Source organism: Patella vulgata, chromosome 7 (genome assembly GCF_932274485.2).
Source record: "Patella vulgata chromosome 7, xgPatVulg1.2, whole genome shotgun sequence".
NCBI classification, from domain to species: Eukaryota; Metazoa; Mollusca; class Gastropoda; family Patellidae; genus Patella; species Patella vulgata.
The window spans coordinates 32,462,513-32,534,601 of record NC_065885.2 but is presented as its reverse complement, the minus strand read 5'-3'; the positions used below and the strand labels follow the sequence as shown (position 1 = coordinate 32,534,601).

The window sequence follows — 72,089 nt, the reverse complement described above, 5'->3', positions numbered from 1 at the left end:
TTCAAATCTATGGGCGTTCCCGACTTTAATAGACATAAATCTCTCCAGGCATCATTTCAAAATGAAGGAATCAAAGACCGCGTGGGTGGTGATGGGGAACAATTATTAGTTGTAATTATGTGATAATGATGCTGATAGACTTTTAAGTTAGATACTCTATAGCGCATATCTTTAGATATAAAGACGTTATTCGGAGTTCTTAGAGAACTCGTGTAGCGTTTCATATGGTAGTTATGAAGTCATCACGGAAAAGTTAGCCATTATCTTTCGTTCTTTTATGTATTTGTATTGCTTTACAAAATAGTTTTGAATAATAAAGGGTTCCAGAGACATTAGTGATAAACACAAGGTAATGTCAAAACACACGCATAAACTAGACGACCAGTCAAAGGCTTAGTCCTGTATCCTTTGTTAGTATTCTAGTTCTGTAAACGTAGTCGTTCGTGTGGGGCGAAGCCCGAGGTCCTGCGACAGTTGCAATTCAATTGCTGCCCAAGCAAAATTTCTCAAAGTGTGGTTGGTGTAGAAAAGAAGGACGTTAAACCCCATTTCATTCATTAATTCTTTTATTCTTTATACTATTTCTATCAATCAATTTCTTTTTATTTAATTTAACCTCCGTCATCATTAGCCCAGTCGGAGCAGAATAGAAGGGCGCTGAACCCATTTCATTTCATTTATTTCTAACTCAAAGTAAAGAATTCGTCGAAACGTATTTAATTACACTTTTTCGAAATCATTTCAGAATTTTTACATTGCATTTTCCCATGTCATATATGCCGAATATTGATTATGTCAAATAATGTTTGATTGTTGAGATTAATAAAGTTGTCGAGATTGTTCATTAATAATATAAATGTCAGACTGTAACATTATTCATCTTTGATATTTACTTAAACCAATTTTTTTAAAAAAAATATCATTAATGAAAAACAATGTGATTTATGCGAAAATTTCAAGACTATCGTGTTCGGGATATTCTTCATTGTGTTCTGAAAAAAGAAACACTGTAAAAATGAGATGGGTTTTTTAATGTCTTACTTTTCCGTGTCAAACAGGTAAATAAGACGGGTATACGCCATGTTGTTTTAATAAAACAAAACCAAGTACGAACAATCCAAACCATTAGACACAATTAAGGGTCCTAAAAAAACGGTATAGGCAAAATAGTGAAATCTTGTTCTGACTTGCTGCTACTGTCTACTCTTATTTCGATTTTCGTGTCTTCATTAGCCCAGTCGGAGCAGAACAGTATAGGACGTTAAACCCCATTTCATTTCACATTATACAATTTGGTTTGTGCAATCCTCCGTCCTCAGCCGAGCCAGCAAAATATAATCATTTAAGTAATGGTCTACTGGTCGTACTGGATGCTTATCTGACAAACAGCCATAGAAGAAAAGTTGCACGCAGGAACTTGCATAAAAATTTCATGGGATCTTTAACCTACTGGCAATAAACTGTAAGGTTCTATCTCTTTTAATATTACAGATAACTCTCAAAAGGTAATACCAAATTGCGAAGACGGAAGTGATTAACTAAGAGCGTTAAACATTAGGAGACATTAAAGAAAAAACTGTTAGTGTCATTAGACAATATTTCATATCATTTCATTTCAAGTATACATGTACAGTTCTTAAACTTAAATTTGAGCGGTTAATTTGATTGTTCTCTCGAGTCATTTTCTTTAATGTCTCCTAATGTTTAACGCTCTTAGTTAATCACTTCCGCCTGCGCATTTTGGTAAATAGTTTAGCATCCGACGATTTGATATCACGCCCCCATCCGAATCAGTGTTTCATTCTCTGAAACATGACTGCAGAATCGAGTGGCATTTGATAATTGGAGATGGTGCTTAGTGCCCAATTGATTTAAACCCTATATATATATTTCCTCAACTGTCGAGAATTGAAATAATAGCCATCGATTGTAAAACTCGTCTCAAATTTACTTATTTAGCTGACTTGGAATATGATGAATGAGCAAGCACAGGTGTTATGAGAAATGTGTGGGTAATACACGCGCTAAGACGTCCACGCCAGACTCGAATGAAATGGGGTTTAACTTCCTACTGTTCTGCTCCTATGGGCTAATGAAGACGGGCATACGCCATAGAGTGTGCTATGAGGTAAATTTTGCCCGGGCAGCGACACTATCGCCTACTCTTATATCGAATTCCAACTGCCAGGGGATCTTTTACGTGCATTCCAATATATACACGGGTCCTCGTTTTTTCGTCCCATCCAAAGGACTAGACAGCTCTCCTTGTCAGGCCCTCCGTTTTGCACCACTGACAAGGGGAAACCACGTCGGAAAATCCCGATGAACTTTCTCGGCCAATGCAGGGATCGAACATCCAACCTCCAGGCTAGCGTCAGCGTCTTAACCATCTAGCCACCATGGCTCCCCACGCCAGACTCAGTAGTTGACGCTTTGTAATATTTAACTTGCTTAAATTATTGTTGACATTTGATTGGCTCCCATTACAAATATCAAGAATAAGAATAAATTTAATGAGTCGATCAAATGAATAATTAAGCTTGGAGTATTATCTTTAAAGCCGAAATGGCCTTTAGAAGGAAATTTAAACATAAATAGGCAACCGGTTACAATTACAGATATTCGTGTAGAAGAACAAATTACAGTCCACATACCAATTATATGCGACATTTACAAAGGCTACATATTCTTGTATAATTCAATCGTATTGTCTCCGAGGAATGAATGTAATTAACGACCACTGAGCTGAGAATATATTTCATCACTTAAAAAAAAGGTTACACTATGGAGAAGAGAGTTGTTGCGAAATATATTCAGATCGCTAACATTTAACATTTACGGCTTTAGTTTACAATTTCCAGGCTTGCTGAAGAAATCTGACGAGGAACAGGACATCGTGTTATTTCGTAATCCAATCAGCTTAAGAAGCGAACACTATTGAAAAGATAAGTTACGCACATAAATCTGTGTTGAAGGATTCAAAATAGCTACAATTTTGTCCTTTGATTCGCTGATAAGATTGTACTAACGGTATGTAAAATCCGATTGTCTGATTGTGATACCCTTTTTAAAGTTGTTAAAACAACTTCAAAATACACATTTTGGACAGGTCAACTATAAACAAATTCTGGAGATACTTAAAGATCGCCGGAAAAGCTTCATAATTTTTATAAATAATGCAAGTAATTATGTCAACATATACTTTCCGTATGCGTGACACGATTCATAATGTCAATATAGACTTTTGGCAAGCGGAATTTTCCCATCCGTATCACGTATCCGTATCGTATACGTGATACGTTGCGTCAATGTAGTTTTAGAGTTTTGGCAGATTTTCGCGTCGCGTACGTGTGCGTCGATTAGTTGAGCTTAGTTCTATTACAGCATGATGGCAGATATCTACCACGATCACCATCAGTACTAGTCAAGTGCCTATTAGAGCCGAGCTATTAAAAAAAATAATGTCGAATCTTATTTAAAATCTTCGACTTCGACTCGACTGCAATTTTTGGTTTCACTAATGTATAATTTCAGAAAGTTTATACCTCTTTACCAGATTTGCAATGTTCCGCCTACCTAAATTTATCACGTAGTTCAACCGTCATGGTTAAAATCACATCAAATATACACCTTCGTGTTCTAGAATACACAAAGATTCATAAAAAGGCTCCGATACAACATTTCGGCGTCTAAAAGTAGCAAAAATGACGGTAAAAGGACACGACAATGTTATACGGACCTTTTCCGTATGAAAGCTGTTCGATACGTGCTGCCGTATCCGTGTGCCGTGTCACGTATGAAAAATACACACACATTGATGACGTCACAAGCAAAATCCATACGGATACGCGATACGGACCAGAAATTTACGCTTGCCAAAAGTCTCTATTGTTACCTGCCACAGGTAGATTTCAACGTGTGAAAGCCTATTCTCTAATTGGAACATCAGTCCGAAAATGGTTCAATTCCGTTCAGTATTTACACATTTACGATAAACTGTATTTTCATCGATCTATGCTGCTCGAGCGTATCAAGACGCTGAACTCTTTTATTGGTAGCGGAGAAACCTGATGAGCCTAGTTTGTGCAAATGGCGCATCCGGGCTTAAAGACGTCTATCGCTTCTCTTATTGGCATGCTTCCAGGTCAATTAGGTATTTAAGTAACAATAAGGACCTGTTCTGGGACCCGTAAACTATTTCACCAGTAGATTAAGATTAATTTTGAAAGTAAATACCCTATTAGGTCGGCGGAAGCAATTCATGATTGGTGGAGGGGGCGGGGGCTACCGTACTAGGACTTTAGGCGAGGGTCCAGGGGGCGTCTAGGCCACTGAAGTTCCTGGGAGTCTAGATCGTTGAAGACGCTTTCTGAGCGATTTATGGCTAATAAAATTACTCGGCAGTGAAGTTTTAGTTTTTGTTTAAATCCCTTACCACGAAAACGCAGTCGATGGGGGGTTCCTGTGACGTTGAACTAAACATATGCATAATACTAGAGGTCACAATTTTTATCTGATTTTGATGAAACGTACAATGTATCTTTATAACCCAAAGATCTCAAATCGTGTCGATATTGTTGGATTATGGCCCTTGCTTGTACGAAAAATCACATTTTGAGCCTGTGGACTGTCTAGATGTCACAAGTTTTATTTGATTGTAAAAACCGTTCAAATATACCACCGTTACATCATAATTACGTTTGAGTTTAAATTTCCCTCTAGAGGGACTACAGCCCATTCAGATGAAACTTAACAAATTATCTTTAATGAGAGTATGAGCCTTGTTGATTGTACCTCCACCCCATCCATTTCTTCCACAATTTGAGCGGATCTTGCATAACAACCGCTTGATTTAACTGGCCATAAGCAGTGAATTATTTGGATAAAGGACACAAGGAAAGAGAGTGAGATACAACGGAAGTGAGGCGGGCTTGAAATAAAGATTGACTGTTCAGTTAACTAATCGTGACCCTCGCTATATAGAATATAGATAGTTTTTTATTTATTGGAAGTCTACGTTCTAGAAGTTTCAATTCTATGTTAAAATGGGGCCTCTTCCAGTTACGTCATTCTATCTAACCGAATAGTTACTTGCATGCAATAACCATAGAGAGAGGAGTACTTGCGGGATTTTATTGCCCCCCCCCCCCCGCCGGGCCTGTCCACCATGTTAGTAACCATGTGCCACCTGCTTGGATCGTCAATGGGGTACATATAAGCAGCATGGTTTGTTTTTGTTTAGCTTTTTTAAAATGAAGGAAATAGCGGCAAACCTTTGGCAGCCACAAAGACAGCTTCGGCCTTAGGCAGAGTGATTTTAGGGGCTTCTGGTGACAATTCCACGAAAAACTTTTTTTTGGTCGCTTTTAAGCTGGCGGAAATATATGTTATGGTAATTGAGACCCTGTGTCAAATCCCGGCAAAGTCTGGGTCGAACATTCACCAATTAAAAACGAAAAGAGGATATTACCCGTATAGATTTCAATATTTGGGTGATAAATTATTATCATCTTTGTTAATGTTTTTCATTTCACATATCCGTCACTCTATTGCAAGTACTGTCAATTTACAGATCAAAAGCTCAACATGCCAAATAGGAATAGTTAATCCATCAATCCATGGTTGTACCCAACAAACTTCACTGTTTGATGGCGTGATTGATCACACAAACAGACTTAATTACAAACATACAAATCAAATGAGAGAGAGAGAGAGAGAGAGAGGGGAGAGAGAGAGATGGGGTTTAACGTCCAATCTAGACATACTAGGTCATTTCAGGACTGACATATGGTTCAATTTTATTTTATTAATTCGCTTGCGCGTAGGGGTCTTTAGCAGTGGGAGGAAACCGGAGGACCCGGAGAAAACCCACGAGGTTGGACAGGCGACCCTACTCCTTGTCACGTACAACCGGGGATTCGAAACCACGCCAGTTGACTCAATGACAGACTTTATGATACAGCGCGCACGTGCTAACCATTCAGCCATCCACCCCCCCACAAATCAAATGAAATGAAATGTGGTTTAACGTCCTGTTCTGCTTCTACTGGGCTATTGAAGACGGGCATACGCCATACAGTGTGTTATGAGTATGAGGGAAATTTTGCCCGGACAAGGGCACTAGGGCCTATTCTTATATCGAATTCTAACTGTTAAGGGATCATTTAAGTGCACGTCAATGTTTACACGGGACCTCGGTTTTTCGTCACATCCAAACGACTAGGGGGGACCACGCCGGAAAATCTGGATGAACTTTCTCGGCCAGTGCAGGGATCGAACACCCGACCTCCAGGCTAGCAAACCAGCGTCTTACCTACTTAGCCACCGTGACCCCTACAAACATAATGTTGATGGTTTTATTGTCTGGAACTAAGACTCTTCAATTTTTTACTGAAATTGAAAATACAATGAAAACGTAAGTTGATTATAAGTAGCAAGACTATTAATAATTGAAATTTATTTGTTGATAACCCATGTGTTAAAGGAGCTAAATCCATATTCTTTTCTTTGGCACCTAGAAATGGACACAAATGGATCGCAACGCATATAATAATGTAATATGAATGTATATAAACTGATTTACATTAAATCGTTACTGCAATTTCTAAACAGTTATGTGCGGCGAAGAGTCCAAATTGAATGGCAGTCTTTGGCGTCTGGTTATTTCAGTCTATACCGGTAGTATTCTTATCTGTGGGGTATGTTTAGCCTTTTTCATCGAGTCGCTTCATTACAAATGGCGCTCGAAAGCATTCTGACCCGAGATTCGTGTGCCAATTTTAATTTTTTTTATTTTGCCTTAAACATTAGATTTCAGAAGCCCATCTTTTCGCAGTAAGATAACAACATCAGTGTAACACAAGGTACAATTTTATGGATACACAATTACTGAGTTTAATACTAAGCCCAGTAATTGTGTATCCATAAAATTGTACCTTGTGTTAATATGTTCATTTACTAAATGCCAATCAAAGAAGATAAACATCAGTGTAGATTTAAATTGACCAACAAGTCATGTTTGTAATGTCGAATCGAAAACTGTGGATGATATTGAGCTAAAGACTTGTGTCCTTTAAACACATTGTTGTTCTGCACTAAATCGAAACACTAAAGACCTCACGATTCGATATATACAATGTGTATATAAACATACGTGTTTACAATCAGAATGATCTATTGTCTATCTTAGTAAATAATAACTTTCACAACCTGCCTATTAAACTATTGTGAAGAACCAACCTTGAACTGTTGTAATATTGATTAAATGCTGTTTGGTTATACCAGCTAATCCACGCCAGTGTTAAAGAGACATATTACCAAGGGTTAGTGTAAAAATAATATTAGTGTAACGGGATGAAATTGTAATCAAAATGTAAATTACCGAATAGTAATAAAAAAAAATGGTTTAAATTCACTTTATTTGCTATTTGCATTCCCGTCCATTGAATTGAAGTGTAAAAGTTAAATGTATTTTCTTTTTGCTTCGTGTATAATTCATGTAGAATAAGAAAAGTTTTTGTAGTAGTGTCTTTGGATGTAATATATATTTCGTGGTTGTTTATTTTCTGTTTTATTTACATGTATATGCCCAATAAAACACATGCGGTGTTCATATTGTTATTGTAGGGTAAGTTTTTGCCAATATGTCACTTTAAGTATATAAGAAAGTAAGGTCAAGGCTTTAAGAAGCTGAGTCAGCATATATTGATCTCTTTTTCTAGCTGACCGTTTTTCCCTACACCAAATGTACAGACTATATTAACATAATATTGTATATTGTACACACATACATCAATAAATAAAACAAACAGAAAAATGTATATAACAACAAACATCAGCAGATATATTTTAAGTACGTTTCACAGGCAGTTAGATTGTAAAGGGCCAATTTTTAAAAATATTACATGGGTATTAGACTGACTGTGATAATGAAATGTTCTAAGTTGATAAAATCCGTTCAATATACCTGAAGAATCGGTCAATCGCATTGGAATTAGCTAATCAAATATGCGCCGGCGAATGGCTTTGATGTTTGAATAATTATGGGTGAGTCCCTTCGATAATATTTCCAGTTTTAGCAATATACAGGAATTGCATTTTAAACATAGGCTAATTAAATATTATCTAAATTTCCTCCCCGGGGGTGAACTTGGTTACTTCTAGGGGAGGAATGAGATCGTCCAAGAATTAGACAAGTTATAGAAAATTTCAAAAATCGTGGCCAGTTAACGTTCAGCGCATCGCATGCTCTGCAACATTGCACACCCCACCATGTAATATGTAAGTAATAAATATAAGTCACGGTATCGAGATCGTTTTGGTTATTTCATTGTGGAAAATGGTGGTGGTAAGCTTCGGGTGAGGGGGTCGGGGTGAAGGAAAGCACGACTGAAAAGGGGTTGACAGGTGAAAGGATGAAAACCATATTGTTATTTTTTCCATGGAATATTATTGTTCTATTGTAGTTTACTTACCAGTTTACAGAATATATATTATTGGCTAACCGAATTATCTTATCCATCAAATTACTCCCCGCTAAACTTTATAATCCGCAATGAGTTTAAGACGTTATGCAATATCGTATTTAATTATTGTCGACGGCGTGTCAGGGTGTTACGACATTCGACTGTATTGAATGTATGTCGTGATACCGTGACATGGTGAACATAAATATTTGCGCGTTCATTGATTGTATATCTTTATAAAGTTTATTATATGACTTCCTTTTTCTGTTATACCCGATTCGGCAACTTGGTCGTGGAAGTAATCCATTCTGGTAAATAAGGTTAAAAAGCGTGCATTTTGTAACCTTAGAAGACATACCTTTATTATTTAATTCAGCAAAGTTACATAATGTATATGTGGTCAAAGTTAACCAAATCATCTACGTACAACTGTTCATCGTGAAGGATACCAATACACCTAAGTGGTTCAGTACAAATGTATTGTGACATCCACAAATAATTAAACACATCCCAAGGGAAAAATCTCAGCGAAACACCAAGATCGAACTCGGGACTTCCTGGGTTATACTTACTTTAAGTGTGTGTTTAACTATTAATTGAAAATGTTCCAAATGTTCCCGATTTAAACGGATCTAAAGGCTAAATTTTGTTTAACGAAGAAAAAACGACACATGGCTATTAGGTATAAATGGCTATACAGGAAAATTTCCTTTTTAAACAAAACTCTTTGATTGAACCTAGCAGTTTGGGTAGTCGAACGGTTTAAGGCGTGTCATTGAGACAAGTGGCGCTGTTTCGATTATCAGCTTGTACGTGACAATGAGTAGGGTCGCCTGTCCTACCTTGTGGGTTTTCTCCGGATTATCTGGTTGATCAGTGTCGTTTCTCCTTGTCATGGCGAGGGGCCTGGTATATGGGACAGTATCTAGTCGTTCGAATGATACAAAAAAGACGAGGCCGCGTCATGTTTACATGCGATTAAAAGAACCCCTGGCAGTTGGAATTCCACTCATATCATGTTTGCCTTTTCACGGTGGTTATGTGGGTAAGACGCTGGCTCGCTAGCCTGGAGGTCGGGTGTTCAATCCCTGCATTGGCCGAGAAAGTTCATCCAGATTTTCCGGCGTGGTTCCCCTTGTCAGTGATTATTTTCGATCATTTTCAGCTTCTTTTCATAATACAAGAATGGCTGCGCATTCACTTTCAATGCAAATGAACTCATTTGACCTTTGACCCCGAATATCTCGAAAACGCCCCAACGGCGGACTGATTATCACTCGGCATCGTATTCTACTCAAAATTTTACTCTAGAAAAGTTGGGTCTGGTTTTGTGCCCATTTGATGGACACCGCCCCCCGCGCTGAGCCTCCGGTCTATTGGTAAAATGGACAAAATTGGGTATGGTTTGATCACTTTTTGAGATTCACATCCTCACAATTCAGAGGTGTATTGAATGGTATAAAACACGGAGATTTTCATATTTTTGTATATGATTATATGATGTTAATGACCTTTCTCGTCAACATCAATTTGAGATACGTCAGCTTTTTTATAAATATCAGTTAATACTAATATCGACTAAATATGAGATGTTATTGGAGCCAATGTCCAGTTTAGGGTCTAATTAATTATAAGCAGATTTCCGTGTTATGTTAGTCATCGATTCCATGCATGATAGTAGGTGGTAAACAACGTGTTAGAATCGTGACCACGCTTTAGAGTGAGGGGGTGCTGTTATAATTATGCATGATTACTACTTGAAGGTCAGTATCTAGTGCCGTTTGTTATAAGAAAAACACCTGATCTCAAAAGTGTGAGATATCATACGCATCAAAAATTAAAAATACCTGCCCCATCAGAAACATGCGAATATGAATTATATCAGAAACTATTTTCGTTCCTTTTATTCCAGTGGTCACACCATTAACATATGAAAAGAAAGGCGCGTTACGGGCCTGACAGCATAATATTACTGCTGAGTTTGATTAAACAACCAATCAAATGTTTCAAAAATCAAAATATTTAATTGTCTGTAAGTTTTTTTCCACTTGGGGTACGTTCGATCCTTTGGAATTCACTTTGTGTAAATAAAAAGCAATCTTGTCACGTTGTGAATGAATACTAAATCGATCAAACACAACAAAACCAGGTTTACATTACAAAAAATGTCTCTTTTTACAGTACATAAATTATAATATAATTATTAATGTTAACCACAGTTACTTTGTGGTCAAGGCAGTTTAAATTGAAATATGGATGATTCGCGGGTTGTTTCATAGTAAGACGACTTAATGTGTCACATTAAAAGAACCCCAAGGTACTACCTCATCCGTATATTTAAATGCAACTATATTAACGTCGGTCAGTTTTTCCCCCATTAACATGAATTGACCATGTCAAACACGTCTTCCCTTCTTTGAATCCAGATCAAAAGTTTAATTTTATCTGTGCGAGATACCATTCCAAGCTTATATGTTTTAAATGTCACGTTTCTAAAACGAAATGTGATCAAAGAAGGATAATGATTTTTCCACTGATTAATATTAACTGCATTTTCAGTTCAGTCTCTTGTCGTATATCATCTTTCTATAAAAAAAAAAACTCGACTTATAAAAGTAATTTTAAATTATTTCAAATTAATTCTAAAAATAGTGGTGTTAAATAGAATTATTTTATTCTTATTAGATTTCCTTAAATAAAAATTTAATAGTTAAACCACGATTTCATTTTAGCCTCCGGTGTTATCTGTTTTGTCAAAACAAAGGGTGTGAAAACAGCATGGTAAAGATCGTATAAAACTATTTTTTGTATTTTTTGGTTTGAAAGGTATTTAAAAGAGATTTTTTTTTATTTTCTTTTTTTTACAGTAGCAGTTGCGTTATATCAGAGCATGTGACAGCAAAATCTAAAATAAATGATAAGTTAAACATGCATTATGCAAGAACTAAATCTGCCTATTACGGGGTCTTCGTTAGGTCTGAAATGTTATATAAATTTTTAATTAGACATTAATTAACTAACCAAGACCATAATCAACTCTCGATGTCATCGGATGGCTGCGATATGAAGTAAATTTAAATATGTTTTCTGGTTGATACGGAAAGAGTAAAAAGTAAAAATGGTTAAAATACAGATGTGACGTCACCCTTTGATGTTGGCGTACCATTATTTCAAATAATCGCACGGGCAACTTGCCAATCGTACCTTGTCAAATATTAGAATCGAGTGACGTATTTCACTGTAAACGCACGTGCGGAGTGTCTGTATTTTAAGATGTTTAATGGTCTCGAGCTGAGACATTGCGTATATTGTAAAAACACTCGGACCTGACGGTCCTCTTGTTGTTACAATATATTACTTAATGTCTCGCTCTCGACCATTAAACAATACATAATCGGGACTTTGTTTATTATCGTAACAACGGTAGTTATGACAATCGAGGCTAGACTATAATTGTATCGCTGATAGCTTGGCTGATAGTGAAGAAATGTAACTTACATTTTCAACATATTCCCTTTTCATTATCTATTTTTCAACTATTATAGCGAGAACTGTCAGCTCTTTATTTAATCTTACCTAACATCAGAGGCGTAGCCGTGAAATGAAATTATATAAAATGTTAACAATCTGTGACGCTGATGTAGCGCGATAGGGTGAGTGTGGGAGGGTCACCCTCCCACTGAGGGGGGGGGGGGGGCAACCCCCATAAATAATTTTTTTTTAAAGTTTCAGTCTTCTGTAAACACTGTTTTGGCATATTTTACGGGGTTAAACTAAAACATCACACTAATACAATGTTTATCATGTTTAAGTCAGGGGGTGCCGTATTCATATTTTTTCATGACTTTTACATATTGAATGTTACGCTTGAGTTTAAACAACACGACAAAGAGAGTTGACAAAACTTGATCACATAACTTTAGTTTATCAGGATGCATATTTGACAATCACCTTGTTAACTACAATACTATATACATATACACATTGACATTTACAAGAAAGTTGTATAGATATTTAAAGTATTTTGTACATTTTGTGTATTATAAATGGATTTCAAAAAGTAAACATAAGTGTTTGTGTTTTAATTTGTACATTGTTTTAAACAGATAGAATCTTAACTAATCCTAATAATTGTTGTAAATAAATAGGAGTTAGGGCCTACTATGTAAATTTTGGAGGAGTCCAAGTATATTCAGCCCCCCACCCCCCGCCAGAAAAACAATTGGAGGGGGGGGGGTACCCCCATGTGTGACGCCCATGCCTAACATGTCCAGTGGCAACGAATTCCAAGTGTCAAGGGATTCTTTGCTTGATCGCCAATGTGTATACGGGTGGGCGTTTTCTTGTAACATCCAAACGACTTTGGAGTTCTTCTGGACGTAAAATACTTTATAACTTTATACTTATCATATGCTATACTATCAGCGAATTTTAACACAGTCTCTGCTAAAAATACACTTCAAGTAAATATTGACTTGCATGAGCAAGAACACTCTTACAAACTCATTGAGATCGACGAGCAATGGCAATAAGGTGCTCTAAAATGTGCGTATACTCTATCACATTACCCACACCATTACTTTTTTAACCTCATGCAATCGCATGCTTAATGGTGCATATAATACGAGGGGTTGAATGTACACCTCTAACTATCGAAGAATTTCATGAAAATAATATCATATTAATACATAAAATTTTGAACTACATATGTATTAAAATTTGGAATTCTCTAATTCATTATGAATTTAGTTTAATAGTAAGTACAGGAGAACCGAACTATACGCAAAACATAAGCGACATGACAAACCTGCGAAAACGACAAACTACATACACATTGCAAAGAATAAACAAAAAATAAAAAATCAAGTGAATAATTGTATATTTCACCCGCAATCTGAATTTGTCTTGAAATGTGTCATCAAGTAAACCGTGATGTGTTTTAATACAACACATAACATGTTTATTATCGGCTAAGTAATATATAGATCAGAAAGAAATATGTAGGTTAGTGGATACTGCATCAATTCATAAGTAGCTAAATAAAACTGAAAACATTATCTGTTGCCAAGAAATACTAATCATCTGGTCTAGGATGTAATCATAAAATATGGTTTCTGATAAATAAAAAGGTATATACCTATAATAATAAATGTCTAAATATAAGATAACAAGCATTAAATAATTGATATATTTTATTTTATATAGATACTTTTAAAAAGTAGGCCTATTGTACAAAAAGTGCCATGTATAAGTATGATCAACTCTCTTTGCTACAGGATGGTCGATATATTGCATGGATTATAACATTCGCGCTATATAATATTAATAGTTTAAAGTTAAAATTGAAAATCGAGACCTCGTTTAATATCGTAACAATGATACTTGACAATCGCGACTATTTATGCTATTTCTTGTCAAAACTTCAAACACCCATAACTTCGCTCAGAATAATATAATTTGACTGAAATTTTCAATTTATTCATTATTCATAACTATTTTTGAACTATTGTAGCAAAATAATGTTCAGCTCTTTATCTATACCTTACAAAATGCGATTGACTCTATTATTTGGAATCTTAAAACACATATTAATAAAGTGTTTTTTTAAATAATGTATTGTAATTTCTAATCAATTACGTTCGGTAAAATACCTGAACAGTCCAAATTGAACGACAGTCGTTCACTCCTAAGTCAATTCTACAGGGTTTTTTTTAAAAATTATTTTGTCGTTTGTGAATCAGCCATTACCAATTACTTCCACGTTGTCTTGTAGGGTGTGTTTTTCTTTGATCATTACAAATGGCGACCGAAACCGTGGAATACACGACTCGTGTACTGAATATGAAATGTTCATTGTCTCAATCTCATAATTATTGGATATTAAGATCGCATATTTTCACGGCAAGATGAAAAATATTGTGTTAGAATTTAGTTCCTTTAAAATACATTTTTTTGACATCCGACCTACTCACATAAACATCGTTTTTAGAGATATTTTGGGAGAAACTATGTCTGTAGTTAAAAACAAAATATCTTGAGGGTAGTGCATTGGAAATCCTAATCAGTTTCAAATCTAACGAGAGCATCGCTAACGCTGCAATACACGTCCACATTCCAGCTTTGTTTGATATGGAGCCACGGTGGCTAGGTGGGTAAGGCGCTGGCTCGCTAGCCTGGAGGTCGGGTGTTCGATCCCTGCATTGGCCGGGAAAGTTCATCCCGATTTTATGACGTGGTTTCCCCTTGTCAGTGATGCAGGACGAAGTGCCTGACAAGGACAGCTGTCTAGTCCTTCGGATGAGACGAAAAACCGAGGTCTCATGTAAACATTGGAATGCACGTAAAAGATCCCTTGGCAGTTGGAATTCGATATAAGAGTAGGCGATAGTGCCGCTGCCCGGGCAAAATTACCCTCATAGCACACTGTATGGCGTATGCCCGTCTTCATTAGCCCAGCATAGGAGCAGAACAGTAGGACGTTAAACCCCATTTCATTTCATTTCATTTTTTGATGAAATGGGGTTTAATGTCTTACTTTTCTGCACCTACCGGACTAATGAAGACGGGTATACATCATACCGTGTGCGATTACAGATATTTTGTCTAGGAAGTATAATTTAACTAGCAACGGGACCTCGGTTTTTCCTTCCATCCATTTGTTTTGCCAAATTTACAGACAAAATACTAACAAAAAAGTTGGTGTGACACTGCCCCAAGAAGTCGGGGCAAGCACCAAAATAAATAGTTGCTGTCTTTACGGTATAAAAAAATAAATATGCAAAGTTCCAAGATGATACATTCAGACGATAGACGATAAATACAAAAAATGGATGTGGCTCTGTCCTTATGGGTTGGATATGGAACAATATAAATAGGTACCACCCTGTTATTGAAATGACAACATCAATAGTTGCCGTCCTTAGGGTATAAGGACTAAGTGTTCCAAGTTCCAAGATAATCCATTCAGAATTGTGGCCTTCAGGCACTAAAGGCAAAATTGGGCGTGGCTCTGCCCCTGGGGGTCGGGGCACTCACCAAAATCAATAGTTGACGCCCTTAGGCTATAAGGAATACATATGCCAAGTACCAAGTTGATCCATTCAGAATTCCGGCCTGTAAACGATAAACATAAAAATTGGGCGTGGCTCTGCCCCTGGGGGTCGGGACATACTCCCAAAACAATAGGGATCATCCTTAGAGTTTGGGTGTGTGTGTGTGTGTGTGTGGGGGGGGGGGGGGTATTTTGATATAATGGATAGATCATGCTACGTATTCTCTTCAGAAATTGTAATTCAGACTGAACATTCACTCTTGCAAGTTTAACATCAATACCCAATACTGGCTTAGGCGCGTCGTGACCCATGATGCATGGGGAACAAGATCCCGTCTGAGCCTCCCAAAAAAATATATATGTGTGTGCGGGGAAGGAGGAGGGTCCCTCCCATTGCTCCCGGGTAATAATCGGCTTGTGGAACATGCTAGAGTCGATTTGTAGCATATCTGACCCACTGTATATGTTTGATACTGGTTCAATACATTATGCAAGATATAAAATCGACCTATTGCAGGCCTTTCTTTGGGCCTGAAATGTTATATAAACTACTGATTAGCCATTTAATAACATGAAAAGACCCTCATAAACTCTCGATGCCAACTTGTGTGTCGGATTTTCACTTCGTTTGTATCCGATTTGCTGCTCAACGCTCATTGATGATTTAATCCAAAAATGGATAATCAAGAGTATGTTTTTTATCGTACCGACTTTAGTAATGATGAACGAGGCTAGACCTAAAATTCAAATGCTAATATCTATGTTCGGAGTGTAGCAATTTGACTGACATTTTCAGCATATTCCCTTTACATCATCTAATTTTTAACTATACTCTTCAAAAGAAGTAGGGGATATTCAGAAACAATACAAAACTGCGGAAATGCACTGCTGTTTTTATTAGAGGTAACCAGTGTATGTTAATAACAGGCCAATTGCCTGCACATGAACATAAACAGTTCATACGGGCGGCTTATCTGACGGCCCCATTTCAATCGCAAAGAGATACACCGTCTTAATAATGACTAATTGCTCCACCAATCCTCAGACATTCAGCAATTCGTCGTGGCATGCTCCTAATCAACCGTCCAATCACGATTTGGGGCAATCTGACCCACTCCTCTTGCAGTGCCGCGGCCAATTCTTGCAGTGTTGTCGGTTGACGTTGGCGTCGACGAACACGTCTTCCGATCAAATTAAACGTAACACACTTAAACAAAGATACGCTAAACAGTAAATGTTATGCAAGAACCGATAGGAAAGCAAACATGGATAGGATAAACCAGCAAGCGGTAGTTTTCATCAACCCTTCCTTGAAGAGTCAAATTTGACAATGAACCCCTCCCACGTGTATGGCGCTATTGTGTGTCGCACATGGAGCTCGGTGGTTCTGTTTGGGCGATAAGTTCTTCATCTGTGAACATACTCTCAAAGCATGTCAAGTGTCCATGACTATTTATCATATCACAACCTGCATAGGTATTTGCATTTCAATATCCCCTACTTTTTTTAACAGTATATTATAGTGACAACTGCCAGCTTTTTCTCTAGTCTTCCATTATTCCCCTTTAAGCATTATGATTATAATTCTGAAAACCGCATTGTTGCAATTTGCGAGGGGCGCAAAAACTCAAAACCATGACGCAAAGCGCGTCAATGCGTCCCTCTCACTTAGCCTCTGTTCTGGCGGCAAGAGGTACCCTACCATCACAGAAGAATGTGAAATACGTCCAATAGCATGCAGCAGTGTACTAAATACAGTACGGGCGAAGCCTTTCGTTTCATAGCGAGCTATTAAAAAAACATACAAAATACCAAAGAAAACACAAGTTTCATTGTTTATTGTATTTAGCATCCAATAGTTTTTTTTTTTATAGAAATAGTGATAAATTACAATGCACTATATAAGTAAAATGCATTTATCAATATAAAATATGTCATATTAACAGTGATAGAGTTGAGCGAAATTACATAAACGTTTGTACATGTCCGTTAATTTTATGACAAAAAAATCTATACTGAAAAATAAATTACCCAAATCATCAATCAGGTTTACCTGTGAAGCTTTAAATGAAGTTTCTATATTCAGAATTTGACATATGATAACACTTCCTGTTTAAAATATCCGTGAGAGCGATGTTTCCTTGCTCGACTTTACCGCATTCTCGTATTATTTTTTAATTTGGCGATTGGTACACTTTTCTTATAAATGTAGGGGATTTGTTAGAAACGGACTCATGTTTCGCTTTTATGTCCTTTATATTACGATAACATTGTATGGGCTGTAATTATTCCTGGTTATACTATTTGTTCGTATTCGTATTCTAATAATCACGGAAGTGTTATACACCAAAAGGGTCATCGGGTGTATAGTTCAGATTTATGTGAACTGAATTCTTTCATGCCCCCGTCAGACGAGGGTGGCGTCCTCACTGCGACAGTACAGCGACCAGAAAATGCACAAGGTCGCCGGCAAACGTGGACACAACGTCAGAAAATGTCCCCAAAAATTACAAACTTGAAAAAGGGGCGTTCTTACCGCGACCTGTGTGATTATACCGCGTTCTCACGGTAATTCTGTTGAGATCTATTGGCTTGGCAACGACGATCATCGGCGCTGTAACCACGCTCATAGGTTCTTACCACACGTCTTCTACGTGTATTGCGACTGCACGTCCGTTTCTACCACGTGATCATGGTGACTATATAAGCTTTCAGAGTTTTGGAAATTTCAAGATGATCATTGTGCAGTCATACTCAAGAGTTGTGCGTTTAGCATAACACCATGCCGGAGAACTATGCAACCAGAGGCTGCGGTCGTGGCAGTGGCCGAGACAGATTGGCATCTCGGACAGTATCCACCCCACCAGCTCCAGCCTCGTCACTAGAGAGGGCCTCCAAGAATGATGGCATCATTGATGCCGCGGAGTCTGACACCCAATCAGTGACTAGTCAGTGTGATACTTCCAACTTATAGTGATTCTTGGGGCAAATCTGGCGAGCAGCTCATCGACCATATCTGGTGGAATTCTAAGGAAATTGTGGAAAGATGCAAGATCTTCGTGCCTCAACCCAGGCATGAGATCTTCGGACATCACCCAGCCATGATCTAACCCAACATCTTCTTCGCCTTGTCGTTTGATGATGTTTACAGTTGCAGCATCATTGTCTGTCTGTTGCTGCACAATAATCAAGTTCTGGATATATTCTGCCATGATGATGAACACGACATACATACGATGAACACGACATACTGATGTATAAACTGTTAGTTTAGTTTAAACAATATTTAAATAAACTGAATTGGATTGAACAACAAGCAAAGGCCTATTTAAGTTTTCTCCAAATCGCCTGTTTTATAGCAAGTGGCACATGAAAAGCATGGTAAATATGGGTAACTCCTAGCCTTTAGTGGTGTAAACCGATAACCCCCAACTAGTGTAGAACATTACACCAATTCAGGTGGAAACTAGTTGCCACTTCCAGTAGTGTAACCTGCCTGATGCATTCAGACAGTGTAATGTTACACTAAGCATTACCCCTCACGAATGGTTTGTAAATTAAACTTCCATCTTCATTATTACCCCAACGCGGGTGTAATTTGTTTTGTTGGATATTTATTTCAAGCCAACGACTTCTAAGTTCAAAAAACTTGAAATTGGCTATCGGTCTCTATGATAATTAGACATAAGACAATCTGTATCAATTTACAATGAATATAAATCATGAGGAAAAATCAATACACATATCCTTACAAATTAGCTGAATAATGTGGTTTATTCATAATTCATTTATGCACCTCACCTGAATTAAGAATTATTAATAAAGATATTGTACTTACACGTCTTTAAGTGTATACAAGCTAAAACAATCTGTACTTTACTCGTTATGAGTAAACACTCTAAAATGAGTTATAGTTGTTGTACTAGCGTAATCAACTCCATATTTTACAAAAAAACACTCAAATTTGAGTACACAAATACTTTTGTAACGCAAGATACGGTGTAAAATTGACACCTTATTCGGAGGAATGTTTCCCTAAAATATTTACACCTACAACTGTTGGTGTAAATGCAATAAAACGCATATAGAGGGGAAGCTCATCCCAAACACCTTTTAGCGGTTACAATTACACCTACCCTGGTGTTCAGTACTCATGAATATCGATTACACTTTTTCAACCCCAAAAACGCCGTAAAATTAACGCTTTTCTAATGATTTATTCCCCAATAATAGTTTCACCCTTTGGTGTAAATGCAGTATAACACTTGTATTTAGGTGTTACAGTAGTCATGAATATCGGTTACACTTGTTAGGTGTAGTTCTTTTAGTTGGTTACTCTTGAAAAGGTATTACATTTAAAAAGCGCTAGCTGTGGTGTAAAGTTTACACTTAATTAACACTGCTTATAGTTTTTAATTACACCTATTTTTAACAGTGATAGTAACTGTGGGGCCCGTTCGTATAAGAAAAGGTCTCTGGAAGCTAGGATAACAAAAATGAAAATTACATCGCTGTAGATGAGATTTAGAGCACTTTCCTGTGGATTTAGACAGAAACTAGAACAGATGATTTCGTTGTCCAAATCTGTGGATACACAAATGAATTGTCAGTGCATGCATGGTATGTCATGGCTCAGAGACACGTCAAATCAATTCTAACATTGCCACAGAACCAAACCTTTCCTGTCACTGCGCCTCCACCTCCTTCAGTACGCCTCTGATCAAACTTAGTTAAAGGGTGTGTGGCTCAATTCTTTGGAACCTTAAAATAGGCGGAAATTGGTCTTAAGCACATATTAATATAAGATTAAGAGGAATGTATATGAAGTGATTTATATTCACTTTCTACTCAATTATGTTCGGTGAAATACGTGAACAGTCCAAATTGAACGGCAGTCGTATACTCCTGCTTAGTCCATTCTACACGTTTTTTAATTATCATTTTATCGTTTATTAATCAGACATTACTAATTACTTCTACATTGTGTTGTAGGATATGTTTTTCTTTGTTCACAATAAATTGCACTTAAAATGTTCATTATGTCTTAAATATTGGGTATTAGGATCCCATATTTTCATGGCAAGATAACAACATCAATATTGGACCAATATCAGATTTTTTATTTGTGTTTTCAATTTAATTTCAATGTAGAGGTTTAGCTCCTTTAAGGACACATCTGAAAATTTTTATTTTTTCCCATTCTATATACTATGGTGTTGTATTTCAGCTAAAGTGCCCATCTTCATAAGCCCAGTCGGAGCAGAACAGTAGGATGTTAAACCTCATTTCATTTCATTTCAGCCAAAGTGATCGTATGTGCACGTCAGTGTGTACACCGGACCTTGGCTTTTTGTCCCATTCGAATGACTAGGCGCTTTTCCTTTGCAGGTCCTCCACTGGCAAGAGCAAACCACGTCGGAAAATGTCAAGGAACTTTCTCGAGTCCGTGAGCCACTGCGGGCGCTGGGCGGGAATGAATTATATCTATTGATTTGCATACTTTTAGGCTTTCAGCGAAATCATGTGAAATAACTTTATTTAACGTTCATTTCCACAAAAATGATATATCGCACAACCATGCAATGCCGGAGACCTCCGACTCAGGTGCAGGGTATAGTACGTAACCATTTTCTTATATATTGTGCATCGATTATACCACGCCATATAGAAACAATAAATTACATTATATAACTGTACAGTTATTAGCCTAGTTATTACAATAGATTTGTTACTGGTTTCATCACACCAATTTGTGGAAAGAAATGTGTTTTTTTTAATAAGTTAATGTACTGGCTGAGATAAAGATATAATTTGTAAAGAGAAAATATATGGTGTTCTAAAAAAAGCGATGTCGCTTTTACAACACGACGATGATCTTTGCGTACACTAAAAGGAATGTTATTGATAGAGTATGTGTCAAAAGAAAGTTAAATTAAGTTTTTGTATAGATTGCACACACACCCCTGTCTGCTTGTAATTTACATTTGATTAGATTGAAGATAATATGACAGTCAGAGATTCTGTGTATGGTCCTTTTCGGGGAAACATTATTATATAGGGAACAATTACACATGTGAACATTCTCAGTGTATAATGATGTATGAGAGTTAGTTGTATGTGACTGTTAGCGAGAACTTGGATATTGCCTTCATTATATGTATACCAGCTGTATAACTGATTTATTTTAATTGTAAGAATTTTGATACTGTTATGAGGCGGGGTCAGAATGTGACCCTCTATGATAAAATCTGAACAAAGGACAATAAACTCTTAGACACACAGGCTATAATGCCATAGACATAGAAACCGAGAGACTGTGTGAGGACGAATTGTTTAAAACCACTGTTTTATATATTCAAGTATACTGAAAATAAAAGTTTTTAGTGAAGAAATTATTTTGGATTTAATTCAGTGCGTCAATCACAGTTTTAAACAGTTCCTGACAGTCTCTGACAGAAACAGACAAGACATAATTAGAAGACAAGTTACAGTTTATTTACAACCTGGAAATTACGACAACGAGATATTCTGATTTCTATTCAAATACCAGGATAGGAAGCAGCTAGAAAACCATACTTTCTAATCATGGCATCAAAGGGAGATACCTGTGACACAGCAGAAACATCAATGACAAGAAAAGATCCATTAGACATGACAGAGAGAGGCAGGAAATCGCAACTTGAAAAAACCAGAGTGGTGTTTACTTCAGCCATCGATAATATTACCAAATTTATGACAGACGGAGAAGAAGACATAGATATAAGCTTTCTGGTGCCGTTCTGGCGAACACATTAGTGGAACTAAATGCATACATGACGGAAGTTTCAGATACATTTTCCAGAATTGAATCATTAATTCTTGCCAACGAAATAGTGCCAGAAACTGACCAAATGTTATACGACAAAACTGTACAACATATCCTGTCCTTTAAGAGAAAGCTTAAAGTTAGAAAAGACATCAAATATTTAGAAAGGTCAGAAACGCTTTTCAATACTACCAAACGATCAAGTAGATCAGACACATCAAGCAAAAGATCTGAAAGACAGCCTGCGGCTATACTTGAGACCACATTGGCGGAAATGAAATTGAAAACCGAACAGATGAAACAAAATGCAGAACTTGCAAAACTAAAGCGAGATGAGAGCCGGAGACAAATGGATTTACAACATCAACAATACGTTAAGAATGTTGATTTGCGAACGGAGCTTGCTTCGGCTAGGATTAAAGCCAGAGTTGAAAATATTGAAGATGATCAACTGGACACGCTGGAGCAAGAAGCGTCTGCTATGATCCAGTTGGTGGATTTGGACCCAACAACCTACCCACCTATGCTAAACAACGTTCCAGACACAACGACGGGACAGCCTTCACCACATTCTGAACATCTGAGACTAAAGCTAGCCACCAATTAATTTTCGTACGTTAGTTACGTACGCCTTCACCATTGAATCCATTTGATCGAATTCCTACACAACAGTCGGAGCCTTCAAATAACACTGATGGTAACCCGCGACAGCAACGTCTGACAAATACTAACAACGAATTAAATTCCTACCACGAAGTTGAGGCCTTGGGAAAAATTATGGCCAGAACTACACCGCCACCATTAAAACCAATTGTTTTTAATGGAAATAAAATGATGTACCAGAAGTGGAGAAGTAGTTTCAGAGTGTGTTTCGAAAAAAGAACGAACGACCCAGAAGAACTTTTAGGCTATTTGGCAGACTATACATCAGGTGAGGCATTTTTTTTGAATGAAGCTCGAAGAGGATTATGGGAATCCTATTGCTATCTGCGAAGCATATGTTAAGAGGCTGGATGCGTGGCCTAAGATAAAAACAGCCGATGCCAAAGCGCTTAGAAGTTTCGTTAACTTTCTTGAAAATTGTTCGGAGTCTTTAAAGGGGCTTGGATACACCGGAAAACTAAATGATGTCACAGTCATCAAGAATGCCTTAGAACTTTTGCCTTGGGCCATGAAGAACAAATTTCGAGAGAATATCCAATACCTTCGTGGCAAAAAAACCGAACCAACTTTTGATATTTTTGTAAACTTCGTTAAAAACGAGCAAAGGCACTAGGAGACCCTGTATTCGGCGAGTGCTCTACAACCAACACTGAAAGGTTTCACAGACCATTTACAGACTTTAAGAAATATCCAACTAGAGCTTTGGAAATTCTGTGAAAGGCTATGAACAATCTACAGATAATGTAACAGCCAAGAAACATATTCCTAGATGTCTTTACTGCAGATCGGAACACTAGCTTGAACACTGTCCAGAGTTAAGGCAGAAGCCTATTTAGGAAAGAAAGGTGTTTTTACAGAAACGAGACATGTGCCCCCGATGTACATTTAGAGGTCATGAAGCCAAAGACTGCCCAAACACAGACTGGAAAATTTGTCACATATGTAACAGAAAGAGGCACATTACCTTATTTCATACAGAGAATGACGCCAGAAAGGAAGGCAGTCGACTGAATCCCTCAGCGCTGCCATTTCGACCATCCCATGGGAGAGTCAACATGACCATAAATCCAGATGACTTACCGGATGAAGAATTCGGTGATCTTGCACATTTGAACTTGGGCTATATTAGACACATTTCAAAGCCTCCAGACTTGACAGAAGTTTACATCTATAGTGATGCTGAAGTCGACACCTGTTTTCTCGAAGAAGAATTTTCCTTTGAAAAAAGATGGACAGGCCAACCTACGACAATGAATCTTACAACCATGCATGGCACATCCAAGATTGAATCACAGAAAATCTGTGGTTTAGAAATATTGGACAATAAAATGAAAGAAAGCTTTCTGCTACCTCCATGTTATACTCGCCCGACACTACCAATTGAAAGGAGCCAAATTCCTACCAAGGCGGCTGCTTTATCGTTCCCTCATCTTAGACACACAGGCTATAATGACATAGAAACCGAGAGACTGTGAGAACGAATTGTTTAAAACCACTGTTTTATATATTCAAGTATACTGAAAATAAAAGTTTTTAGTGAAGAAATTATTTTGGATTTAATTCAGTGCGTCAATCACATTGTATTTTACGCCCGCTTCCACTGAGGTGATATCGCAGACAATGATGTGTACATGTTTAACTTAAATAACACTAGCAACTATCTATAATGCACACTGCGAATAAATGAGAAGTAGAAGTGGTGCCACGTGTTCTAAGATATATTATTACACTATTTCCACGATATCCGACCATGATTTCAGAATCCGAAGATACTTCGATAGAATGTAATCTTAGCAGCATCAACAGAAAAAAAACCATTGTGTGTGGAAGTGGTATTCGGGCGATGGTAAACTCAACCAATAATAGAGTTTCATTCTTGGTGTCTTTTAGCTATAAACTACACCTTGTTTCTATACTTGCACGATATGCATAACTATTTCTTGTAGTATTGATTATAGGCCATAGTTTTATTTTTTTAAATTTTAAATAATAAAATCGTCCTAACATTCAGTACATTTTTCACCCGATTACCCTTTCGTAAACTATTCGTAACTGCTTCGTAGCTACTCTCAATTCTCCGCGATCTTTTTTTTATTTTTTGCCGAATCGCATAAGGGAAGTCAATCTGCAAATAACTTATAATTTATAAAAGGCAAGGTTCGACGCATAACTTAACATTATGCGATAGGATATAGGATATGCATCACCCGTGGCCTTTTTTGTGGGCAGCGCGAGATACAAACGTTTGCCAAGTTTAAATTATTAGCTCTAGTTGGTTTATCTGCTTGGTCCACTAGCACCTGACTATCACTCTTTGGAAATTTCTAGGCCTTGTTTGTTGAAAGTGGCCGAAATAGAACACCATACTTTCACATAATATACCTATCGAAACTACTCAGACTGACTTAAACAATGTTAAATCCATGCCATTTTTGGCCTTTATCACATTCCGATTATTTTAATTTTTATAATCACAAAGAAACCAATATGTCACAACCATCTGATAAAAATATTAGATTGGATTCACCATTTTTGTTCTACGCCAGATCAACAGATTATATGGTATGTATCATAGGTGGTTTTCCTTATTCATGACCCCTTACCTCGTGCCCCCCCCCCCCCGCCCCCAACCGCCCCCAACCCTTCTCTTAAAAATCCTGACTCGTGTACGTTCCACCTGAAAATCCCGACTCTGTACCTAGCCTCGTGTACCCTTAACCTCAAAATCCTGACCCTTTACCCCGTGTACCTTTCACCTCAAAATCCTGACCCTTTACCTCGTATACTTTTCACCTCAATTTCCTGACCCTTTAGAACGCGTACCTTCCATATCAAAATACCACGTCGTGTAACTTCTATCTCAAAACATCAATTATTTTCACCAAAGCCTGTAACGTAAATGTAAATTCAAACACTTTGATTTTCTAGACCAAAACGTCAACGAAAAGGGGAAAGGGAAAATGTAGAATTGTTATAAATAGACGAACTACGGGTCAAAGTGGCCATATTGGTTCTGTTCTTAGCGCTATAGTCTAGCCGTAAAATCACGGACAAATAGTCCGTATATAGAGTGCGCAATCCTTAATGGGCCGGTCACGATATAACGTTTTAGACAACTTATTCCGACACATGAAATAATTATCCAACACGCTGGCATATACGCTGAAGCTGAATTCAAAAATCAAGAGGATGCTCTTTTTGGACGCGTATATAACGTACTTCTAACGCGCTCTTGACTTATGCGGAACTCATGGACAAGGTTAGCATAACTTATGCCTAACTTATGCATAGCGTGTTGGAGCGTACTTCGACGTCTGATATAAAAGCGAACCACAACTCATTATCGATCAACATGCCTCCAAAAAATCAAGGAAAGTTGCAGGAAGGGGCCGACCTAAGCAATCTCCATCCTTGCCACCTCCACGCCCACCCTCGTCCCCATCTTCATCTGACCACCATTCTGACGATGATAGCCAATATCGTCCTCGTGCGTCCTCAGTAGTATCTGTGGCGGCATCTGAGGACTTGACGTCCTCTCAAGCCCCAGCGAAAAGCAGGCCTCGACCTCCTCTCAGGGTCCGCCATGATTGTAGACTTCTGCACAATCATGCTCATCTCTACATACGTTTCAAACACGTTCAGTAAGTTCTAAGGACATCAGAAGTACGTTGCCTATATGTTAGAAATAAGTTACGCGTACGCTGCTTAATTGCCCTGCTGGTAGCCGACGTATGTCAACTTATGAGTAGGCCTAACTTACATCTAAAGTGCGTGAACGTGTGCATAACTTACCTGTCGCGTACTTCTAACCTACGCCTAGCGTGTAAGCAATACGTCGGCATACGCTGAAAATTTTACGCATGCACAAAATTTTCGGCCGCGTTCGGCGTACAACAACTTATACCATCGTATTTCAGCGTGCTCGTAACTTGTTAAAAACGCACCCATAACGTATTCAACGTACTGCAGCGTGTTGGCTAAATTTCTCATACGTCAATAGAGACTTTTGGCAAGCGTAAATTCCTGGTCCCTATCGCGTATCCGAATGGATTTTGTGTGTGACGTCATCAATGTGTGTGTATTTTTCTTACGAGTTACGGCACATGGATACGGCAGCACGTATCGAACAACTTTCATACGGAAAAGGTCCGTATAACATTGTCTTCTTTTTACCGTCTTTTGTGCTACTTTTAGGCGTTGAATTGTTGTATCGTGGCGTTTTTATGAAACAATATGTATCCTAGAACACAAAGGTCTATATTTGATTTGATTTAACCATGATAAAGATTAGAATTTAATTATTATTTTTGATGTGTTTTTCTCGGAATTTTTATACTTCTCCTGTCTGTATGCTGGTTGATCTACATACCAAATTTAGGGAGGTGGGACTTTGCAATCTGTAAATGATTTTATTCTATGGTAAAGGGATATAAACTTTCTGAAATGAAACATCAGTCAAACCAAAAACTGCTGTCGGGTTGAAATGAAGTCGAAGAGGTCGGAGATTTTTTTTAATAAGATTCGACATTAAATTTTTTCTTAATAGCTTAGCGACTGTCGAGCGACTTCACTTCCTCCGGGAAATTGTAGGTTAGGTACTTGAATAGTACTGATGGTGATCTTGGTAGATATCTGCCATCATGCTGTAATAGAACTAAGCTCAGCTCAGCGATGCATACGTACGCGACGCGAAAATCTGCCAGAACTCTTAAAACTAGATTGACGGATACGTGATACGGATGGGAAAAATTCCGATTTACAAAAGTCTCTATTGTGTGACAGCCCCATAAGTGTAGGACTACGTGACATGTTATAATAACCGACTTTTATTCTTAACAAACGTGTTATCTCATTTAATCAAAATGTGACTGAAATCCTACAATTCCATGCCCTGTTGATACATTTTCATATAAACGATACTCTGTTATCCTAAATGATGTTATCTCTACAAAAAGATCCGGGATTGAATTGGATACTTTTAGATATTTTAAAATGATTACCAATATTCCGTATAATATACTATTCAAAAAAAGTAGGGGATATTTGATTTTGGGGGCATAATATACTATTCAAAAAAAGTAGGGGATATTTGATTTTGGGGGCATAATACTAAAATATGCAAATGACTACGAAAAAAGTCACTATAGAACCTAACAGAAGAAACATTTCCAGTTACATGTGACGCCCAAACGCACCAATAGCTACCGCATGGAATGCAGGTGATGCTTGGGATCATCATGGGGGTCCAACCCAAGATTTGCACGACTCTGACTTTGAATGTTACAGTCAGGGTGGAAACATCAGTTTAATTGTTTTAGTGACCAGAAAACAAAAATGAAAAGTTACGTGCCCTTGGCATGCTACAGATCGGCACAACACAGGCGGCTGTGGCGCGGACGATGAATGTTTCTCAGTCTGTCATAAGCAGGCTATGGTCCAGATACCGTGATACACAATCTGTACAGGACAGACCACGCTCAGGTCGACCAAGGGCGACAACTCAAGCCCAGGATCGATTTATCCGTACCTTGGCCTTGAGAAATCGTGTCATCACAGCAAATCAGATCAGCGCTCGTCTTCAAACAGACACTGGTGTGAGAGTGAGTGGCCAGACGATTCGGAATCGACTGCATAGGGGTCACCTTCGCGCCCGACGTGGTTGAGATGCTGTGGTAACTTTGCTGTTTGACCCCGGGTATCATTTTACCCTTATAATGGTCAGTCTGTGCCTTACTTAGTCTAACGATCATTTGGAATAAATCGATGAATGTGAACTTCATTTCATTTTGTCATTTGTTTCTTCGTCAGTTTCATTAGGTGACTTTAAAAACACTTAAAAATCAAATATCCCCTACTTTTTTTGAATAGTATAGTAAAGTAGGCCTACGCGTGATTAACGCAAGAGTCGGAAAATTAACACGGGTCTGATGTCAAGTTGATCAACCAAGATTCGACAGTAATTAAAGGGAAATTGTTGAGATCCAAAAGGTTTTTTATGATCACATTAGTTGGAACTCAATTTCAAGAAGACCGAATTAACAACATTTTACAAAGTGTCATAAACTGCTGTAAACAACAGTTGACAAAAGATGGGATTGTCAATGTAATAATTCCACAGCGACAAATATACCAATACCAAATCAAGCAAGGCAGCAGTTTAAAATTGGGTTTTAGCTTTACATGTACTTTAATAAGAGTGACACACTTCAAGGAAAATGTCACTTTAACGACCCATTTTCTTTTTTAAAAAAATAACAAATAGAAAAATGCCAGGAATTTTTAAAAGCAATAGACTCCCCTGGTGGCAAAGAAATGAAAAGGAATAGATTTCTATATGCACCTGGGATCAGATTTTCAAAGGCATTCAGAAAATATTAATTGGAGAAAAAATGACAAAGGTGACCGTAAGTAAGTCTTGAGAGTGTGAGTAAATCCGTCTAGTTTTATTTTTCTGGCACTCAAATGAAAGAAAATATTTTATATCGACAATCACCATTAACAAAAATATTCAATTTATAATCACTTATAAATTTATGGAGAGCCTTAAGGAGTGATCAATTCCCATCATTTTTGTAAGATATTTTCAGCACATTTTCGACAAATCTGAAAACACGTCAACATGAAACAGTTTGAAGGTAAATAAAGGACTACAATGTAATGGGGTTTAACGTTCTACTTTTTCTGCACCGCAGGGCTAATGAAGGTGGATATACGCCATGAAAGTTTGCATACGGCCTACTGTTATTTCGAATTCCAACTATCAAGGGATCTTTTACGATTTTTCTTCCCACTCGAACGACTAGTCACTGTCCTTGTCAAGCCCTCTGTTTACTCCACTTCTGGGGAATTTGTCCATTTCTTTTGGTCATGAATAGTTTCTCTACTCAGAAGGTTTCCTTAAGACACAGTAGAGCTGGTTGTTTCTGGTTTCTAGCCAGCATATATATATATATAGATTAAAGTACATAAAGTACAAGTACTTTTATGTTTCCAGTAGATAAATACATTAAAAAATAAAATAAAAATACTTTATTACATTATGAAAAAAATACACGCAGTTAAAAAAAAAATAATAATACATCAAGTTAAAAAAAAAATAATAATACATCAAGTTAAAAAAAATAATAATACAAAGAGTTAAACAAAATTAATTTAGAAAAAAAATAATAATTCATACAGTTAAAAAAAATCAGGCACTTTCACTTCTTCGTTTTACATATGGATTTTTTTTAGAAACAAGTAAGAGCATAAAATGAAATGAAATGAAATGGAGTTTAACGTCCTACTGTTCTGCTCCTAAGCTGGGTCCGGCGTGGTTCTCCCTTGTCAGTGATGCAGGACGGAGGGGCTGACAAGGAAAGCTGTCTAGTCGTTCGGATGGGACGAAAAACCGAGGTCCCGTGTACACATTGGCGTGCACGTAAAAGATCCCTTGGCAGTTGGAATTCGATATAAGAGTAGGCCGTAGTGCCGCTGCCCGGGCAAAATTTCCCTCATAGCACACTGTATGGCGTATGCCCGTCTTCATTAGCCCAGGTTAGGAGCAGAACAGTAGGACGTTAAACTCCATTTCATTTCATTTCATTTCCTAAGCTGGGCTAATGAAGACGGGCAAAATTTCCCTCATAGCACACTGTATGGCGTATGCCCGTCTTCATTAGCCCAGGTTAGGAGCAGAACAGTAGGACGTTAAACTCCATTTCATTTCATTTCATTTCATTTCATTTCCTAAGCTGGGCTAATGAAGACGGGCATACACCATACAGTGTGCTATGAGGGAAATTTTGCCCGGACAGCGGCACTACGGCCTACTCTTTTAGCGAATTCCAACTGCCAAGGGATCTTTAACGTGCACGCCAATGTGTACACGGGACCTCGGTTTTTCGTCCCATCCGAACGACTAGACAGCTTTCCTTGTCAGCCCCTCCGTCCTGCATCACTGACAAGGGAGAACCACGCCGGAAAATCTGGATGAACTTTCTCGGCCAATGCAGGGATCGAACACCCGACCTCCAGGCTAGCGAGCTAGCGTCTTACCCACTTAGCCACGTGATCCCCGTAAGAGCATAAAGAAAGTCTTGATCTTTTAGAGGCATTTAGTAACTGGATAGAGCAATAAACTATAACACATACTTATGGAAGAACAATTACTGATTTATTTGGGCGACGTTTCGAAGAGTATTCTCTCAACGTTTTCAAGCAAGTACAGTAACAAGTGTGTAGAGCAATTATATATTTAACATATTTACCTTCCAATCTGTTACTTGTATTAATAGAGGAAACTGCCACATCTCCATACTGATGACGATAATGATCTTTTAGAGGCATTTAGTAACTGGATAGAGCAATAAACTATGTGTTATAGTTTAAAGAAAGTCTTGTTAAGTTAAAGATGCATTATGTAAGATTTCGATAAAGAGCTAACAGTTCTGGCTATAGTAGTTAAAAAAAGATAATGAAAAGAGGCCATGTTGAAAATTACTTCTTTCTGGACAGATTTATGTCCGTTTGAAGAACCGTGTAGCCTCAATTGTTATTTCTACCATTGTTACGATAATAAACCAAATCTCGGGTACCCAATTTAAAATTGAATTATTAACCGGCAATCGTGTTTAAATCTGTTGAAAATCAAAACCATCCGATAGTCTAGAGAGTTGATTATGGGGTTGGCATGTTAATAAATGTCTAAAATTAATGATTTATATAACATATGAGGCCAAACGAAAGATCTTCATTATGTAGATTTAGCACTTACAGTATGCATTTTTAAAACCCTTGTGGGTGCACGTTGTGAGAATCACATAGCAGGTATCATGGGGTCCATATGGACCCCAGTTATAATTCAAAGTTTTTATGTACAGATATATTTGAATTAAAAGGCACCGGTTTGGTTTTTATTTGCATTCATATTTGACAACTGAAAAACAACTAAATTATTATCCAAAAACATTTTAGTGACATATGGAAAAGATTTAATAATTCTCAGAAAATTGCTACTACATTGTATGTGTACTATGTGATAAAGAGATTAAAAGGCAATTCACGCTTGATACAAAAACCATTGAATATTTGGAATTCATCATTTAATTTTTGGTATTTGTAAAATGCAGATGCTAAAAGAGGGAATACTCTAGCATACACAATAAGGTATTAGGCAGCAAACACATTAGCAAAATCCCTACTGTGATTTACCAGTTAGGGGTCGGATTGGACCCCATGTCCCCTTCAAGCGTTGAGCCTGATTTTCATGTAACATAACTCTGCATGTGGGAAGCAGATGAATACCGATCTCTTCGCTACGTGTAAAAATGTATAGGAGACAAAGTCACTAAATGTCAGAAAGTAGTGCCTAGTAGTTATTACAAAACACCATAAAACATGTGCATGGGGTCCACGGAGACCACACGTGCATGGGCTTACTGTTTTGTTTGTAAATGCTCGGGGGGTTGGATGGCCGAATGGTTAGCACGTGCGCGCTGTATCATAAGGTTAACTGGCGTGGTTTCGATTCCCCTGTTGTACGTGACAAGGAGTAGGGTTGCCTCTCTAACCCCGTGGGTTTTCTCCGGGTGCTCCGGTTTCCTCCTACTGGTAAAGACCCCTACGCGCAAGCGAATTATTGAAATAAAATTGAACCACGTGTTAGTCCCGATCACTATCAAGCAGTCGCGTCTACCAGATCACTTAGTTGAAAAAAAAAGAGGTCTGAGCTCTTAAAATTTTATGTCTCTCCATCGTCAGTTATCTTCTTTCAAAATAAAGACCGTGAAGGAATCATGCGCCATGGGTTAGTACTTTAAAGAATCGCCGACCCAGATTACAGGAAACCAGCAGCATTCAGTGAACGTCACTTGATTAAATTTAAGTCTCACCTGATCAATATTCCATTTTAAATTCAATATCTCGAGGCGACTTAGTTTAATACATGTAGGCCACTAGGTGAACGTAAGTCTAGATACAGTCCCATGTGTGATTTATATAATTGATATGACTCTTTCAGCTGTGTAATATCATGAAAAGACTTGGTCTCTTGTGTTTTATGTGTGTTAACTTTCGGGGTGACAAAAGTTTTATGTTCCAGGTTTTCTCTGGGAATTGCAAATTCTTAAACTTGTAACTCATAGGGTCAGTCAAAACATCCACTGTAGATTTCTACCGGTTACTGTTCCGATACGAATGGACTTTAATTCAAGAGTTTCTTCTGCAGGTCATCACTCACTGGGCTTGTGAGTAACATTCTTTAATGTCTGATGTGCGATGCTTGGATGAGAGTGGCGCAAGGTTAATCCATTGCCACTTGAATTTTGCCCGGACAGCAGCGCTACGATCTACTCTTATTTCGAAATCCAAATGTCATGGGTGGAAATTGCGCAGGAAAAATCATGAGGAAGAACTTATTCGGCCAACATCGGAGGGGAACCGAAACCTCCAAATTGGCGATCCAGCGTCTGGCCTACCGCGGCTACCTTTTTGCCTTAAAAAAATAAGTAAATGAATAGAGACATCGCCCCAGCAGAGATCATACTGTCATAATAGATTTTATCTCATACACACACACCCCTACCCCACCCATCGCCCTTTCCATATTGTGTTTTTGTTGTATTGATCAAAGTGTTTGAATTTACATATTGTCAGGTTTTAGTAATAATTCACAATTTTGATGAAGAAGAGGCTGGTTACGTTGAAATGTAGGGTGGGTAGTTAGTAGATGCTACTTCAGGTTTATGTATCTCAAGCTTTCAGTGGTGAACCTCATACCTCAAGGTGGCTGTATGTTTCGTAAAATGTTGTCGGTTAGGTCATGAACATGCTCCGGCGAAATCTTTATGGCCTACTAGTTTTACCCATGCTACCACTAAACAAAAATTATTTTACGTCAAATCTGAAATAATGTATGTCATGAAGAATAGCTAGAAAATAAGACATACGAATTATGCATTGCGGCGTTTATTTTGAGTCAGTAATAATTCTTTACGTCAAAACTGAAATAATATCATTCAAATAGAATAGCCAGAAAGAAGGCATAGGCCAATTAGACATCACGGCATTTATCCTGAGTCAGTAATTCATTGCGAATACTTGCTTGAAGCCGAAATTAATTTCCGTTAAGGGCACGATTTTTGTTCAATGACATACGCCATACTACATTTCAAGATATGGCCGTTCAGCTTATGACGTCTGTCTCCTATTTGGACCATTTATATTTTTGTTACATCAAGTAACAAGAGGTTTATAGACACAGGCTATATTATTAGTACGGAAATGTTTTTAAAAGGAATGAAGAAAGTTCGTTCCAGTCCTTTACAAAAACATATATAAATAGATCTCTTTACAATGAAATTTATAAATCAGCAGCAATACTCGCTGTTTAGGATTTTACTGTCATCTATTTATAATTATATATATGTACGTCGTTGCCACCGACTGTATCTTTGTTTACGGATATCACATCATTATGATTAAGAGAATTATTTCTTGTGTTTCACTACAGACGTTTAAAGGAAAACTCAATCAAGGTACTGTTGTAATGGAACTCCAAATTTCATGACTGAGACTGTCTCCCAATTATCAGCACAGTTATCGTTTTCCAACGCAAAGACAAATCAAATATCAATGCTTAGCCAAAGCGGGAATCAATGTTCCTCGTCCAAGATCCAACACATGTCAGATATCCACCATGAAAGTCTACCTCAATTAGAAGCCGGGTTATTGTGTTCCGAAGTATCGACAAATCAAATTGTTCACCTCTGCTTTGTCTACGCAGAAACTGGTCATCATCAATCTCAGTAAAAATATTCAGTCAATCAAATGAAATGGGGTTTAACACTCTTGCTGGCTTGAAAGTTCCAAAAAATAAATAATATCTCTATCTAAGTACTAGATGTTTAAGTGTCCTACCCGTTGTGTAAATTATCCATTACATCCTATTTTACTTGTCCAGAGGGTTCGAAAATATTTTTAAATCGAAGTTTCATTTGAAAAGGTTTACGTTAGACGTTTCAAACCATTATGTTGAATTTTTCAAAATTTTTAAATAAGGTGTGTTAAGATGAAATTTGTATCATCAATTAATTGAAATATTCTAAAATAGTACAATTTGTTGATCAGAATAAAGATTGGGACATATTATTCAGTAACAACAAGAGTGGTATTGAGCCTTTAAACATTCACAGGGTTATTCTAAAGTCTCTTCCAATCAAATTGCTTATCTCCGCTTAGCCTAAACAATACTTCCCATTATCGAATCCAGTCGAAATATTCACATATTATTGAACATTCACGCCATATTTCAGCATTTGATCTCAGTTATACACAGTTATTGTCATCTAAAAGTATCGACGAATCAACGAGCTTATCCCTGCTTAGCCTAAGCAGAAAGTATTCATCATCAGTCAAGACATTCACCTAGTAAACGACGAGACAGCTGTCCTTGTCGGGCCTTCCGTCACTGCACCATTGACAAGGGTAAACCAAACGGAAAATCGCGATGAACTTTCTCGGCCAACACCGGGAGCGAACCCGTAACCTTCGGGCCAACAGCCAGCGTCTTACCAACTGTCACTGATCCACCGAGGCTCCCTGTCCCTACAAGTTTGAATTATTGTAACTCTTTAAGAACAGCATTCATTGAAAATGGTAGATTATAACACAAGTGGGCCTATTACAAGTCATTTTTAACCCATGTGAATTGAAAAGATGATGTTTAAAACAGCATTAATTAACTTCGAACAAGCTCATTTACTTCTCAACTGAATAGAAAATGGGGCCTATTTCGTTGTTTCCCGTATTGTCGAACATAAAAAAATTAAACTTGAACACTTACGACGTACAACTTGTTAAACATACATTATGCAAGAGCTAAATCTGCCTATTGCAGGTCTTTTTTTAGGCCTGAAATGTTATAAAAACTATTAATTAGACATTTATTAACAAAACAAGACCATAATCGACTCTAGATGGCATCGGATACTCGAGATTTTAACTAGATTAGAACGGTTCGCCATTTAAGAATTTAATTTAAAAATGGGAAAGCGAGGCTAAGACCCGATTATACCAGTGCTTTGGTTACCACTGTGCACACATCTTGTCAAAACTACAAACAATGATAACTTGGCTGAGATTGAAGTAATTTGAATGAAATTTTCAATATATTTTTTTTTTTATCATCTTTTTTAGAATTATTATAGCAAGAATGACCAACTCTTTATTAACCTCTTAACTAATGTATCTTTAAGTTTAATTCTGCTGCAAAATGGAAGATCACCTGAGTGGACTGCGCGCGTGCAGTGTGAACTGTTCATATGCAAACGGAAATAACTCTGGGACATTCCGACGTTTGCTCACATAAAATACAATATGAAATGGAGTAAAACATGTTATCCCTAAACTTCACTGAAATTTCCTGTTTAATACTGAATACTCCATGGAATACATAAAACACGTAGGCCTAATTCACACTTTTAATATTTTTCCTCCAAAAAGAGGAGTTGAATAAGAAATGGATAATTTTTACAGTTTGAGCTATGTGGATGCTACAAAATAAACCTTCATAGATTAAGAAACGGTGCTCATTTCCTAGATTTCTGGGGGCTAATTGAGGCAGAAATGTATTGTTTAAAGTAGCTAAGTCTCTAACTCAATATCATCCAAAACCTTTGACAATGAAAACACGAATTATTTGTCAATTTTAATCAACATTGACATCACTGGGAGCGGAAAACTTCCCACTTGGGTCCAATTTAGGCAACGGGAACAAAGACATCTTCACTAGGAACCAACTTTAGTTACTATAATATGAAGTACAATTATCCTACTAGTTTGGGTAATTTATCCACTGCAAACCAGGGGCCTGTTTCACGAAACTTTAACTAAGATAAAATCCAAATTTTAGTAATTTGATTGGATACTATTAGATTGATTTTAGTGCTTAGCCAATCAAAATTGAAGTATCTACTAAAATTTGGATTTTATCTTTAGTTAATATTTCGAGAAACAGGGCCCAGATCCGTGGTAAGAATGTTTTGGTGATATACAGATATTGACCCCTTCCCAACATGTCCACCAAGCCGAGAACTACCCAGCAGCTTATTGCACATGTAAGATGACAGCCCTTAAAAGGAGGGATTGAAATTTGTCATGGTTTGATTCTGAACGGTGGATGACACTTACTAGCTATCATATTCATAATGTACATCCATGTTTTACGAACTTGCTCTCTTCTCGTATATTGGTCTTCTAAAAAGACTAAGATTTCAATTTGGCTGCAAATTGGTGAAGATCGGCTACAAAACGCCATAACATTGTAACTTTTGAGCTAATCTAGCCTAGTTGGGGGTCATGGCATTTAGGGCGTGGAATACCACACCCACCACCAGAAACCCGGCAGACTTACATTCTGATGATACCAGATATATAACATTGATACCATATAGGAGAAAATTGGTACACTTTTCAGCTAGGTTGACGGCCAGGGCTCCTGGTCTAATGGTAAACAAAAAAGTCAAATCTACTTTTAAAAGCTAGCTGGAGTGAACGTTTACCACTTCTGGCTTTCGGTCATGGGTTGATCGGTCCTGGTGTGCACAGTTCAAGTGACATAAAATCACAATATAATGTTATGTTTAAGGGGAGATAACTACAATATAGACCACACCCATGTCTGTTTCACGAAATCGTGACTGTGGAGCAACATTTCAAAACTCTTTCGTCGATTCTTGATCAAAAAGTCAACAAAAATCGACATTTAAATAGGAGAACAAATAGAAAGAATCTGAGAATAAATGTGGTCTAATGGTATCCACTTTGCTTTCAAAGACCCCAAAATGTCACAATTATCTAATAACATTTTTGAAGAGGGTTTTAATCCCGATTATTTTCTACGTGCGGTAAAGCTGTGACTTTGTTTTCGTGGGTGTTTGTTTACCTTCCCATTCAAAATCATGGGGGGAGTCACGGTGGCTCAGTGAGCAAGAGCAACCTGGGTTTCCCATTCTGATCTCTGCGTTAGACGAGAAAGTTCATCGGGATTTTCCGGCGTGGTTCCTTGTCAGTAGTGCAGGATAGGGGGCCTGACAAGGGACAGTGTATAGTCGTTCGGATGGGACAGAAAAACTGAGGTCCCGTGTACGCATTGGTGTGCACGTAAAAGACCCCTTGGCAGCTTGAATTCGATATAAGAGTAGGCCGTTGTGCTGCTGTCTGGGCAAATTTCCCTTAAAGCACACTGTATATGGCGTATGACCGTCTTTATTAGCCCAGCCGGAGCAGAACAGTAGGATGTTAAACCTCATTTCAATTCACTGCATTTCAATTTCAAAATCCTGGATATATTTACCAAACCCTGACAGAATTTATAAATTCAATATGCAGAACTGGTAAGATGGGAAAAAAGGAATTGTTATAAATAAACCACTCTGAGTCACTCATAGTATATTTAGGCCATAAAATGTTACATTTTCTGGGTCCCGAGTCTATTTCCAAATAAAACAGCCACTACTCCATTACCATATGCTAAATCAATTTCTATTTTAATAATACAGTGTAAATTGATCTATCTAGGAAAGTCTATTAGTAAGTGCAGGATGACTGCACCACACATAATTTACACAAAAACAAATCTATGGACAAGACACAATACGCAGAAATCACAAACAAACGAACATATCAAATTAAGTGAATGGATCCGGGGGTTAGCCGTAAGCTTCCACTTAGATAACAAACCTCATCTCTCAACCCTCCGTGTTTCGAGATAAGAGATCGTGCTATATATAGTTCCACGTAGGAAAGTCCAACGCTAATCACATCGGGCCTCAGTAAGCAAAATTGACAATATTTTTACAACGATTGATTATCGTTATTTATAATATTTCTGCCACATCCAACTACAATTAAGCCTATAATTCTACCTGAAACGGGTATAAATCATCGTATTTAAAAATCGAAGCGTTAAGCCGTTACTAGGAACGCCATTTAAAACGGGAGATGTATGACGGTGTATGTCGGATAAAATAAAAACAACGCTTCATTAAAGATACATTATGGGAGATAAGATAAAGAGATGGCAGTTCTCGCTATAATAGTTAAAAACTAGATAGTGTAAAGGTAATTTGCTGAAAAGTTCAGTCAAATTGATCCACTATGAGCCGAGAAAGAAGCCGGTGAAATTTTTGCATTACTAAAATCATTAATATAAACAGCATAGTCTCGATTATCCATTTTTTCTGATTTAATTATCTTTGGCCGTTAGCGGCATATAGGAATCTAATCCAGCCTACATCGAAGGCTAGCCTTGACATCGAGAGTTTATTATGGTCTGGATAAGTTAATTAATTTCTAATTGATAATTTAGATAACATTTCAGGCCTCAAGAAAGACTTGTAATAAGCAGATTTTGCATAATGCATGTTTAATTTAAACGAGAATATTTGGAGTTAGACGATAGTTGTGATACTACATTGGCCTCTGTAAGTTTAATTAGTCATAAAGGCATAGTTTTTCATCACAAAAATTTCAATGATCATCCTAATAAACACTTTGGGTGAGTGTATTTCCAGATTCTTCTCCTTCCGTGGTAGAGAGCGTTCACACTAATGAAAACTTTGGGAAAAGTTACAGCCGGGCAAAGTGACAAATTGAGATTAAACGCAGTGGAAAAAATTTGGTGGTTTGCTTGTCTCCCTTGAAAGAAAGTGATATGGATGGTCCACGTCCTTTAATGTGATTGGTTGTAAACGGGGAATACCCTAAAGTGTTTTCTCTTTTTTTTGGTGTATCACTACTCTACATTTTTTATGTCTATATATTTTATATTCAGAAATTGCAGATAATTACAAAACTGCCGCCTAGAAGGCTGAGATTCAAAACATATAAAAATGATATCAGATGAAAGTTAGAAAGTTATTTACAAGAGAAGCACTATAATTTGGCGGATGTTGTGACATCCGGTTGTTGCAGGGCACTGTTTACAAGTTGAAAGAAAATGGATTGAATGTGATATGTACAGTTGTCTGTTTTTAGTTATATTGTGTTGGGTGCCAACCGTTGGAAGGTTATATCTATTTAAGGGTACTTGGGACCCTTATGACAGTAAATATGGCCAGTTTTCTGAACGTGAAAGGCTACAGATGCTTGAAATGTCGAGAGAAATGTTTCAGTTTGGCTATGACAATTACATGAAATATGCCTTTCCTGAAGACGAACTTAACCCCATTGATTGCAATGGACGAGGCCCAGATTATGACAACCCGTAGGTTAACATTATTACATGTACATATAATCAGATTAAAATGTTCATCATAGATAGACCTTCATAATTTACTGGCATTTTTAATATAATAATGTAATCCACACGAAACAAATGTCTCCATATTAACAGTTACATTGTCATAAATGGTATGGTAATAATTATGATTCCATGTCATTTCGGTCCCTCGTCTTTTCATGTCAGACTTATGACATTTGGGACTAAAAGAAATATGGCCTTGATGTTAGAGACTTGGGTAGGTGACGTTTCGGACTCTGGAATAAGTTGAACACAACTGTCAAATCAATTTATAATAAGCTAATTTTATAAAATAACATGCAGGTAAAATTTACCGCTCACAATCAAGTACAGCATGTGGAATCGTGGATCACACACCATATAGACCTCTTAAGGAATGGCAAAATTTCCAATGTTGAATGTTTCTGAAAAGAATGTTTTATTTCTTTATATCTGATGTATAAAAAAATAGCTGATGAATTTATTAGAAATAAGCCAATTCAAAACACGAAAGAAAATATTACCATGAAACACATGGTTATCAAAAGGCTCCACCAAACGATAAAACATTAATTACACTTACGGTTCTTTATCATCGTTTCCCGTAAAAGTAATATATTTTTTTAATAAAGAATAATATTTTTTAATATGCTGTTGAATTTATTTCAAAATGGCATGCATAAAAACAAAAGTACATGTAAATATCTACACAACATGCACTGTTTTTCCAAGTCCTTTGCAATTTTTAACGATAATCTGTAAGCTGCACGTTGACACACATTCCTCGAAAGCTTGCCATAGACACATGTAGCAGTACCAATCGATAAATTAGTGCATACAAAGAAACCTCTTTTTGGAAAATATTAGGAATGGCAACAATTAAAATGGGATAATTAGAGCTGATTAACCGATAATCGTGATGTTATTGTAGTATATGCAAAGAAACCTTATGGTTCTTTGGTGGATGATGAAAAAACCTGAGTTTTCAATCATCGATAAAAGCAGTCGTGCGTTGATTCGATTATTCCGACTCACATAAAAGACATTTAGGCTTTCACAATTATAAAATCATTAGTAGTGATCAGTCAATCAAACTTGTTTACTGTTTTTAAGAGAAAAACAACGAATTATTACTACTAAATATACACAAATTTTCAACAATATTTTATTGTCAAGTTCAATACTCGCTGATAGAACAAAGCAGAACAAGCAGTGTTACACAAATGATTCCGAAATGTTGCCAGACTGAGTCCGAAAGGTTGTCTGTGTTGAGTCCGAAATGACGTTGGACCGAAATGTAGTGCTTCCATGATTATAGCCCATTTTCATATTACAAATTAAATATTTCTTTTATTGTACATGAACTTATGCTGAAATATGAAATAATCTCTGACATATTTGTAGCAGAGTTTCTGTTATTCAAGTTATTTATACATGTAGAAGTCAAAAATCAAAAAACTAAAATCACCGAGTTGTGTGCCCATATCTATCACTCCAGAAAAACCAACAGGACTTTTTTTGGTCAATATAAGGTTAGAGTCTGTAGACTCATATTGTAAAGGCCCATTAACATTGAAAAGTACATGTATGTATCATCTGTCCCCCTATTTTTCGCTTTATTAAATCGAAAATGTTACATGTAAAACTCAAAAATATTGTGAGATTTTGTCAACAGATGTTTTACTGAGAGATTCATTGAATGTATGATTTACATTATAACAATGGGATGAATTTTAGTATTTTAATTTTTCAGAGAAAATATCAACATTAATGATGTACTTGGCGATTATGTTTTAACTTTGGTAGATTCATTAGATACTTTAGCAGTAAGTATACTATTGCTTGTGTACTGTATATTATTATATATTATATGTTATATGTACTTTTGAGAGTGGATGAAAAAGGAATAAATTATTCCCTTCTAACAATGTCCAGTAGTTTATATGGGATGGAAATCTAGGTTCTTTGTATTTATACCATTTGCAGTACGTACACACATGGTGACCATTGGAAATTCAACTGTAAGCAGGGCAGGCAATTGTACATATGTCTGGATAAACGTTTCCTCATTCAAGCTGCATTACATGTGCCTGTCTTCATTAATCTAGTTGGTGCAGATGAATAGGATGTTAAACCCGATTGCATTATTCTAACAAAGAAATTGAAACAAAAGACATCTTTGAACAGTTTACCTAAAGCAAGATAAGACAGAGAATGTTATAAATAACTTTATACCTCCTTTAGGTTGATCAAGTATATGTTTTGTCTTGTACTTATTAACTAATTTTTTTTCTTCAGATTATGGGAAATAGTTCTGAATTCAAAAAGGCGGTGGGATTAGTGATAGAATATGTAGATTTCGATAAATCAAACACAGTTCAAGTTTTTGAAGCCACAATCAGGTGCTTAATTTTTTACAGAAAGGGCAATGTTTTTGTAGCCTCCAATTTAGGGTTGGTCTGAAAATTTTAACCTACAAATATTTATGAAAAAGCCTAATATCATTAGACATTTGTAAGTTGCTTGTAATTGACCATAAGTCTACGTAGCATGTGCTGATATGCACAATATCAGTAAACTGTCATGCTTTTATTTGAGTTCAAAAAACAAAAATGGATGGTAGATGTACATATTTGTAAGATATTGAAGTGTTAGCTGTTAGACTATTTTAATATTTCTGGACAAGTCAAAATCCTTTAAAAATAGGGAGCAAGATAAATTTTAGCATTGACCTTATGTGACTATCTATTTTCTGTTGGTTTATGGATCATCAAAGAGTTATCTCTTTCTACACTGCTGCAGTGTGATCATTCAAGCAGAGCCCCTTTTTATACGTCCACATTCATAATGTAGACGTATATTGATGTCACCCCTGTCTGGGTGTGTGTACGCGTGTGTTTATGTCTGTGGGGCGCCTACAGGCTGCAATTCTTAACTGTTTGTCTTGAAACTGCAGTTGTATTCCTTATAGCCTAAAGATGGTGCATGATCCGCCTCACTTGGGTGGTGCATCACCCACTTTTTAAAAAAAGAAATTTGTCTACAGATTGCAATTATTAACAGTTTTGGATCCATCACAAGGTTGTACCTATATATATTGTTTCATATCCAACCCCCAGGGGCCTAGCCATGCCCAATTTTTGTGTTTATCGTCTACTGACTGCAATTTTGAATTGATCATCTCGGAACTTTGCATATTTATTTCTTATACCCTAAAGACAACAATTACCGGTATTTATTTTGGTGCATGCCCCTACCCCCAGGAATGTGGATGTATATTGCAGCGGTACCGATGCCCTTGTTATGAATTGGCCATGCTTTAATTTGAGTAATTAGAGTTCATATGACATTCTGATTCTTCTTATGAAATTCTCATGGTACGTGTGTGTCTTGAATCAATTAGAAAATACATCTGCCCACTTTTTTTTGATATGGGTATGGTACATGTATCCGCATCTTATTCATAGAGTATTTTTGGAGACAAGATGCTTTATGTTTCCACTGGATATATTATTCAACGGGTTATAACGATCAAAACAGTAAAATGTTTTGGTTTTTTTATATTTTCTAGAATTTTAGGATCATTGTTATCAGCACATCTTATAATAGAAGACAAGACAGAACCATTTGGTGAAATGCGACCTAAACATTATAATAACGAACTTCTCCATTTAGCACATGATTTGGCTGCAAGGTTATTGCCTGCATTTGATGGTACAGCTACTGGAATACCATATCCTAGGGTAATAATTGTAATATTTTATCGGGGTTCAGGATATTTATTTCTATTACTATAATAAAACCGAAATGGGGTCATACTGATTGTAAAATTAAAAAGACATGTATTTACAAATATACATGGAACTCTTTCATAAAAGATACAAACTGCACATGTCATCGTACTAATTTTAGAATGTATACACATGGATCTGTTTACCTTTATAACGGGATCATCAGGCCTAATACATAGAAATGTCTGTAGTTAATCCAAATCAAAGAATTCACGATGTATTTTTGAAATATAATTGAAAAATTAATTTGCGGGAAAACAAATGGTATGCCTACAATATCTTCAAAAGTGTTTATAACACCAGAAACTTTTCTGACAAACGCCATTTTCATCATGTAGTTAATCATGTGACCGATGACCTCCAGATTAAAGCGATGTAGTGCGCGAGTCGACTGCAGAGTCAAATGCTGGATAGTGAGACTTGTGCAGAGAATGGCATGGATGGTGATTGTGCTAGAAATTATGACAACGAACAAATATTTCTTTGTAATTGTGATTCATTGTTCATTGGATTTTATTTGACATAGTTAATGTAAAGTTTGTAAATTATTTTATAGGTAAATTTACAAGATGGTGTACCAACAAATTGTATCAACGAAACTTGCACTGCTGGTGCAGGAACATTGAGTCTTGAGTTTGGTGTTTTGTCCAGATTGCTTGATGATCCAGTCTATGAATCAAAGGCTCGTAGAGTTGTAAAAGCTTTGTGGAAATACAGGTCTAATGTTACAGGCCTTTTTGGTAAATTCAGAATATAAGAATTGTGTAAACATTACAAAATAGAGATATACTAACAATCATTAGATTTCTTATTAGAATGTACTTTAATTTTTTAGATGAGATCAGATTTTCTCATTAATTACGCCCTAGTCAACATTCTTAGACCATCATGGGGCATTCAAAAATAGTTTTGCATTCTATTAAACTTATTGATTTGAACAAATGTTATTAATAGGTAATGTAATAGACATACAGAGTGGTGAATGGACTGGTATAATGAGTGGACTTGGAGCTGGCTTAGATTCATTCTATGAATATTTATTAAAGGTAGTAATTGTTTTGTTTATAGTATAATGAAGAGATTTCCTTATTATATATTTTTATAAGTTATTTTTCCTGATCATATTATTTACTGATTGAGTTATGAAGTAGTTTAGTTGACTAATGATAGTCCAGCTTAGATTGTCTGATCAGCAGGAAGTAGGTAGTTATGTTGGCTAAATGGGCATTATGTATATAATTTTTATATGCTTTACTTATTATTTTATTCCTAAATCATGATGTGTAATATCTACTGTGGATATTTTAGAATTAACTGCTGGAGACCTGCAGAAACTGTATTGATTTTTATATACACCCACATTTCATTGTGGGGGTATTATGATGTGGGGTGTATTATGGTTTTGATGGATTCTTTCAAATTTGGCGTGAAACATCATGGTCATAAGATGACGAACCCTATTGATATTCGATACTCAACAATCTGCGACCTTTCATATCAGAGTTATGCACCCTTTTCTGAAAAACTTGTGAATGCAATATCGGCTATTGTTTTTAATTGACCTGTGACTTTCAGTCCCAGATTTATCCCCATAGTATCAAATTTGCTCAACATCCAAGTTTTTCTTTCAAATAAGTTACAGTTGAGACAAAGCTGCTGTATTGACGTAATTTCAATTTTTAATTTAATTTAATGCTGAAATGATGTAATGTAAAGTACATAGGAAGTTTTTAATCAATTTTTTTTTCTTAATGATTAATAGAATGGTTAGCACGTGCGCGCTGTATTATAATGTCTGTAATTGAGTCAACTGGCGTGGTTTCTATACCCCGGTTGTACGTGACAAGGAGTAGGGTCACCTGTCCAACCTCATGGGTTTTTCTCCGGGTCCTCCAATTTCCTCCCACTGTTAAAGACCCCTACGCGCAAGGGAGTTATTGAAATAAAATTGAACCGTGTGTTAGTCCGAAATGAAATAGTTTTTGTCGAATGGACATTAAACCCCATTTCTCTCTCTCTCACTCTCTTTTTTTAGATTATGAAATTATTTTATTATTTTGTCTGCCTTCAATTTCAAAGGTGGCTAGTTAAAGATATAGAGTATGGTCACCCCTTAGTCTCCTTGTTTTATCTGTGTCATGTATATGTACTTCCATTTAATTTAAGCCTCAGGCATATTTTTTTTATATGCCCACATTTCAATGTGTGCTTTTTATGTCATCACCCTGTCCATTTTTCCATCTGTTGGTCCATCTACAATAGGCACGTGAACATGATAGATGCTATAGTTTTTGGGCAATTTTATTTATGCCCCCCTTTTTCCCAAACCTTATGAATGATACAGATAGAGGCTGTAGTTTTTTAACACATTTTATTCAAATTTGATTGAAGCTTTGGGGTCATGAGTGGATGAACCCTATCGATATTCAGTGTTACAAGACTTTTGTTCTGGATTCTCTGCCCTTGGCCTAAAACGTTATATTAGCTAAAATTTTAACATGGGGTGTGTTAAACCCTGTGTGTCTCTGTCCTATAATGCCAATCGTTCTATTAGAGAAAATGCACTAGTTACTTGGGGAAAATATTAACCTTGTTACTTAAAAGTTATATCCACCATTAAATCCTATATCTTGTCCAATATCTATTTTTAGTCATATATACTGTTTGGAGAGGAAGAAGATTTAAAAATGTTCAACGAAACTTATGAAACTATAAAATATCATATGAGGAGGGGGTAAGTGATTTTAAATATACCATAAATATATGGCAATAAAACAAATATCAATTTTTTTGATCATTAAAAAATTAAGTCACCATACATTTAAAGACTAAATAACAGATTCTGGCATACAGCATGTAATGTGCTTTAAGAAGAATTTTACCCTGACAGCAGTGCTACTTATATTTCAATTTCCAACTGCCAAGGGATCATTACCATGCTGGCAATGGTATACACAGGATCTTGTTTTTTGACCCATTTGAATGATCAGATGCTTTTCCTTGCCAGACCTCCTTTCCTGCATCAGTGACTAGAAACACCAGGATCAATCCCAGGTCCTCCTGGGTAGTGAGCTATTTATGTGTTCATTCCATATTTGATTAGTTTATGTGCAATATTTTGAAATCTGTCAATCAAGAAGTCAATGACATGTATTAGATCTGTGAGTAGATCATACCAAACGTGACATGTATTACCCAAAGTAGATCATGCTTGGATTTTCACAAATTGAATCAAAATTATACACAATAATGCCTTATTTGAACTGGCTGCTTTTGAATAATCTATAGCCATTGCTGTAGCTGAAACTTGGGTTTTTGACGGAGTGGGTCTGTTTTCATCATCTATTCAAATTTTTCCTGGATGCCTTTGTTGGAAGAGGTAGTTGGATTCTATTCATTAATTGTATTAAAAAAGATTGTGTAAACATTGATCAACTGCATGGTGGTCCAAGAGATTCTACATGACAATATTCACATTTTCAGCATTTTGGAAAGCCTTGCTTATCACACAATAAGTCTTTCCGCGATATTCTGCTATTATCTAGCTAATTGCTCATAATGATTTTTGCGCGTTGTGACATATCAATGATTGTCATTATACACTGTTACATTAACATATTGATTGATTTGTTAACCCTGGTTGTTAACAAGACATAATTTGGGATTAGTCAGTACAACATGTATCCTGGTATGGTGCTATCTTGAAATTGTCATAGTAAAGTAGGCATTATACATTAGAGTTTGTTTGTAAAGGTGGATTTATTCATTTTCAGGCGATTTAAGTGTAATGATGGATCTGGAAATCCACCTATTTATGTGAATGTAAATATGAAAACTGGGGAGACAATTAATACCTGGATAGATTCATTACAGGCAGCATGGTCAGGTGTTCAGGTAGACCAATAACTTTGTGATAATTTAAATGGACTAATATATGTGTTTATCCATCTTCAAAATGTTTTCAATGACTAGCATAAATTAAGAAATTTGATTTTTGATGCTAACAGGGTTTACAGTAAAACATGAAATAATTGCTTGTAAAGCCCGATGTAGGCCTTCTAACATTTGTTGGCCGAACAATGTTTTCCATCAAAAGTTAGCTGATGTTCTTAAGATTTCAACACAAACTTTTGTAGGCCGAACAATGTTCGCGAGATCAAACTTGTTTGATTTCATGGGGGGTTGGATAGCCGAATGGTTAGCATGTGCACGTTCGTTGTATCATAAGGTCTGTCATTGAGTCAACTGGCGTGGTTTCGATTCCCTGGTTATACATGACAAGGAGTAGGGTCACCTGTCCAACCTCGTGGGTTTTCTCCAGGTCCTCCAGGTTTCCTCCCACAGCTAAAGACACCTCCGCGCAAGTGAATTTTTAAAAAAAAATATGAACCATACGTTAGTCCTGAAATGACCTAGTTTCTGTCGAGTGGACGTTAAAGTTCAACGGTTAAACCCAAATGTTCGTGTTGATCTCATTTGCATTGAATTTCAACAAAGAGCAAGACATTTTATACAGACATTCAATTAGAATTTCTCTAACGTGGTGTGCGCGTTGTATCATAAGGTCTGTAATTGAGTCAACTGGCATGGTTTCTACATCCCGGTTGTACGTGACAACTAGTAGAGTCACCTGTCCAACCTCGTGGGTTTTACGGGTGCTCCGATTTCCTCCCACTGCTAAAGACCCCCTATGCGCAGGCAAATTATTGAAATAAAATTGAACCATATGTTAGTCCCGAAATGACCTAGTTTGTGTCGAGTGGATTTTAAACCCTATTTCTCTCTCTCTCTCATTTCTCTAACGATCACGTGGTACAAAAATGGCTGATGTCGCCATGTTGTTACCACGTGATAATTGGGTCAATCATGTGACATCAATGTCAGTCTCTTTTTGAACAAATGTTGGTCGTTTGCATTAAACATTCTTCGTTTTCAGGAAATTTTTTAAAAAGTATAAAACATTTGTTTTGTTAGATGCCAACAAATGTTAGTCGGCCTGCGCTGGGCTTCATTGATCCATGTTGACATAATGTACCTGTCATTAGAAGCAAGTCCTATCCAGGCCCAATGAACCAGTGTTTACATTTCATTCTGTTGTTTGTGTTCCTCATCCAGGTCACAATCCAACTTGGGTATTTCTCTCCCCAACCCGCCCCACTTCCACTTTCCCTTTGGCACTGCCACACATTCTGCTCTAATTTTCTTCCACAATCATTTATTGTTGAGGATACCTCTTGGGGCTTATTTTATTGGATTACACATTCTTTAGCTAGTAGTATTTATAATTTCTAGGGTTTTTTTTTCAGGTATTAAATGGTGATATAGACGAAGCTATTTGTTGTCATGCTTTATATTATTCTATATGGAGAAAATATGGTGCTATACCTGAACGCTATAACTGGCAGTCAAAAGCGCCAGACATTCGATTTTATCCTTTACGACCTGAATTTGTAGAATCCACGTACTTCCTTTATCAAGCAACAAAAAACCCATTTTATTTTCATGTTGGCAGGGATATCATCAATAGCCTTAATGAACATACACGAACAGAGTAAGTAGATACAAATTGAGATATTAATTACCATAATTAGATGGGGAGTTTGATGGTTAATGTTACAACTTTAGCTGCTGGAGAAATTGGTCTTTCTCTGTTTTAAAGTTTGATCAGAAATTGAGAAAATCACTACACTAATTTTTACAAGTTCTGTGACTGTTGTTATTGGTAGGAATAATGAATATTATTTACAGTTAAAATAGGGTTGTGTTGACAGTCTTGTATAATAAAGGAATAATATTGTATTTTGATAACTTTACTATAGATGTGGTTATGCAACAGTTCACGATGTATTTACTAGAGAATTAGAAGATAGAATGGAAAGTTTCTTTTTGTCAGAAACCTGTAAATATTTATATTTGGTAAGAACTTTTATTTGGACTTTAAATCTGTATTGTTCTTTCTCTAGCACCTCATTTAGTCTTGTTGCATGTTTCCCAAGTTAGTGTTGAATGTAGTCCCAGTCCTTGTTGCAAACCAATCAGTTCAGTTCATATAGTGTTGTATATTCATGCAATCTATTAGGATAACCCAAGAAATTATATTTTTCTACCATAGTATCTTGGAAATCGTGCAAATTAATGTATATCTGTATTATCAAAAAACTATATTTATATTTCACTAAAAGTGAAATAATAGTAAGGAATGTGATGTAATGATATTCTGGTATAGACTGGGAATGTAATGTAATGATATTCTGGTATAGACTCGAAATCATTAAAGGAAAAGACATTTATAAGTTGTTAGAACTTATAATTCTTTTATATTGTGCAATGGAATGTCAATGCAATAAGATACCTTTAAAGATGCATTATGTAAGAGCTAAATCTGCCAATTACAGGTCTTTCTTTTTGTTTCAAATGTTATGTAAATTATTATTTATTTTAACAAGCCTATAATAATCAACTCTCTAGACAATCGAATGGCCGAGATTTAATTGGATTTAAACATCACCAAGATTTAAAAATTTAATGATAAAATAGACAATCAATGCTATAGCTCTGACTCATAACTTCACACAGAATAAAGTAATTTGAATGAAATTTTCAAAATATTCATTTTTCATTATCTATTTTTGAACTATTTATAGCAAGAATGACCAGCTGTTTATCTAAATCTAACATACATTTAATGTACTTTTAAACTAAAACTAAATGAATGGGTGTTTACAGACATTACAGCTGAAAATTGTGCATGCTAAACTTATGTCTAATATTATAATTTCAGTTATTTGATAAAGATAATCATGTAAATAAAGAATCTAGTAGATATGTATTTTCAACAGAAGGACATATATTACCAGTAGATGGTAGATTTAGAAAGAGAAATTCCTGGAATGAAAACAGCATAGAATCAATACCAGTTGTAGATGTTAGAACCAACAGAAGTAATGTGAGTCAATATATAAAAGTACTTATATAAGAGATAAGAGTGGCAGTTAAGACCTGGTTATCCTGGATATCAGTGACTAGTTTCAGTCATATTTAACTCTTTAGGCTGACGTGGCTAACTTTTATTTATACTATTCCTAAACCCTGGCAGGGTTACCATGGTGACAAAGAGTCGATCTTATTGAAAGAGCTGCTTACTCATCAAAGACATAACCGAGGGTTGACAGGCCTATCTCACCTCAGTCCCCCCAAAAAGAGACACTCCAAATCTTGACTGTCATATAATGAAACTATTTCGTACTAACTCATGTTCTGATGTATATTCATGTACTGTAACAATTTTTTATTTTCAGTGTGATAGCATACCAACACAAAGTCGTTATTTTCTGCCAATGAAAAGCGAGTATTTAGAACAGATGGATCTTGCTGTTGGTCTTGAGGCTTTTGACAGTAAAATTAATTCTTGATAGCCAATGATGCCTCTTTGTTAATCAAAGTCTTTCATAATATCAACATATATAACTACTTCTAAATACATATTGTAAAAATCTGTCAAGTCTTTAGATATTTTCTTTTTATGAATAAATATTTGCAAATAGTTGAAGAAGTCAGGATAAACCATATTGATGACATATTTTGGTCACAACCACGATAGGGAATTAATTTAAGGAAATTTATTAACAGGATATCATTTTTAGGTTTTCTTACTATTAACTGACTCTCACAGTGCATGCATAATTTTAAGTTATAAGAATTGTATAATGGCATTTAAATGACCACATGGTTAAAGTAAAGGTGCCATGATGTCATTTTTCCCCATAAAAAGGTGATGGCACATTATCTGAACTAGATGCTGATTGCTGATAAAACTCAAACTGAAGATTTTCTGTTTATTATTTCTATTTAGAAAATGTTCATATGTTGATATTATTATTTCTTATGTTTATTTATTTGTTTTTTTTTTAATCTTTTAAGATGTATAAATATGTACATGTAACTAATAAGATATAATATTCTGAGAATTCCACTGTTATTAAATTTAAACTTCAATACAACCTCAATATTTATTTAATATTATTGGTATATTTGATTTCATAGTATAATATGATTCTGTATATTATAATGAGGTCTAATGCATTCAGAGTAGACTGGTTTATATTTGTTAGCAGATAGATCTGACAAATTATTTATATTTATTCACATGTAGGTTTCAATAGGCAAATCAAATGCCAAAAGTTACGAAATAGTCAATATTACGGTGGCTGATTTAGAACACGCAAAAAAAAAAAATATCTCGAGCACTCGAGAGACTGAGACTGACATTTCCTCTTATCTAGAAGCTCGGGTCTGATCCAAGGTTATTTATTTCATATGTAGGCACTGATCACTGCCTAATTTACCCTGGTGCTCGAGATTTTATTTTTTTTTGTGTGTGTCCTAAATCAGCCACCGTACAATATACCTGAATAATACGATAATCATAAATCTCTAGTGACTAGTTAGTCATAATTTTGGGGACAACTAGTTAGTTGGTACCAGCATTTCCAATTTCTTTTAAATCAAGCGAAATCACTCAGACATTTTTATATAGACATATTTAGTGTTCTTGTTAATAGGCCTACCATTTCCATTTGTGTGCTATTTGATTGATCACTTAAAAATCTGTTAACCAATTGAAAAATGAAACAGAAAATGTTGTTTAATCTAGTATGGCTTGCATTGACTCCCGTTTAGTAGAAAAAGGAATTGACAGTACGTGAGAAAGCATAGTGTTATTATGCATGTAATTTACATTTAAATGGCTTCTAATACTGATAGGGGATCACGTGGCTAAGTGGGTAAGACGCTAGCTCGCTAGCCTGGAGGTCGGGTGTTCGATCCCTGCAATGGCCGAGAAAGTTCATCCAGATTTTCCGGCGTGGTTCTCACTTGTCAGTGATGCAGGACGGAGGGGCTGACAAGGAAAGCTGTCTAGTCGTTCGGATGGGACGAAAAACCGAGGTCCCGTGTACACATTGGCGTGCACGTAAAAGATCCCTTGGCAGTTGGAATTCGATATAAGAGTAGGCCCTAGTGCCGCTGTCCGGGCAAAATTTCCCTCATAGCACACTGTATGGTGTATGCCCGTCCTCATTAGCACAGGTTAGGACCAGAACAGAAGGACGTTAAACTCCATTTCATTTCATTTCACTAATACTGATAAAATAATATTAAATCTGTACTTTAAGGTTTTGGCACGAACTGGACGGACATGACCAGAATATTTTATAAAATCAAAACATCTTTCAAATGTTATTGTGTTATCCTAAGATAAACATTGAATACTTATAGCATAGGTAGACAGCACTTTTAGGGATATCACCACCCTGGCAAAACAAGGCATATCTAAAAGTAATGCTCACCATTTGATACAACAACAATACCAATTTTGTTTTTGTTTATACCACCTCATGCTTTTTTTTTTTAAGCCTATAGAAAATCGCACAAGATAATACAAAAGTACAAAAAGCTTGTTAGCGATGTGGAATCTCAGTGATATGTTTATCTGATTCATGAGGGTTTCATTGAGTAAAAAGCAAGTGTGCGATATTGTTTTCTCTGTGGTTATTTATGATAAAACATGACTTTATGATAAAACATGACTTTATGATATAACATCTTATTTGTATCTTGAAAGTATGCTTTGTGTAATTTGTATTGTATCTTGTAACAAAATATCTGGATACACAGTATCATAACAGCTCCAATACTAGCATTTACATGTATATATATTGTCAGATACTGTAGTTTGCCATTCCTTCAATTCAGCATTAACAACTCTTCCAATGAAATTATTATGGTTGTCAAAATGGCAATATTGGTTTTATCCATTTTGAGACTCAGGACTGTGTTGGGACTTTTTTGATTCTCCTTTGGGTAGATTTTAAAACTGTATAATCTTTCAGCAAATGCATTTTCTCATACATTTCTTTTTTATTAAATGATGTTAAATAAGTATTATTAGCATACTAAATCCAACAGAGTTATATATAGTTGCTGTTTGATATTCATCAAAAAATTTTAAGTTGTATTTACCCAAATAAATGAATTATACTTTTGAACATTAAAATTTATGAAGAATGTTCAATGAACAATACTGCATTTCATAACCAAATAATAAAAATAGAGAAATGTTTTGCTCAAAAGTATCTGTTTCCTTCATAGAGAATAGGAGTTAAGAATATTATGGCCTCTATTATAATCTGTAGAAATAAATATAAGAAATTAAAAGCATAAATCTTAGGTTTCAATATCTTTTGAATGTGTAATTTATTTGAGTTTTTAATCAGTGAAATTTATTTTTATATGCATACATTTTATTTTTATATTGAAATGTGATTGTATATTGTTGTTGGTCCGTCTGTCCAAAATTCCATGTGGACTCTTTAAGGGCTATAGTCTAGCAGCTGAAGTCATCATCTGATTGACTGCCACTTTATACAAGTCATGAGATGAAGAAGTCTATTGATCTTCAATGATTTTCAATAATTACATGCAGAGTTATGTCCATTAATTAAGCTAAAAAATCTTGTGGTTGTCTCGCATCATATCTTTTCAAATTTACAGAGAAGAATGTTATTGAAATTTACCATTTTTCAATTAAAGAATGTATTTTTGTTTTTCTCCACTGATATTTTTTACTTTGAAATCTTATTAGCAGTTCAAAAAACAGAACCTCCTTTTTTTCTTAAAGAAACATTGGTGGGTTTCCAGTGGGAATTACTACCTGTTGAAATTCAGAGCTTTTCCTACTTTTATGTTTTGACTTTTAAACCTTTTAATTACATGGTACTATTTAAATTTTGATGTGCGAAGAGTTCATCTTGTAGCTAGCATGTAAAACTTTTTTACTGGTTTATAGATACAGAATAAGACAATAAATCCATATACAAAGCCTTCTACACTAGGCTCCACTAACTATCTATAGGGTATTTTCCTGACTTGACCTGATTAGTTTGGTCACAACTATTAATTCAAGGTAAAATAGTTTCTTCCATTGGGGTGTAAGGAAACTAGTAAATTGTTTTAACGTTTCCAATCTTGCAAATATCCATGGTATTTTAAAAGAAAATATTGTATGTTCAAATAGGATTATGCTTAAATCACGTATCTTTTCCATGGAATTACAGAAGTATTGGCATTTAGATTACCTTTGACCAGGCTATATTTAGAACATAGTGTAAATTGTAAATGATATTGTGTAGATTGATAATTATTTAAAGATGGGTTCCCGCGTACAAACTGGGTGATTTAATGGTATATATGGACTAAAAACATATTCAAACTAATTAATTTGTCATAACTTTGCTTCAAATCCTTCTCAAACATTGTAATTGCGAAGGAATGTCTGCTATAAAAATTCGATCAAACCAAGTCAGGTTTACGTCACGTGACTTACCTCTCTTGGAAGTCAGAGGAGAATTCATTGCATACATAAGACGATGTTATCTTTAATCGCTTATTATTTATTACAAATATCGAATCCTAATTAAATTTGCGGATTATCCACTACCCGCGTCTTTTTCCGTCATTTTTATCTAAGAAAATGTTGTACGTCTAACTCTTCATAAAGTTTATCAACTTGTACATCAAGCGCTCAATGTTCGCGTGTGACCTTTGACATCACACATGCAGAAATTCCTAATCGTCGGGCTGTTGATAAGGGGAACCCTTACATTTTTGTCCTATATACGCTCCATGAGTGTTTTTCGGGGAATCCAGTATTTTTCTAGTAAGATTGGATATCTCTGCTTCCCATATATACCAAAATTACCATACTTTTATTGGAAATAACCACCCGATAAATACTTTTCTGGGAACTCATCTTTAATTTCTTCTGAAAAATTATATTCCCTTTATAGAATGATTGTTACTGTTATCTATGCAAATATTCATTAGATTATCATTACAAAACAGCCAAAAAACATTTGTTATTGTTATGTTTAGTTGTCATGAATGATTATGTTTTATCTTCTTCCGTTAAAATAAATTGTTTATTAACATAAAATAATAAGTGTTTTTGTGTTAAAACTATCTAACACAACGTCCTGATTTTTATCCAATTAATTAAACTTATATCTATATTTCATTTCTCTTTTATTGTTGATTTTCTTCACACGGCCTGTACATCAAATCTAACATAGATTATTTTATGTGCAAGCCTCCTACACAGGACCTAAGTTTTCTGTCTTATCTGAATGACCAGACAACGCTGTTCCTTGCCAGCCCGCCCTCCGGAAATCAGTATCGAACACCCAGAGGAACTTTCTCAATCAAATCTGGAATGGAACTTGGGATATATCCTGTAATGAGACAGTGTGCATAGTATATTTATTTTTTCTCGGTTGGATCAGAACAGTAGGACATTAAACACCATTTCAATTCACGGTAGCATGATTTACTCAAATCCACCATTATTTCAACTCGTATAATAATGATCATTTATATCTATATTTGATAATATATACGTTTTGCCAAGTAATGTTTTTGTTTCAAAAATGTCCCTCAAAATGCAAAATGGAAATCGCATTTTGAGGGTGAATTTTGACACAAAAACGTTTCTGTTTTAAATTAAAAATGACAATTTAGCATAAAGAACGGTATACATGTATTATCAAATATCGATATAAATCATTATGATATGAGTTAAAATTTAATAATGGTGGATTTGGTTACAACTTCCAAACTTGCTTGGAAATAATTATTACATGTTGAGGGGCATTTTGACACAAAAACGTTACAATTGTAAATTAAAAATTACATTATCGCATAAAGTCTAAAGTGGTATATTATGGTGGATTTGGGAATATCGTGCTACCCTTTCAAGTTTCATTCAATCATATATACCATCAGATTTAACTCCTTAAGCCTCTTTAATTTTGTCACCCAATCTTGCACTAGATATATATAGATGGCTTAGAAATGTAATGATATAAAATGGGGTTTAACGTCCTACTGTTCTGCTCCGAACTGGGCTAATAAAGACGGGAATACGTCATACAGTGTGCTATGACATGAGGGAAATTTTGCGCGGACGCTCGGCACTACGGCCTACTCTTATTTATATCGAATTCCAACTAGCTGTCATGGGATCTTTTACGTGCACACAATGTGTAAGCGGGACCTCAGTTTTTAGTCCTTGTCAGGCCCTTTTTCCTGCATTACTGACAAGGGGGAACCACACCGGAAAATCTGGAAGAACTTTCTCGGCCAATTAATGCAGGGATCGAACACCCGATCTCCAGGACGACCTTCGGATGTAGACTATGGTCGCGACTACAGTCTGAACTAGCACCCAAACGCAAATGGCCCTAGCCATTGACTATTCAATATAGCGCCTGCTATATTTTCTCTTTATTTACTCATGTATTTTTAAAAACTGGTTAATTTTCCATACTGCGATGTGAAAGCAAGGTTACAAATAGGATTAGTCAACAATATCAGAATATTTTTCATTTGAATTATGTCACCCAACTAAATCATTTCACACGTACAGTTTTTTGTCGGGTGCCTATATATATAATATATTCGAATAAGACTGAAGATTCTAATCTGTCAAATTCATCAAAAAAGACGAAAAAAAATCATATTTAACATCTATACTACAATTCCCATTCTTTCAGGCGTTAACATGGGCCCTATAATACCGACCAAGGTGTAAATAACGCAACGGCAATCGGCAATTTTATTATATTTTTCAGAAAATCTTCTCAAGTGTCAGTTTTGTCAGCCATCTTTGAACTATCCCGACCGTGCTTTATCGCATGGTACGGCTGGTCACGACCACTGGTTGAACTAAATGTCATTCGCATGCAGATGGTTCGACTATATCACGAAAATCCGTGCAACCGAAGGTCGCCCTATATATAGCTAGCGAGCCAGGATTGTTTCGACATTTCAACAATTTTAAACCAGAAATAAAGAAACAGCAACTGATTTTCGATAAGGTCTGTAATATCAATCAATATAAATAAGCTGTCCATTACTGTTGTTGGAAGACGTAATATTGCATCACCTGCTTGAGTCCATGTATTGATGTAAACAAATTTACACGGTTCATGATTATTCATCATTACCTCCGAAATTATATTTATTTGTCCCGTAAATACATTACAAATCAATACAAGGCTGCATGTGCTCTTCCAAATAGTATTAGTAATTAATTAAATATTAACTTCTTTAAGTGCTATATAAACAAATAATTGAAATAACCACCCTGACCCATTCTATAACTTTTGACATGTGAATCCAATGTTATTGTTAAAACCACGTTGTTACATTGGGGGTGTGGCAAATTCAGGAAATGACGACACAAGATGGTTGTTCTGCTCAACTATGGCGAACGAAGATGCGATCGTGTTAAACTTCAACGACAGTTTATTGCGAGCTTCGGATCTTGAAATATTAGATGGACCTAACTGGCTAAATGATAAACTGATCGGGTTTTGTTTTGAGTAAGTAAAACCCGCTTGCCACAAGATATGACACGATTTTCAAGAAGAACAAGCAACATACGAGCAGTGGAAAAATTCAGGTTTTTGACCTCGGCTCGACAGTGTGAGTGTGGTCGATTACCGTAGTTTTGCCAGGGTTGGTTCACAATCCTCTTTTTCACTCGGGGACAATTTATGTACTACGGTACATTAAGCCTGACTTCGAAATGGTCATTATTATCCCATAATTTGCAGTTCACTTGATTTTATTGCTGTAAAAATTACTCCGTTTCTATTAAGACTAGTGAGTAGTGTCAATCATATGAACTGCTAAGGAATTGAATAATTGCTTATATTAATATTTGAAGACTTCTCTTCTTAATATTAGTCTATATATTATTATTATTCTGTCTAGACAAACCTCCCCCAAAAAACAGAAAGAAGCATTATTATTTTATCACTTTCTTCAAAGACATCATAAAGCTTAAAAAAAAAACAAAAAAAAAAAACGACAGAAAGAAGCATTATTTATTATTATTATATCACTTTCTTCAATGTAATCATCATCATAAAGCTTTTTAACGCAGACATACTGGTAACTTGGTAGCCAAGTTGATATAGGTCTACAGGACAATTTTTCTTAGGGGTTCTACATCATTTTTGCCCGAAAAATGAACCTACATAATTATTTTAGGCTATACACCATCGTCCTCAATCAATTATGTATTGCAAAAATCAGTCAGTTATCGGTATGAAATTACATCAGAAATTAGTGATTTGAATTCAATTTTTAAAAAAAGTTATTGGAATTTCTAATCAATTATGTTCAAGGGGATTGGATGGCTGAATGTTTAGCATGTATGCACTGTATCATAGGTCTGTCAGTGTCATTGAGTCAACTGGCATGGTTTCGATTCCTGTCGCCTGTCCAACCTCGTGGATTTGTTCCAGGTCCTCCAGTTTTCTCCCATTGCTAAAGACCCCTAGGCACAAGAAAATAATTGAAATAAAATTGAATCAATGTTAGCCCCGAAATTACCTAGTTTGTGTCGAGTGGACATTAAACCCCATTTCTCTTCTTCATTTATGTTCGGTGAAATATATGAACAGTCCAAATTGAACGAAAATTGTTTACTCCTGCTGAGTACATTCTACACATTATTTTATAATATTTTTGTCGTTTGTGAATCAGCCATTAGTAATTACTTCCACATCGTCTTGTAGGATATGCTTTTCTTTCTTCGTTACAAATGGCACCCGCAAACATAGAATACATGACTCATGTAGTTATTATAAAATGGTCATTGTGTCTTATTCTTAAATATTGAATGTTAGGATCCCATATCTTCACAGCAAGATATCAATATTGATTAAAATGGACCTACCTTGAATTCTAATTTGTGTTTTTAATTTAGAATATTATGAAAAATATTGAGTTAGAAGTTTGGCTCCTTTAGTTTTTTTTAATCAAATTCATGTGTTATGTGAGTATGAATTTTTGACTGTACTGTATTTTTCGATTTTTAATTCAATACCAGTAAAGAATCTCTGGTGTCTGTTTTTAGATCAAAAGATATTAATTGATCCAAAAATAGTTCTGCCTTTTATGTTTTGTCTTTGATACCAACCGTGAAATAAAAGATTGAAGTACAATGTGAATTGTTAGTTGTATTTTAGTGTATTTTCAAATCCAAATTAAATAACAAGTTAGTTTCAGGGGTTCTGGAAGAGAAATGTACCATGCCTCATGCACAACAGATATATATTTAAAGATTTTGTACATTCTGAAAGTTGGAACACCAACAATCATTTGTATTTGAATGCTTCTCATCTTCAACAATAATGTCTGATAAAAACTAAATAGGTTAGAATAACAGTACAATGTAAGTTTCTCTTACTACATCATGAGTACCAGATGAGAGTTTGGTCTGCTAACTCATTGTACCAGTAGTGGGTTTTCAAAGCTGCTATGATATACTCTTGTCTATGGTTGACAGATGTCATTGTCAAGGTCTTTATAGATAGTAATAAAAACTATAATAAACTACTTCACCTGTGTTTTATGTATAGTAATTGTATATTTTTTTCGCTTCAGATATTATGAAAGAGAACAGTTCAACCATTCAGCAGATAAATTATCTCTTATTAGTCCGTCGGTTACACAGTTCATCAAATTAGCACCAGGTAATATTTTATATGTAAGACCACATGGAAATGTTGTTGTATAATTGCTGTTGCCCTTGCCTGTCCGTCTGTGACCTTCAATTTCTTATGAACTCTCTACAGACTAAACTTATTATCCGGTCCTTTGAAAATTTATATCCTTATTGATATATCCAATTTCAGTAGAAAAACAATCACAACCGTCGCAAAGTGAATGCTAAATTTTAAATGTGGATCAAATTGTAACAACAGTATCTTGATCCATTGGCAGATCATTCCAATTTGTTGGGGATGAGAGTAGGGCACTACAAAGAATTTGTTGAGTACAGGTCTTAAAGAGCACATCAAGTGAGAAAACAGTATTATATGAACGTATAGCCAGTGGTTACTATATTACGGCAAGTTAACACCAAACTGAATAATATTAATTGAGCCATCTTTACTCAAAGTCGCAAATATAGACCTACGGTAAAAAACCAAATTTGCTAATTATCGAAACACTCAGATGCCAGTGACGTCATAGTGACTAAATGCATATTACTATTAGGAATGGTTATTCCTTAATTACCTATACACACCGCGATGTATACTCATTAATGCATGACTGATTCTCTAATTAAATGAAACAATTAACTATGGGATAATTTGATTTGTAATTTATTTTAATTTTAGATACTATTTAGAATTTGTTTTAGACAATACAAAAAAAATAAGTTGTTTCTCATGTCCCTTCCACAACCAATTATGGATGCTCCAGAGGCTAAAGTTAATATCCGATTGACTTTAAATTTATACACAGTGTTTAAGGTCATGAGACGAAGAAGCCTAGTGGTTTTCAGTAATTTCCGATAATTGCTGTTCGAGTTACATGTATGACCCTTAATCGCTTTGAAAAATCCTTTGGATGCTCTAGAGGGAAAAGTTAATATCTGATTAACTCTAGATTTATACACACTGTTTAAGGTCACGAGACGAAGAAACCTAGTTATTTTCAATAATTTCCAATAATTACTGTCAGAGTTATGGTCCTTGACCACTTTGAAAATTCTTGTAGAAGCTCTAGAGGCAAAAGTTAATATATGATTGACTTCAAATTTATACACAGTGTTTAAGGTCATGAGATGAAGGATCCTAGTCATTTTCAACGATTTCCAATAATTACTTCCGGAGTTATGACCCTTGATCACTTGGAATTTTTTTTTGAATGCTCTAGAGGCTAAAGTTAATATAAATTGTTCAAGGCCACGAGACAAACAATCGTAACAGATTTTAACAATTTCTGATAATTTCTTAATTGGTTATTACTCGTAATGACCCTTGATCACTTTAAAAATGCTCTATAGGCTAAAGTTAATATAAATTGTTCAAGGTCGTGAGACAAACATTTGAAACAAATTCTAATATTTTGTGGTAATTACTTCATGGGTTATTATTCGTAATAAGATTTTTATGTATTGTAAACGTTCTCCTTACTGACAAAAGAAAAAATATGTGACAACCCTTGTTGACTGCCCGGACGACTTAGCTGTTGTGGGCGTATGTTTCATTGCCTGGCAACCTATCTTTCCTTATGGCTTCCAAGTAAGTGCAAGGGTGCATGATGGTGATGACTAGACATCTTGTTATAATTTATTTTCATTTGTTTTAGTTGAAGAATTAACAGTTATTCTAGAATCATTGAACCTTCCATTAAAACAGTTTGTATTTTTAGCTGTCAATGACAATGAAGACTCAAATAATGTAGGAGGTACACATTGGTGAGTAGGCCTATCCATATTAATTTGTATGTAAATGTCTGAACATATGGTTTATGATAAGGTCTTTTTAGGCAAATTCTATATGCCTATATTTCTTTCAAAAGATATATTTTAAATTAATGTTTTTACTGTGACCGATAATATTATTCAATAGGTATGAACTATGGATTTTGAAGTTGCAACTTTTATATATTCAGTAAATAGGCCAGACACAACTAAGATGTCTTTTGTAAAAGTAATTTCTGACAATATTTCAGGAGCTTATTAGTGTATATACGCAGTAAACAAGAATTTCATCATTTTGATTCAGCCAATCATGCGAATGAACATATAGCCAAAAAGTTAGCATATAGATTACAACCATTTGTACATGGTAAGTGAAGACCTAATTTTTTTTGTCCTCCGCCTTTCAAAGAAAGTCATAGCCTAATTAAACGAGAGTGATGAAACTGTAGAGTTCCAAATCTTGAGCATTTTTTGCTCAGGTACAGAGATGAGTGAATTGATTGGACGAGACCTTAGAACAGGATAGTTTCATTCCTTCACTTCCTTGTTTTTGACTAAGTTTGATTATATTGATTGGACCAGATTGGTCGATGTTTTATAATATGGTAAATGTGCTGGTAATTAATGAGCGCCATCTATTTAAGACTGGACATCAGCCTCACTGTTTTTTTGTTTGTTTTTTTTTTTCCAACAAATAAAACATATTATAATTTATAATTTAATTGTGAGTACAGATTTTCAAATTATATTTCAGCACCGTTTTATTAAATATTTGTATAGAGAATTTTTCCATTCCATTGAGTCCAAAGCTTTGAAGAAGAGTTTGTATCCTGCCGACATTACATCCTGTATGTGTTGGGGTCATATGACTTGTTAAAAATAACAGCCAAAATTATTTAAGATTTATATTACAGAAAATTCAGTGTCTTGTATTAGTCCTGGATCTGACTAGTTTTGTAGGAAAGTTTGAGTAGGGAGAATGTTTTTGTACAAATGTTTAGTAGGTGCCTTAGTCAGTATTTTGGACTTGAGATGGACACTCACCACGTGATAGGTTATTCTCCTATGAGGTCATCGAAGATGGCTGCCAACATTATTTCAGTTTTATTCTACCTGCTATAGTTTTCTATGAATGTCTATGAAATAAAGGAGGGGAAAGATAGAATGTTAAAATGCATTGCAAATTTCTGCATTACTTTAATCTTTAATCATCAGTAGAAATACGCTATATAAAATGATAATTCGTATATTATTTACAGCTACAAAGTAGAGAAAAAAAAATATGTTTCCGTTTTATCCAATAAACAGTTTATTGTCATTTCATGCAGAAAGATATGGTGTTGAAACATGTTGCAAATTTTTGTATCACATCGTAGGCCTTAAATTATCATATAAATTAACACTTGGTATTTTGATTGAGTATTTTACAGCAACAAGAATGTTTCCGTTTAATCAAAAATTCCAATAAACAATTTACTGTTAGTTCGAGGGGAAAGTTCTACAGGTGGTAGACAATATTTAAATGTTGTTTAAATGCTTATTTTCCTAAACTTATGATGCAGATAGATGTTTATATGGAAGGTCCTCCTGAATATAAAATAACATTTTATGTGATATAGGTGACTTGATTACAATGCAACATAGGAAACTTAGAAATTTTGCAGTCTAGTAGTTTATTCATCCCTTGATTCTGTGAAATAAAAAAACAAACATTTTGCCTCCCAAAAAAAATTCTCTCTACTCAAAGTTTCCTACAGAAACATAGTCAGATTCTGGATATTATGAAATGACAGTGTATTGCTATGTTTTGTTTTCAGCACCCAGAGGTAGAATGAAATTTATTGAAATGGATTCTCCACAACAAGCAAATTGTAAGTGTTTTATAAGCCACCAGAAAAAATTAAATTAGATTGTATATATTTGCTTTTTAAAGATGCATTATGTAAGATTAAGATAAATGTTTTATAAGCCAAAGGAAGAAATTAAATTAGATTGTATACTGTTGCTTTTTAAAGATGCATTATGTAAGATTAAGATAGAGCTGGCTATTCTCACTAAATTAGTTCAAAAAAAGAAAATGAAAAATAAAGTTTTCATCCATCTGATGTGATAGTCTACAGAGTTGATTATTGGCTTTCATATGAAGAAATAATAATTTATATAACATTTGAAACCCCCCCCAAAAGACCTGCAATAGGCAGATTTAGCTCTTACATAATGCATCTTTGAATAATATAAAAGTGTAATTCAGTGAATGCTTCAGTCTGAAACTACTGCTACCATTAGTGGGTCAAGTTTATATAGCTGTGAACTATTTAAGAACTGTATATTATTCCCATTACTCTGGCACTTTGGCGCTGTCTAGGGTGCTAAAGGGTTAAAAATACATGTTATTGATTTTCCTTCTAAATTGATAGAATGTCAGAAGCAATTTATTTTTTATTTTTAAATTTAAACATACATTATGCAAGAGCTAAATCTGTCTTTTGCAGGTCTTTCTTTACGCCTGAAGTGTTATCTAAATTGTTAATTAGACATTAATTAACTTATCCATACCATAATCAACTCTCGATTGCCAACGGATATCTCCGATATTAAGTAGATTAGAACGATTCAGCCATATTTTGATTTAATTTAAAAATAATGGAGCGAAACTTAACTTTGAACAACCAGTATGGTGGTTTCAATTTGTGCACACGTCTTGTCAAATCTTCAAAGGTTAATATCTTCGCTCACAATAGAGTAATTTGAATGAAATTTTCAAATTATTCATTTTACATTATCTATGTTTAAACTATTATAGCAAGAATGGCTAGCTCTTTATTTAAATCTTACTTAATGTATCTTTAATATAAAACAAGCAGTTGCCATACAAGATACCTCCATGACGGAGAACTAGGGAAATAGGCAGGGCTCATCCTCTCATTACCCCAATGCTTCACATCAAATTAAAAACAGGATTTTGGCAAAGGGGGTTAACTCTGGAACAGAAGGTTGCAGCTTGCTGAATATCAATGGTGTTTTTGTCTTCTCATGAACCTAATGTTTCACACCAAAATTGAAACTGTAGCCTCGATCACTTTCACAAAGGTTTCTCCTGAGGGGCCATACTCTGATACTCTGGAACAAAACATCACAGAAATTGTGACCTATTGCGTGTCCACAAATAAAGGTGAATGGTTATGTACTGTCAATTTTAGTTTTTGAATGTTTCTGGTATAAATTTTTTTAGCCAGGATTTTCATTTTTTTCAGGTTATGATTGTGGAATTTATGTCATCTCAATAGCTGAACATTTATGCCGAGAATTTTGTGAATGTATCAACGACGTCTCTTTATCTCATGTGGTTACTGCCACAACAGTGTCAAAAAAACGTGAACAGCTTAAAGAACTTATAAGAAGCGTAGCAGAAGAGCATGCAAGCTGACAAACAGTTGATAATATGTGATTTAGTACCTCATTGTATTCAGGAGTTGGGTTGTCCGTTTTACCTATCTTTCTGTGGTTTTAATTCAGTAATTAAATGGGATTTTCCAGATGGCTTATATAACTAGTCCAATCTTTTTTCCCAATATGGCTCTGCAGTTACTTTTGTTTGTTTTAATTTAAAGTAAGGTATACAATGTATGACAAACTAACTCATAGAGTATAAGAGATTAACACAAACTTTTATTTAAGCCAAATATATTTTTATGTATTAAACCATTCAATGCAATGATTAGGCCGCAATTAATTAATTGTTTGTTTCTCATGACCCGTCTGCATGTCTGTTTTCATCCATAATAATTACGTACTTCCATAATTATTTGGTCAAATTTAGTGAGGTCACAAATTTGTCCTGTAAAATTTGTAAAACTATATTGATTAGCCTTCAAATATGAACAGTGAACTGATGCATTAAAATTCACTATTTATCGATAAACATGAAACTGTAGGTGATAAGTAAAGTCTAGTAGGCTAGCGTGTGAAAAAATATATGAAGTCCATCCATGAAACTGAAACAGGAAGTTAAAAAAGCTGTATCATATCTGTCATTCAAACCAAGGAATGGTAGCTACAGCATTTTCTTTCACCAAAGACGACATACATACTTCATAAGGCACTTGTCATTTGTAATAAAATTCACAGAAAGAAATAAATATCTTTAAATTCCTGCTAAAATATTTTATTTACGTGACTAGCACTCTGTGACAAACGGCTCCAAAACTGCCACCATGAGGTATGGACTGATTGACACTGCTTCACATTATTTTATTAACCAGTCCTAAATTGACACAAAGATACTAATAAATGTAAATAGTTTGATGAAGATAGACAAAATTATAAAAGTGTTTATATTATCACGAGTCGATGCCATTTGCCGATGGGGCAGAGTTGAAGACACTTAACATATCTTCCTTCACGGTTAGAGAAACGAACAAATGTGCAATAAATTCTTTGGACTTGTTAAATAATCTAACTTATTTTGTATTTAAAAATCCGAAGGTATGCCTTTAAATATTTATATCAGATCAAGTTACCAACCTGATTGGAACAGATGATTTTGTAACCTGTCAAAGTAGGGAAAGATGAAGAAATGAAATGCCAAGAATTAATGAAACAACGAATGGTTAACTTAGAAGCATATCACTAATAATTTAGAACTATTATTATGATCAAGTCTTCAGATGCCTGACTTTTGTGCAACAGATATTTTAATCTATAAAACTTTGATTAAATGTGAATAAATCGCAGATGCCGGTTACCGTTGGATTTTCAATGCCCCAAATAACTGACAATTGCTGAAATAGAAACAGCGTTAAACTCAAAAAATTTAAATTCCATCATCTCAATAATTAATAATTACCTCATGTAGCATGTATATTTCACAAACACTGATCATGAGAAACAACAATTAATTAACCATGGTCTTATAAGTGATGTATTATAAATGTATTAAGGATGTGATGATTATATAGGTATGTTAGTAAAAGTGATATCTGGTTGTACAGGAGGATTCTTATATATGATGTACATTTACTAAAAAACGCAATAATAATGACTTTTACACATAACTGATTTTTTGTACTCTTATATAAAGTGGGAGCATGTTATGATAATCCCCCAGTACATATTAGTTTTATCAGATTATTGTTCTTTACAGAATTTTTATATGCTCACGTGGAAATGTGAACGTATATTGCCGTCTCCCCTGTCCGTCCGCTCTCAAGCCAAAAGTTGTCATCCGATTGTTTTAAAATTGATATATTATTATGTTGTTTACATTAAAGAGATGAAGAAGCCTATTTAATTTCAATAATTTCCATTAATTACTTGTAGATTTGTGTACCTTGTTTTACATTGTGTTGCACCTTGTGAACATTCTAATATCAAAAGTTATCTGCCGCTCTGTATGAAATTTATATGCGTCATTTAGATTAGTAAAAAGAAGAATCCTATGGTTTCACTTTGTTGAACCTTGTGAATGCTCTAACACCAAAAGTTATCATCCAATCTTTGTGAATTTGTGAAATTTATGTGCATTATTTAAATAAGTGAAATTTCAGCAATTTCCGTCAATTACTTCTAGATTTATGGCTCTTGTTTTACTTTGTGAAACTTGTGAACATTCGAACGACAAAAGTTATCATCCGATCTGTATGAAATTTATATGCATTATTTAAATTAGTAAAACGAAAAAGCTTGTCAATTTTCAACAATTTCTGTAAATTACTTCAGAGTTAAGGCCCTTGTTTCAGTTTGTAGAACCTTGTGAACCCTCAAATGACGAAAATTATAATCTGATTTGTCTGAAATTGTCTTGTAAATGGCCCCAATTACCTACAAAAGAATAAATATGCGACAACCCTTATCAACTGCTCGGACGATTTAGCTGCTGTGGGCATATGTTTCATTGCCTGGCAACCTATCTTATAAAACTAGTTGGGATCTATCAACATGTCATGAAGATATTCCTAATTTAGTTGATTATTGATGTTAAATCATCAAAAACACTGATTTGAAATGGCTACTTTATAACATCCAACATGTCTTGTTGTTTGACCAGCTTCCTGTTATTTGGGTGTTTGTTTATAACACACTACCCATTTTTGTCCCTCACCTTTTAAAGAAAGCAGGGAACTATTAAAATAAGTTCGTCTGTCTGTTTCTCCGCCTGTTTGTTGAATGGTTTTACTGAGTTCGATGATGAACATTTTCTGTGTGGGCTAAGCAGAGATATGCAAATTACGTGGGTGAAACTTTGGAACATGGGATACAGATACATTACATTACATTAGTACCTTTACTAAGTTCAATGCTGAGCATTTGCTGTTTAGGTTTCAAGCAGAGATAAACAATTTGATTGGAGTCAAGACCTTGGAACACAATAACTTTGATTCTAATTGTGTGAGAGTGATCAATCCCTTGACATTAACCCCGTTTACATTACAAATTTTAAGTGTACCAGGCACGGTTAGCTTCGCTTTTTTGTAGTGTAAACTGGTCAAACGTAAGCGTGCCGCGCCTGGTACGGTGCCAATCTGGCCCACTGAAGTGAGGTGGTCTCAGAACGGTACCAGGACCGGCTCGCTTTAAGTTTTCGTAGTGTAAAAGCTAACCGGTCTGAGCACGGATTACTGCGCATGCGCCATATGAACCTTAGCCTTTTTCCCCGCAAACTTTGACCGCTCTGTCATCAGTTCTGTCAAAATGGCTGCTCAAACTAAATCAACCATCATAATTGTTTTCATCTGGGTAATTTGTATAGGTACTGAAATTAACTTTTCTGTGAAGGGTTCCACATTTAGCATGCTTGGCACGATTCTGAGACCGCGTTATTTTAGAGTAATGTAAACGGGTCAATTTCTTGAAATTTATCGCCGCCTGTTACTGTGCCCAGAATGGCACGCTTATCGCAGCCAAGTGTAAACGGGGCTTAAGTTCGATAAAGAGCATTGCCTGCATTAACACGAGAATTTTCAAACTCAGTATTGTTTAGGTTAATTAGGTGAATGCATTTTTAACTTAGGCTAAGCAGAGATAAGCAATTTGATTGATCTAGACTTTTGGACACAATAATAACCCTGCTTCTTATTGAAATAGAATTTTCAAACTTCGGGGTGGCAAGTTTGGAGGTCACATGCTTGATCCCTACATCGGCCAATAAAGTTCATTGGGATTTTCAGACGTAGTTTCCCCGTGTCAGTGGTGCAGGACGGAGGGCCTGACAAGGACAGCTGTCTAGTCATTCGGATGGGACGGAAAACAGAGGTCCTGTGTATACATTGGCATGCACGTAAAAGATCCCTTGCCAGTTGGAATTCGATAGAAGATTTCCCCTCATAGCACACTGTATGGCATATTCCCATCTTCATTAGCCCAGGCGGAGCAGAACAGTAGGACATTAAACCCCATTTCATTATATATATTGTGAGTAATGTTGTCAGTACCATTTACAACTACCAGTACCATTTACAACTACCAACTACATTAAGTCACTCAATGAGCAACAAGTATCATGTCATCATATTTGTCTGTGTTTGTTGATAATTCCAGTTCTGGACATTATTAAAAATATTTAGTATCGGGGGCGCCATTGTTACACTCAACTAATTAAGGAGCAATTTTCAAATTATTATCTTTTGTGTTAAAAGATTGAATATTTGATACTACTAATTCAAATTGAATCTCATGTCCCATTCCATAATTGAATAGCCATATGTTTAGAAATAGGACTATAACATTGTTCTTGCTGTTGCATGTTTTCGAATATTTTTTTTTATTCTCAGCACAAATTTAATAGCTATTGACAGTTGTTTCATATTTATTATGCATATGTGTTTAGTTGGTACCCTTAGGTACACATTAGTTAATGTAAAGATCAAAGGGAAAGGTTGGGAAAAACCTAGTAAAGCCAAAATAAGGAGTGACCAGTATTGAAATCAGATTCATTCCATCTGACTGACCATACGCCCAAACTCAAAACATCTTATTCCCTTTTTGTTGGAATCCAGAGTCCACTTAGTTATGGGTATGATTTACCAGTCTGTAACCCTATCCAAACTAGTCTTGTGTACATTCAGGGAATATAGTTTTGCTGTGAGAGCTCCAGTTCGATGGCTTTTGAGTTACTTTGTGGTCAAACCTATTGTGTGTTAGACTGGTGCAGAAAAGGTGATTAGCAGAAAAGGTGATTATTTTAGTTCTGCAATTTGATGTAGTTTTTAAATTGAATGAATAAGTTGGGAAATGTCAAGTGCCATTAGTTTAATAATACTCCAGAAGAATATACATGTACCCCTTTATATAACAATGAGTATGCTGATTACATCAGTTAAAATCTATATTTGATATACATGTACAATGTAAGAGTTTTCTTTTTGGTGTGAATGCATTTGTTTAATTGTACAGTATTTAGTAGATACATCTAGTTTATAGATATTGTGCATTTAAGTAGAAACATGTAGTTTACAGATATATTGTACATTTATTATTGACATACTATCTGTGTTACCCTTTAGGGTTTTTTTGTTCATAATATTTTTTTCAGCCCCTAAAGTTTATTTCTCCTTTTAAGTCTAAATAAGAAACACTGTTATAAAATGTACAAAGGCAGCCTAAATCAAGTAGGACACATGAATTATTTTCACTGAATGAAATACTAAATCATGCTAACTGTAATGTATGATCTGACTGGTTGAATGGGGTTTGACAGGGTGTGTATGATTTAACCAAAAATATCTTTGTTTAATTCTCGGTTTGTTGCAATTTTACTTCATTCATACTAAAACTTGATAAATAAAGGTATTAATGATATAATCTGTATTTCTTTTCTTTATGGGGTTAGGTAGTGGATGGTCTAGCAAACACATGCCCTTTTGATCAAAAGGTCTGTCATTGAGATCAAGGGGAGGGATTTTGATTCCCTGTTAGTATATGCCATGTGGTAGTGTCGCCTGTCCAACGTCATGCGTTTTGTCTGGATCTCCAGTTTGCTCCCAGTGTCATTGATTAATTGGATAAAAATAGACCCAACAATTCTTTAAAATAAACAAAAACTGTTGTTTGAGAAACCGATCGCGAGGTCCCTTGATACACATCATATTACTGTCTGATTCATCGTAAATTTTAAACGGATTTCTTCGATTATGAACAAACTACTTAACGTTGGTTATTATAAACTTACCTGCGTGTTTGTAATGAACTCCCGTTCGATAAAATCCATTGCACAACTAATTATCACAACGATGAAAACAAGTTCTCTCTTGAAAAATTGAAGTATCACAAACTTTTCCCAGAGAAAAATACCAATATGGAAGATGGTTACGTCACTCTGCGGAAGATATCATTTCGTATTAGGGGTGACAGCATAGGAAATTCAAGTACAATTACGACAAGAATCCATGACCACTCGGACCAAAGATCACTCGGTTCAAGACCAGTCGGACCAAGTGATAGACCACTCAGCCCAAACAAATAGACTACTCGGACCATACAAAAAGACTATTCGGACCCAACAGAAAGACGACTCGGACCAATAATAAAATGTTGTTTTAATAAATTGATAATTGCGTTTGTTTTAATATAATTACTCGAACCAATAATAAAGTGTTATTTTAATAAATTGATAATTGTGTTTATTTTAATATGACTACTCGAACCAATAATAAAGTGTTATTTGAATAAATTGATAATTGTGTGTGTTTTAATATGACTACTCGAACTAATAAT

General features: G+C 35.5%; 2 protein-coding genes and 1 long non-coding RNA gene across 3 annotated transcripts in view; all 3 read left to right on the top strand.

Annotated features, from left to right (window-relative positions):
* Window positions 1-813, top strand: part of LOC126827062 (uncharacterized) — a 14,931-nt gene extending 14,118 nt beyond the window's left edge. The window contains exon 3 of the long non-coding RNA XR_007682556.2: window positions 1-813. This exon is cut by the window's left edge and continues 561 nt beyond it. This is a non-coding gene — a long non-coding RNA (uncharacterized LOC126827062).
* Window positions 814-39,866: 39,053 nt separating this feature from the next.
* LOC126826693 (ER degradation-enhancing alpha-mannosidase-like protein 1) lies at window positions 39,867-56,108 on the top strand. Its single transcript, XM_050555698.2, has 12 exons — window positions 39,867-40,229; window positions 41,998-42,070; window positions 42,543-42,646; window positions 43,816-43,987; window positions 44,592-44,775; window positions 44,990-45,081; window positions 46,687-46,769; window positions 47,809-47,929; window positions 49,342-49,586; window positions 49,855-49,951; window positions 50,817-50,981; window positions 51,334-56,108. Exons 1-12 carry the CDS (start codon window positions 39,979-39,981, stop codon window positions 51,445-51,447), a joined length of 1,701 nt encoding a protein of 566 aa, XP_050411655.1. The 5' UTR covers window positions 39,867-39,978; the 3' UTR covers window positions 51,448-56,108.
* Window positions 56,109-58,182: 2,074 nt separating this feature from the next.
* Window positions 58,183-71,177, top strand: LOC126826694 (sentrin-specific protease 8). Its single transcript, XM_050555699.2, has 6 exons — window positions 58,183-58,473; window positions 60,548-60,636; window positions 62,264-62,372; window positions 62,630-62,745; window positions 64,196-64,249; window positions 65,633-71,177. Exons 1-6 carry the CDS (start codon window positions 58,271-58,273, stop codon window positions 65,803-65,805), a joined length of 744 nt encoding a protein of 247 aa, XP_050411656.1. The 5' UTR covers window positions 58,183-58,270; the 3' UTR covers window positions 65,806-71,177.
* Window positions 71,178-72,089: the final 912 nt, after the last annotated feature.

Excerpts from the sequence above, each read along its gene's own strand:
- LOC126826693 (XM_050555698.2), top strand. The coding sequence starts at position 39,979 with ATGTACAGTTGTCTGTTTTTAGTTATATTGTGTTGGGTGCCAACCGTT. Across the intron at positions 43,988-44,591 it reads CTGGAATACCATATCCTAGG|GTAAATTTACAAGATGGTGT; the intron begins GTAATAATTGTA and ends ATTATTTTATAG. Across the intron at positions 46,770-47,808 it reads AAATATCATATGAGGAGGGG|GCGATTTAAGTGTAATGATG; the intron begins GTAAGTGATTTT and ends ATTCATTTTCAG.
- LOC126826694 (XM_050555699.2), top strand. The coding sequence starts at position 58,271 with ATGTTATTGTTAAAACCACGTTGTTACATTGGGGGTGTGGCAAATTCA. Across the intron at positions 58,474-60,547 it reads CTGATCGGGTTTTGTTTTGA|ATATTATGAAAGAGAACAGT; the intron begins GTAAGTAAAACC and ends TTTTCGCTTCAG. Across the intron at positions 62,746-64,195 it reads ATTACAACCATTTGTACATG|CACCCAGAGGTAGAATGAAA; the intron begins GTAAGTGAAGAC and ends TTTTGTTTTCAG.